The sequence below is a fragment of the Hyaloscypha bicolor genome (genome assembly GCF_002865645.1).
Source record: "Hyaloscypha bicolor E unplaced genomic scaffold K444scaffold_17, whole genome shotgun sequence".
NCBI lineage: Eukaryota > Fungi > Ascomycota > Leotiomycetes > Helotiales > Hyaloscyphaceae > Hyaloscypha > Hyaloscypha bicolor.
The window spans coordinates 597343-669431 of NW_020194519.1; the positions used below are offsets into that span (position 1 = coordinate 597343).

Genomic DNA, 72089 nt, shown 5'->3' on the forward strand with positions numbered 1-72089 from the left:
TAGTTTATTCTATATTAAAGAAAGAAACTATTTATTAATTTTATAAAAGTATTTAGTAGCTTATAGAAAAAAAACTAGCTTTTACTAATTAATAAATAGTTAGCTATTTAATTATCTATTTATTTAACTTCTATTATCTTTTAAAACTAACTTTTTTTAGCTCTAAAATTACTTTTTTGGAAATTATTTTTTCTATTTATATAATACCTATATTTATAGAATTCTTTCTCTAGAATATATATTCTATATATATTCTTAAAGCTCTTTAACTATAACTTTAATTTTACTATTAAATCGAATTCTTTAAATTTTAAACTCTTCTGAAATTATAATATTTCACTCCCTAAATTTCTTATTATAGACGAAATATTTAAGAATAAAATATTTACTTTAATACTTTTAATATCTCTAGATATCTGGATATCTAATACCTAAACCAGATATCTAGTATTTTAATTAAATATTTTAATTAGATATCTAGTATCTTAACTAGATATCTGAACCTAATATCTAAATCAGATATCTAAATATTTAGATATCTTTATTACTAAATCCTTTCTATAAACCTACTATAAACTATCTTACCTTTAAACCTCTTTTACTACAAGTTATATATATATACTAGAAAGAACCTAAACTCGGTTTAGTATAAATACTAATAAGGGAAAGAAGCTAATTAAGAAATAGAAAAACGGTATTAATTCGGTAATTATAATAAAGGCTAATCTTTAGAAATATCTAACTATTAAGATATATTAGTATATCTTATATAGAAAAGTAATAATAATCTATAAGATCTATTTTAGAATAATTTCAAAAACTTTAATACTATAATATATAGTCTAATTAATTATATACTTATATAAAATCTTTAAGTCTAATATTAATATAATAGTATTTATATTAAATAGAACTATAGAAACCTTATTATTATATAATTCTTTATTAATTTTATCTAAAAAGAAATAAAAAATATATAAAATAAAGCTAATATTATTAATAATAGTCTAATTAGAATAGATCTTCTTTAGAGACCTATTATATTAGTTTATCTTACTTTAGATAAAACTAGATATAAGAGAATTAGATACTTTTAATTAAGAAATCAAGCTATCTATTTACTTCTTTTAAATTAAAGCTATTTACTACTTCTATTTTTACTACTACTAGTATTACTATTAAACCCGACCTTCTATTAATTAATATCTATTATTACTACTAGAATACTTATTAAAGAAGTAATAAAGATATATTTCGAAATATAGAAATATAATAGAACTAATAGTAGTTTTAATTATAAACTTATTATTTTTCTTAATATCTACTAATATATAAAGCTTCTAGAAGAAATACTAGTAAGAGCTTTTCCTATTATATTAAAGGAACTAGTATAAAACTACTTTTATAATAACTAGCTCTCGAGCTATATATATAAAAAGGCTTATATAAATATCTATAGCTTCTTTAAAAGCCCCGATTTCTATTATTAAAATCTAGATAAATAAAATACTATTATTTTAGTAATTATAATAGTAAAAGACTCTAAAAAGATAATATTTGAGTTTATTTAAATACTAATTAATAATCTATATAAATTATAATATAGCCTTATTTCTGTTTTATAAAGTACTAAATTTCTATATAATAAGATTATTATCTTCTATTAAGGCTTACTAGTATACTAATATATAATTTCGGACTCTTTTAATAATCTTAGCTAGCTTATTAATAAGCTCTAATTATTTATTACTATTTATAAGAAAAAGTAATAAATTATTACTAAAACCTACTTTACTAATTAATAATATTATTCTTAAAACCCTTTAAGCTATTATCTATCCGAAAATTATTAATATAGATCTAGCTATAATTTCGGAACCTATAATAACTACTTTAAATTATATAATAATAATAATTATACTCTGAAATTATATTTTATATATAAGAGACCCGAATACTGCTTATAGAAGTATATATTAAAGAAATAAAAGGCTAAGAAAACTCGATTTAAAAATAGAAATATTTACTAATTTAGATTCCGAAATACCCGTAACTTTAATAAATACTTTAATAGTATTTATATATAGTATATTATTAAATTTAAAGAAGAAAAGAATAATAAAAAGAATAAAAATAAACCAATAAATAATACTTTTAAAGCTTAACTAGCAGAAATAAATAAAGGAAAGAAATATTACTCTAATTTCTATTTTATTTCTATTAAAAGCTTTCTAGCTACTTTTATAGCCTCTATTTCTACTATTTTTATAACTAATACTTTTATAAATAACCTTATTTCTCTTTCTCTTATATATTAGATAATAGATAAAAACTATACTTTAAAGTCTATTAAATAAATAGAAGATATCCAGATATTTATAATTAATAATATATTAAAATATAATACTTATTACTTTTATAAAGTTATAATTAATACTAGAGTCTCTAAATTCTTAATTACTAGTTCTAACTAATTTCAAGCTTTATAGTAAACTAATAATAGTATTAAACTTAATGAAATTATTAAAAATTAAATTAATATCTAGTTTAATATTAAATTTATATTTTCTATTAGATCTATAATAATAAGAATACTAATTAGATAAGTATAATTCTATATTATATTTATAAAGACTCTATTTCTATTTAGCTTAACTAATATAGATAAGCTAGAAATCTATTTTAATAATCTTACTAATTATTTCATTATTTCTATTAAATACTTTATATCTATAATATAATATTTATTATAGATACAGTATTTATGGCTTAGAAAGCAAGGTAGAAGGTCTCTTATAAAGATAATTCAAAGCTAAGGAAAGGAAAACTAGAATATAGAAGGCTATAAGAAAGTATATATACCTTATAGTATACTAGTTCCGAAGAGGCTTAGCCTTCTAAATATCTCTAGTATATTTCAAGCCTATTTCTCTAGTAAAGCAGCCATATTATATATATCTAGAAGGCAATAGAATATAGGCAACTATATTAGCTAATAAAGTCAAAAGCTAAATTATAATATTACTTCTTTCTTTAAAATAAGCTTATTTCCGAGCTTTATAAAAGCCGTTAATCTATTTAATTTTATATTATTTTTCTCTCTAAAGTAAACTAGTATCTTGGATATAGATATTATATATAAAAGGCTAATACCTTTACTATATAACTTAGAAGGATTTATTATTATTTCTATATAGTTCTAGATAAATATTATTTTTTATATAATCTAACTAATATTATAGGTTTTATAAAGGTTCTAGTATATTAATATTATTATTATAGAAACTCTATAAAATTAAGAGGCTATTATTTAGTACTAAAGCTAGATACTATACTAGATTCTTATCCTAACTAACCTAATAAATTCTATACTTTAGCCTATTTCTTACTAGCTTAATTATAATAACCCGCTTAATACTATACTTTTATTTACTATTCTCTAGTATTAATAAGGGTAGTTCCAGGTTTACTTAACCTAGTAGAGAATTCTAGAGGTCTTTTTATAGCTTCTCTATATAAAAAACTAGATATATCTTTATAGTTTCTAGTAGTTTTAGAAGAAATAAGTAGCTATATTATTCTAGAATCTCAAACGGACTTTCTATTTAGTTTCCTAGCTTCTGGCTCGAATAATTAGATTTCTAGTACTTTATAATAATTTATATCTTATCTCCGACTTTGAAATTAATCAAATAGCGGTATTTATTAGCTTATACTATATATTATTCTTATACTTGCTTTATATTACCTTAAATAAGTTACTATAATTTATATAATCGATTTACTAATACTTTAGCTTTATTTCTATTTAGCTTCTCTTTAGGTAAGTTAGCTTTAATAGGGAAGTTCTAGTCTAGAGAGATATAAGGCTTATAGTTCTTTTTAGTTATAAACAGGAATTAGCTAATAGTTTTATACTAAAAAGAGGCTTATTAATAATTAATTATAGTAACCTATTTATTTTAGTTATTCTAGTAATAGTTAATATACGGATATAATCTCTAATTAAAGTACTAATTAATAATCTCTATTTATCTATTTATTTAAAGGTAATTAGCTATAAAGAGCTTAAGCTTTATACTAATTCTTATATAGAATTCACTCTAAAAATCGGATATAAATTAGGGTTTCTGATCTAATATAATTATTTCTGAAATATTTACTTGGTATACTATATAAAATAAAAATAGAGATACTAGCTATTTAGCTATAATTATATCTTATACGGAAATTATAATTAGGTACTTAAATAAGTAATTTATAAATATAGTAACTATATTATAGCCCAATTTACTTTCTAAATAGCTTTTGAAATCTATAGTAATATATTACTAGAGGTAATTAGAAACTAGAAGGAAATAAAGTAAATTAGGCTTCTTATCTCTAGATATATATAATCTTCTATAAATATAGTAATTACTATAGTATTAATTAATATTCTTATTTATAGATAGCTAGTAATATTACTTCTTTAATAGCTATTAGAGCTTTATATATCTAAAATATCTAGAAAGGAATTTATTATATATTTTATAAATTAAGGCAATCTATAAAGGTAGTCCGGAAGTCATTTCATTCTCTATAATATAAAGTTTTCTATAGTATAAAAAAAGGCCGTCTTATAATATCTAGATATTACTTTTGGCTTAAGCTATTATATATAGCTTTTCTAGATCCGGTAATATATAATTATCCTATAGAATTTTATTTATAAATTATAAACTACTATATTTGGCGGAAGCCTTTAATAATACTTCTATAGGGGCTATTATAATAAAGTCTACTAGTAAAGCTTCTAAAAAAATACTTTTTTCTAAGGGAATTATATCTCTAATAGAGATATTCTCCTCTAGAAAATCTTTAGTATATATTTGGTTTTCAGGGCTGAATTCCGGATTAAGTAAGCCAACCTTATAAAGTATTGCTATAAGCTATAAATTATAGATAATCTCCGGATTAATCTTATTTTTAAGGAAAAGTACTTGAGTTTATAGCTTTTCCTTAATCTGGCCCTAAGTATCTACTTTATCTTATCTTTATAATAAAGTATCTATTTGCTTATTCGATTTTCCAGAATAATATATAAGCTTAAAATAATAGCGGAATAAGAGCTTAGCCTATCTAGCTTATTAAGAAGAGAGCTTTTTAGTAGTTATAAAGTATTTTAAGATATAGTAATTAAAATAGATTTTAAAGAAAGTATTCTAAAGGCCCTCTAGTTTAGCTCTTTATTTCTTTAGTACTTATACTATAGCAAGTATTTCCTTATTATATATATTATAATTAAGCTCTACCAGAAATATAATTTTGAAAAAATAAGCTATAGGATACTAAAAGCCTATTTCCGGATCTTATTAAAAAAGTAGGCTAGTAACTACTTTTTTAAATATATCTATTTCTATTATTATAGGCAAATCTGAATTATAATATTATAGAACTAGAATAGAAATTATAGTTTCCTTTAGATAAGTAAAAGCCTCTCAATATTACTCGGATTACTTAAAGGAAATCTCCTTTTTTATAAGTAAGGTAAAAGGTCTAGTAATCCGCCCGTATTCTCTAATAAAGTATCTATAAAAATTATAGAAACCGAGAAAGAACTATATACTCTTAACTATTTTTAGGGATTACTAGTTATATATTACCTCGATTTTATTAGAATCTACTTTAATACCAGATATAGAGATAATAAAACCCAAGTATTTTATATATATAACTTTAAATTCCGATTTCTTAATATTTACTTAGAGGCCAGTAAGATATAAATAGTCTAGTACTTTTTATATATACTATTTATACTTTACTAGATTCTCTAAGTAAATAAGAATATTATTAAGATATACTATATAAAAGTTATTTAGATATTTAAAAAATATATTATTTATATAGTATTAATATATAGCCGGGCTATTTATAAAGCCTTTCTAGAGAATATTATATTTATATACTCTATAGTAAATACGGAATATTATTAGCTTTTAAAAGTTTGGATCTATAGCTATATAATAGAAAGCTTAGTAAATATCTAATTTAGTATAGATCTTGGCTTTAGATAATTAATTTAAAGTTTTATTAATAAATAGAAAGAAATATTAATTCTTTTGGATAATATTATTTAGATAGTAGAAATTAATATAGAAATATAAACCTCCGTTTACTTTCTTTATAAAAAGAACTAGTAAAGTAAAGGAAATCTAACTAGCTTTAATAAAGCCCTTAGCCAAATTATCTTCTAAAAAATACTTGATTTCTAAAAGCTTTTAAGTAAACTATTACCGGAAGAATTAATATCTAATACTTTTGGTTTTCTTTAGGCCTTTAATCTAAATCTTATAATTATATAGTCTATAGAAAGAAAGAATATTAGATTTCTTCTTTGAAAAAATAGAGATATATTTCTTAAGTTCCGGAAGTAATATCCTCTATAGCTACTAAAGCTTTATTTCTTTCGGTTATTAATTCTCTAGGCCAGAAATAGCTTCTTTTTTCCGAACTTTAAGCTTTTTATTAATCTTATAAATAGAGATTCGACTAATAATATTATCTTCTTTTTTAGCTATATAATTAAATACTATAAAGATAAGAATAGTTAGATCTAATATTTACTTTTTATTAAGGACCTCTTTTTATTTTTTTGGCTTTTATTTAGATATTATATTTTAATTAGGCTATAGAAACTTCTTCTCTATAGTCTTATATAATTCCCTCTAATTAGTTCGAAAAAAGAAAAACCGCTTAAAAATAGAAGATTTCCAGAAATAGCTTATAATAGAATCTTATTAATTAGTATCTTTTTAATACTTCTTATTAGATTACTTCTCTAGCTATTACTAAGAAATACTAATAATATAACCGAATTATATAGATTTAGGCTTATTCTTTAGCTATATAAGCCTATATCTTCTATAATTAACTAGAATATTAATATATATTACCTATTTTCTACTAAGGATAATATTATAATCTTTAAGATTTAGAATAATTATAGGTATATTAATACTTTATCTATTAATTAGAAATAAGATTTCTATATATTTCTTAGTAGATTTAGCTAGCTTTCTATTAAAACTATATATAATATAGGATAAAGGAAAGGGTTATAGTTCTATTTCTAAAAATTACTCTATAAGCTAAATAAGCTTTATATTAATAAAAGTATAACTATTAGCTCTAGTATTAATAAGGGAAAAAGACTTAATTTCTAATTTATTTATACTAATAATATAAAGTATTATAAGAGCATTTCCTTTTATTAGATAAGTTAAGTTAATCTTTACCAAATTTATATTATAAGCCCCTAAAGTAAAGACTTTCTTTAGGGATATTTATTTCCCGGTTCTATACCAGAATTAGAGCTCGAATTCTCCAAATACTTTACTAGAATAGTATATTCCGGTAGAATAGAAACTAAGCCCGGCTTAATTCTAGAAAAAGCTACCTTAGTTTCCTTACTATATAGAACCGGATAGTATCTAATATAGTAGCCGAACTCGTTATAGTTATAGTACTTAATAGTTAAAAGATTCTCGATCTTTATAGAATATTACTTATACTTATAAGGGAATATATATTTAATAAGAATAGTTAATATAGGCTTCTTGGGCTTCTTTTTAGAAGTATATAAAAGTATAGTACTAGAAGTAAACTTGGCTAAAATAGCTTCTGCCTTCTTATATTTTTTAGTCTTCTTATATATAGCCTTAATTTACTAATTATTAATAGTATAGTACTAAGTAAAGCAAATAGTATTAATAGAAGAATTATTATAATATATATATACTAACTTCTAGAGCTTTAGTAAGAGCTTCTTATTTAGTTTATATTTAATATCTTAAAGACTAATATTGCCTTTTATAGATAATTATAAGAAAAGAGTATAGAACTCCTAAAATATTTAACTAAAGTATATTTAAAGCTTACTAAAGTTATAGCAAGTATTCTATATCTTATTAGGATTAGAATATAGCTTCTTTAGATAAAAATAAAGCTCTAAAAGCTAATAGTACTAATTCGAATTATTTTCGTTTATATAAGAATTAGTTAGGGCAAGAGTATTACTAGTAAATTTACTAGAAATATAAATAATCTTGAGATTCTCTAAGGGATATAAATTAGTATTTCCTTATAGCTTATTCTTAATCTAAATTAGCCAGTTATTAAAGACAGTATAATCTCTAGTAAAGAGAGTTAAATCTAGAAGCTTAATAACTCTAGTATTTCTAAAGAAAATATAAGATATAGAAGATTTTAGATAGAAATAAGCGGAAAATAGTTCGAAATTCTTTTAAGAGAGATTTAAAGTAGCTAAAGCAGGCAAAGCAGAAGTAGTTAGAGCTACTATAAGCCGATCTATTATAGCTATATAGTACTTAATATTATCCTCGAGCTTAATATTATAGAGTTTAATATTTTCGAGAATAGCTTTATTATAACTATAGGTATTTTTATATAAAATAGCTCTTTAGACATTTTTCTAATAGCTCTTTATAATAATATTAATATCTGAAAGTAAGATATTAGGTTCTTTAGTCTATTTATATAACTTTCCGGTAATAATATAGTCTTTAGTCTCTAGAAGCTTTATAATAAAAGTAGAGAGTTCTATTTTTATAGACTTATTTATAAATTCTCTAGAAATACTAACGGGATATTTAGTTCAGAAAGGGCCGCTAATAGAATAATCTGAACTAGTAAGAGCTTTACCGGAAGCCTTAACGAAAATTAATATAGTTCCTAGTTATATAGTATTCTAGGAAATTGACTTATTATACTTTTCCTTTACTATATTCTTTCTAGTAATCTTATTACTAGTATATATATAGGGCCTATAATATTATAGGATAGAACTTAAGGATAGTAGTCAGGTTACTAGCCTATAGGTGCTTATTATTCTAGAACTTGGTTAAAGAATAGCCTTTATTTGAGGTTCTTTGATTTTCGGGTTTTCAGGGGATTTCTAATATACTACTAGTATATATTTATAAAGATATAAATATCTAATTCCTTTAAGGATTCTAAAGCTTTTCGCTTTTATTATTCTAAAGTCTATTACTTATATTTCTAAGGTTCCGTTATCTTAGCGGTACCTATATTACTAATAGTTCTAAATTGGTTTATTTGAAATCCTCTATAGAATTAAAGGAAATAAGCTTTAAATATTATTACGAATATAGTATTTAAGGCTTAGAAAATAAGGTAGAAGATCTCTTATAAAGACAATTCAAAGCTAAGAAAGGGAAAACTAGAATATAGAAGGCTATAAGGAAGTATATATATTCTATAATATATTAGTTCTAAAAGAACTTAGCCTTCTAAATATCTCTAGTATATTTCAAGCCTATTTCCCTAGTAAGGCGGCCGTATTATATATATCTAGAAGGCAATAGAATATAGGCAATTATATTAGCTAATAAGATCAAAAGCTAAATTATAATAATATTTTAGATATTTTTTCTTACTTTAGAATATTATACTATAAAGCTTTATTTCCGAATTCTTTACTTATAATTTCTACTTTCTTATAAAAGTTAAATTATAATATCTATACTACTATTTTAGTTATTTATTTATTAGTAAGCTCTAAAATATACTAGAATAAATAGGCTATAATATTAATATAAAAGCCTTTAAATATCTTATAAAATACTATAAATAATACTAGAAATTCGAATAATTACCGGAATAATTTAAGTTTAACCTAAGAAATAATATTAGCTTTAACTACTTTATTATTATTAATATCTTCTATATTTCCGGTAAATTTATACTTTATATTATTAATAAAGGTACTTAATATTAAGCCGGCTAATAGCTTTAAAATATTAGTATATTATATATTTGAAATACCCTAAAATAGTATTAAATTAATATCTATTTAGGCTCTTCTAATTAGATTATAGTAAATATTAGAAAGTAGTTTACTAATAAGAAATTTATTTAATTTATAAATATTATAGAAACTAAGGTTAAAATCATTTCTATAAAAGCTTATAATTCTATTAGAATTATAGAATACTACTATAGCTTAATTTAATATATCTATCTTATTATTATAGCCGAAATTAATAAAATTAATAGAGATACTATATTCTAAATAGCTTTTAAAGCTATTAATAATTCTATAAAATTTAATAGTATTATTTTAACTCTTTTAGTTTATAGTACTTTATTCCGAATAACTAAATATAATATCCTATTACTAATTATATTATAGTAATTAGTAGTATTTAAGAAAGTAATAGTAGAAATTCAGAAGCTTTAAGCTAGATACTAGATTATAAATACTCTAAATATCCGAAATAGTTCTAGTATTACTAATATTTATAAACTTTCCTTAAATTCGGATATTCTTATATAATATAAAGGAAAAACTAATTAATCTAGTAGTTAGAATAAACTATATAAGCTAGTAGCTATTAATAGAGAGAACTATATATTAGCTCTACTATATAGTAATACTACCTTCCGTTTAACTTCTATAAAATTCTTTTATATAGGAGATATTAAGGTTATTACTAATAGCCTCAAACCTAAATCTATTTTTAAACTTTATAATAAGGCCAAAAATAATATAGATATAATTTCTCTTACTATTTCTATTATTCTATTAAAGTATAATAGAGAATACTTATATAAGACCCTAGATATTATAGTATTTCTATAAGATAATAACTTATATAAGAACTTCTATTAAATTAAAATTACTAGCCTTCTAGAAAAGAATATATTTGAGATTACTTTTAGATTTCAGATATTAAAAGAAATATATATTTTTAACTTCTGATTTATTAATAAGATTAAGAATAAAGATATAGAAAGAGAATTTAAGAAATCGAGACTAGTTATTTAAGCTTATAATAATAGTAAGAAATATATAATATTAATATAATTACTTATTATTTAATATATTAGTTAGAGAATTATCTTTAGTATTACTACTATAATAATAAATACTATAAAGTTATATTTATATAATATTTTATAAGTTTATATCTAATTAATAACTTTATTTAACAATAATTTTTATATTAACTTATTTTATAAACTTGCTAAAGAGCTAAATCTAAAGAATAATTCTATTCTAAAAGTTATAAAACTATTATATAATATATTAGAAGCTAGAAATTACTAGTTTAAAACTTACTATTTCTATTATATTAACGAGCTTTCTATAAAATAATTAACTTATAACCCTTATCTTTTCTATAATAAGTAGCTCTTTAAAATTATTAGCCTTTAAACTAATAATACTTTATTTATTAGAACTAATAATTTTATAAAGGCAAAGTAATTAAAGCTCTAAAAGGCTAAATTCTTAGCTAAGAAGTATAAATACCTTACTTTTAACTATAATTTCAAGTTTAATAGAAATATTATTTATATAAATACTACTAGAATTACTCTTATATAGAAATACTAGTATAAAAGCCTCTGAATTATTTCTATAAAAAATACTACTACTATAAATAATAGAGGTACTATTTATTAAGATCTTTTTATTAAGGACTAATATATTACCTAATATACTAGAGAAGTATATATTATATTAGTCTATTAACCAGAAGCTTTATATAATCTATTAATTACTATTTAAGCTATTAAATTCTCGGAAACTAATATAAAGGTATTTAATAAATACATTTAATAATAAATTGAGAATACTATTAGAGAACTGAGATTTATAAAGCTAGTAAAGAAGTTCTTATATTTAATTATTTTTATAGATATTTCGTTTGCAAATAATAGAAATCTTTTTTTCTAAATCAGATATATTCTAGTTCTAGTAAACGGAACTAGATATACTAATATTATTTACTAGAAGTATTCTAGCTTTAGAACTTTATAATATAACTTATAGCTTTAATATAGGCATTTTAGTTAAATCTATAATTAATAAAGTACTAGAAATAAAACTATTACTAGTAGTTTATATAAATTCGAAGTCGTTATATAAATGCCTTATTAAATTAGAAACTACTCGAGAAAAGCATCTAATAATTAATATAATATATCTTTAATAAATATATAAATAATAAGAGATTACAGAAATTAAATAAATTAAAGGAAAATCGAATTCTACTAATTCTATAATAAAATTAAAGCTAATAAATATCCTTAAGTACCTAATTAATATAAATACTATATAATTAGATATAGAGAAATAGATTAAGTATAAATAGAGCAGGAAATAGATATATAAGATAGGAGGATATTATAAGAGAGGAAGTTATATATAAAAGACTATAGTCTTTAGTATATAACTAAAACCTTAGAAGTAATATAGATATATAAAATATTTGGGAAACCTAATATTAGGCCAGATTAGAGAATTTATATATAATTAGAGAGAGGTACTATCTTTTGCGTTTTTTAAAAAGTTTCTAGTATTAGTATAGCTATTTTTTTAGGAGTTATATATATAGTTATAGGATACGGGATACGGGATATAAGTAATAAGATATGAGATATAGGATATAGTTATATAACCTTATATCTTATAGGTAACTCGACTAGTAAACTAGATTCTATTAGGCTTAGCAGATTTAGGAATTATATATTAATACTATAATACTATACTTCTTATTTCTAAATAATAATAACTTTACTAATCTTATATAAATAGCATTCCACGCTTATATAATAGTATTATATATTACTAATAAACCAATAATACTATATATTTCTAATAAACTAATACTATTTAATAAATAAGATTTCTTTAGTTATTTAATAGCTTTTAAGTAAATTATAATTTACTATAATTATATAATAAGTACTTACTTCTATTTATAAATATTTATAAGTATATATTTTACTTTACTCTAATTATTAGAGTATTACCCTACTTATATTCCATTTAATACTAATTATAAATATTTATAAGTGGTATAAATACTATAAGTATTTCTTTTTCATACTAGGGCATACTGGCCCTGGGTTATTTGGAAGCGGAATGGCTCTATGGTAAGCATTAAGTGGTGCTTACGCTGGACGAGTAGAAACTAGTTCTGGTGGTGGTGGTGGTGGTGGTGGTGGTGGCAGTGAAGGGATAAAGGTATTTTCAGATGAGCGAATCTCGCTTCTTTTTGCACCATGGGCGGTGCCACTGGGACGTGCTTCTCCCATGAGAGTACTCTTTGAACTGTCTCATTTTCTAACACTATTTCTCTATTCAATCGGGGTTCTCGGGACTGTTTTGCCCATCGATCAATTCCAGCACGTTTCAAGTCGTCTAACGCCTTAGCACAGGTCCATCCAAATTAACTCACTAACTGTCCCTCTTGACGACTCTGTTAAACTCGGCGATGGCCCTCCTGGCCCTTTCTTCATGCTCTTTCTTGCTTTGGAATTCTCCTCGTGCGATACGCCCCGAGATGTTTGTGGCGGCGTTGAGGTAGCGTCCGAGAGTGTCGGAGACTTGTGTTTGAGGGCCAATACTGAAGGGAAGTCAGACGCTCGTCACTGAAGGCAACTAAGGCAGCTAGCTTAGCTATGAGGCGTCGGGCATTGGAGCTTTGAGAACCACTTGATATCGGGCCACTCACCTAGAGCCACTACCCGAGGTCATGCTTCCCTCGAAAGAGGATGTGTTGGATCGGGCCGGCATAACGTGTGGAAGCGGGAGTGGATCTGCTGATACATGATTCAGAATGGGTATTCCGGTATTTTCGTTTAGGGTCACATACATCTAAGGATAAGTTGTAGGCGATGGTGTTAGAGAAAATAGTATGGACCGTTTGTGGGACAACGATCTCGACGGAAAAGATCTCGTATTTGTATGTCTGATCTCTTCCATTCTATCGCCCATTGCTTTTCGAGCGTATTTCCACTTCAATTGTCGCAGAACCACACTTACGCAATTGAATGCATTTGTCGTCGAACTGTCGCAACGTGTCACGTGCCAGGCAATGCTTCAGCGAGTCAACGCAAAGGATGACTTTTGCAGATTTCTGCATAACTATCCCTGTCAATTCGGCCGCCAAGGCCGCATCGTTGCAATTTCTTCTCACGACGCAGATTCGTTCAATTAATCCGCAATCTTTCCATCGTGTTTCCAGAGTTACCGGTCGACGCCTCGAGTTCAGGATTGAGGCAAGAGGAACCCCCTATCATAAGCACTCACATGTGCCAGTCGCCCTTATCTTTCCGTCATTTGGCACTCAGGACGTCTTCACATGAGAGGCTTTTCGCCCAAGCAATCGCCTTCCAACAATCGCCGCCTTTCCGCTCCATGCGGGCTCCACCGATTTTAGGGCAAACATATCGATGACAATTCAACACCGATATACAAGCATGAGTGCCCAAGGACTCAAGTGTCTTCCTTAGCGCCGCTAAGTTCATCAAACAAGAAACGCCATTTATCAACAGCCATCAATTGAGTATCTCGAATTCCTTCGGTTTCTATCATGTCCTGGATCGGTCAACTATTGAATGGCAGGGATGAATGCATACCCCCAGGACTCTCCCATTCTCCCCGCCAGGCCGCAATTCCTCTGACACCTTCGAGAGCGCCGGTACCTCACGCGCCAAAATACGAACACGGAGGCTTTAGATCTTTGCAGCCAATTCAACACAATGAGTCGCCCACCGAACATGCTTCCCAGAGGATACCAGCACCTCCATCACCGTATACCAACCCACAGAAATTACTGCCCCTCATTATGCCAAACCATCCAACATTGCCCAATATGTTAACGGGTACTGCCAGTTATGGACAGCCCCTGCCCCTGGCATTCAGGCCAGCAACCTCTGCCAGCACGAGGTCTACTATCTCTAGCCTGAGCACGTCTACTCGGCGCGACAGTCTCATCAGCAGCTCAGCTTCAACAACAGCGTCAACAGCAGCTTCAACAGTAGCTTCAACGGTGCTAGACTATGACTATAACTATGAATTGCCTTGCGAATTTGAGTATCTGGGTTGTGACATCTCTTTTCACCCCGACCAATTCGAGGAGTGGATTTTGCACAGCGTCTCCCACTTCGGTACATATGGGCCCCCGCCCAAGACGATATGTCTCTTCTGCGATAAAGCACCATTCGGGGATAAGAGAGATGCATTCTATAACTGGAGAGAGCGAATGCTGCACATCGGCGATCATTTCCGGCACCAAGTGCGGCAAGATTCTGCACGACCTGATTTCTTGGTAATCGAGTACATGAGGAAGAAACATCTAATTTCCCAAGAAGATTATGCCTGGGCCACGAGATATACAGAAAGGCACCATTGTGATGGCTTGGTTCCACTTGGGTATATGCCTCCAGAACTGAGGAGAAAAGAAGAGAAGAGTAAGGAGCTTCCCCATGACTTGGAGAAGGAGGACCGACACAGGAGACGGGAGAGCGCGGGACGGGGGAAAGAGAAGTCTAAAAGTATACATTATCCCGCGACGAAGGCGACACGGTCACTGAACTACCCCTCTCGTTCTCGATCCACTTGGAATGCAAGTCTTAAAGACACAAATCGGCCGCCATCTATTCCAGCACAAAGCAAACCCCAACCATCAAAAGTTAAGGCTGGAACGGCAGCTACGAAGCCACGAACTCTCCCTCTGGAGAAACGTCGACATTCAGCATCCCCAGCTAATGAAACAGTTGCAGAATTCCGATCCGAAGCCATCACCACCCATGTCAGCTTAATGGAGAAAAGCACAGATAGTGTTTCCACTACTTATAGCGAAAGCAGCGCGGGGCTGCTTTCAGAAGTCCAATTGGTATGCTTCCAGAGCAACCCAACAGAAGAATCCGCAATTGTGTCTCGATCCAACTCTTTGACTGACTCTACATGCTCGGAAGACGAGACAGACTGGGAGGTAGACAGTGATGAGGATATGGCGAATATGCACAATTCTTTCAATCCACAAGGCATCGCCTTTGAGGATTCCTTGATTCAAAGTCGATTGACGCCGGCAAAGGCACAACTGGTTGATCGTCTCATGGAAGAATTCTGGGTGATTTTCAGCCAAGTCTGGAAGGCAAATATACAACATCGTGGTTCGGAGTCTGCATCTGCTTCAGGCTCACCATCCAAGGAGGCTGTTTTTTCTCAACCTATATCATCAGATTCCAAGGGAACAAAACGATCACGCCGTAATGCAGACGACGGCTCTGATGATAACAATGGAAGGCGATCGAAACGAGGTGGGAGTAGATCTGAACCTCTAGACATGACGGGAAATTCTGTACGGTTTGCGTGTCCGTATCGCAAAAATAATCCCAGGAAGTACTGTATTCAAAGATACAAGCATTGTGCTCTCAATTCACATGCCACAGTAGCACGCGTAAAGTGGGTGTTATTTCCACCATAAATTGCCCCGAAGCTAACTCAATTCTGCAACCAAGAGCTCATTTATATACTTACCATTCTATCAATCAATGCGAGCGATGCAAAGATCTCTTCAGCACCGTTAAAGAACTCGAGGGCCATACCGTAGCTGAGTCTGGATGCCCGTCGAGAACAGCACATCCGGTAGATGGCATAACGAGGAAGATAAAAGAGCAGTTGCAGTGCAGGAAGAAGGCATATCCGGGCCAGACCGAGTCCGAACGGTGGGCTCAGATCTATGAAATACTCTTCGGCCCGAAGCCCGACGACGTGACGCCGAGCCCCTGTAAGTTACCCATAGCTCTTGTCCCCTCTTCGCTACCGACTTCTCGTCACCACATTTCCCTCCCTTAGACTATTTCCCATGCCTACCCACTAAACTGACATTTTTCCAGATTTTGAGCAAATCCGAGACCTCGAAGAGGGCACAAACAGGTCTCCCGACTCCCGAGGCCTAGCAAATTACGAGGACTACCTCCGCCGTGAGCTCCCCCGCTTCTTCAACAGCGTTCTCCAGAATGCTGTAGGCAGGGAGGTCCAACCCATCGAAGAAAGACTGCGCGGTCAAATGATGAGCTTTCTGGAAGAAGCCCAGAACCGTGCATTCTCAAGCTACAGAGCGATACTGAGTCCTACTCCAGATTCGGAACTCGCACCTCCGGGCGAAGAAAGGATGGCGTCAGATGCAATCACAGACAGAAGACCAACAGCGATTCTGGAGCGGTTCTACCAACCTCCAGCTCCGCAGATGGACAGCGAATCGCTCCTGGACATGTCGGATTTCGGAAAACTTAATCCGCGAGATAACGAAGGGGGCAGTTTCTCCGATTCTGGCTTCTTTTCGAATGCTTCTGGATCTGCCTCCTCCCAACATGCAACTAATGAAGCCGATGTCAATGATCTTGCAAGGTTTCCCTCTGATGACCGACTCCCAGGACTGGCATCACGCGAGGACACGGCACAGTCAACCACAGCTAACATCCTTCAATACGTACCACAAGACGGGACATCTGTCGTTGCCTCGCAACAACGCTGTCACCAACAGGGCCTTGCAGACATGACTGCCTCCGAGCCTCTTTATCCCGAACGCGGGGACGACTCGTCGATGTATGGTGGCGCCTTCATGCAAGCACCACCATTCCGCGACGAGACTTTGACAGACACTTTCAACGACACGAACGTCGACTTCATCAACTGGGACGTACTACCACACGTGGGCGCGGCCGAAGGCCCTTAAGATCCTGATATAGTCACTCTTGCACAGCTTGACAAGATTTCTACACTTGCTCTGGTTTTGCAGCCCATTGAAAAAAAAAGTTCAGTTATGCAAACATGGCTCCCGATGTCGCATGAATCAGAACAAGGAACCTTACAGGTATGTATGTGGGAAGGAGTTTGAGGAGATGGTGGAAATGGCATTTAGGGATTATGGGGAAGGGTGGCCTGAGGGGAGACAACGCTATGGCCCATTAATAAAAGAATGCATAAGAGTAAAGGAAATGAGAAACTGGTGGACCTGCTTATTAGCAGGCGTTTCATAATCTTACCACTCGTCGCGGTCATACAGAGGCCTCACAAGTCATCTAATCTGTGTCCGAGTGGACTCACCACAAACGTGCTTGGTCAGAAGACGCTGAGGAATTTCTTCCCTTGCGCAATTCCATTCACTCACATTCACGACTGACGAGGCTTGAATGCTAAACTGCAAGGTATTCACGGCGATCGGCGAAAAAAATGGAGGGACCGTTTTCAAATTCATCTGCAAAAATTGGTACCGTGTCTCCAATTTTCCCCCATGCTTTCATTTTGTGCTTCGTGTCGGTAGATGCGAATACCTTTGGCCTATAGAATAACCACTTGAGGAGTAGACACATGACCACAACCTCTACCAATACCGTATTATGCAGTCAAGAATCCAGTACTATCGTCAGGGTCAGTTACAGGACGCTCGCCAAATCATATTCCTTCAGTATCCGCGTCCTGCGATCTTACTTGTAGTCAAGGCACCGCTCTTAGGATATATTGCTACGGCTAGAGCCATGTGTATATGCTCAGTTACTCGAACCATCTTATTCTTCGAGTTGCGTGATAAAAGAGGAGGCTGCGATTAGACAGGCAGTCTCGCTTAGGGCCTCGCTTAGCGGGCCGTGAGAGAACTTTCCCTCCCCTTAACTTCCTCGCCTTATAGAAAAGTATGTACTTACTATAGCTAATACTTTATTATAATAAAGGCTCTTATTAAGTTATTCTATAAATATATCTATTTTATAAATATATGTTTAACGGGCTTACTCTAATTATTTAAAACTTAAAAGTTAAGAAATAAGCTCTGAATTTAATTTAAAGGCTTAAGTTTTAATAGATATATATAGATTTAAAAACAAGAAGATAGCGACTGTTCTTTTCTTATAATTTCAGACCATATATATGTAAGAAATACAGGGGCTATAGGAGGCCTTATAACTTTAGGTGTTAATATTCTAAAACGGCTTAGGTTATAGCTGAGATCTGTAACGGTCAGAGATTTATGCTCCTGGTGTTTCGAAAATGGCCGCTCCGCTCTCAATCCATGCCTATAGTCGTTTGCCGCCCGTGTTATTGCTGAATTTGAGGCTGCACAGGATGGGCCTATGCCGTTTGAAGCAGATTCGCGGCCAATTAACTCAAAATTATAGTGCCATGAGCGCTCGGGCATTGTTAGACTTCTCCTCATTACTTATAGTGTGTAGTTCTATAACTCAGAGCAGGCACTAATAACCGTGACCCACTACGATTCTTCTATTAATGGCAAGTCTTTACAAGTAATTAAGTTCTTTAGCCACTTAGATAGTTAGGCAAATATGCGAAAACTGCTCCCTCGTAATAAATTAAGAAATTCTATAATATAAGGTACTCTACTAAAATAGTATAACTCGGATCAATAATTCATAATGAGGGAGCGATTTCGCACATTCGCCCGATTATAGTAACTAAAGACTTGATTAGTCGTGTTGACTGTTCTATTTCAAAGGTTTTCCCGTTCAACTTAGGATTGTGATCCTTCGTCAGGTGAGTTCTCGATGATCTTTGTATTGCTGTCCGTGGTTCTATACTGGGAGGCGGGAATTAGGGAATTATGTCTTGTACTCGCCCTCTTTGCGCATATCACAACACCATGGATTATAGTTTAAAGTTCATAACATGTCTCCTAGATATATTATAGATGATGGTTCGCGTTAATATTTCTGATCCTTTTGATGCAAGAAACGTGTGTTATTTAGCTTTCTCCTACGGATGTTTAGTATTACTTCGCTTTCGTTGGTGGTGGTCGGCAGCCGTAAAGTTTCAAATATACTGCGAATCCTGCAGGATCATCGACCTCCACGAAGTTTATCTAAAATTATCTTCAAGTGAAGATGCAAAAATCTTTGATTTTATATGCAAGGAATTACCCGCTCGGCGAATTCTTACGGCCAGAACGTGGAGTATCCCTCATCACCGCCAACACATCAGTGGGAAGGAAAGCCCCATCCAACTGGGTTCCCTCTTCAACTTCAGGGCACTGCTCTATCCAAAGCTCAATTATTCACGTGCCAAATATTTCTTGGATTTGAGCCGTTGCGGAGCACCCGGACCCTCCCGGGCATCTGGTTTCAATTGAATCCCCGCATGCAAGAATCGTTGTCAAGCTGAATATCCCCTCTCGTCAAGCCACATCTGACATCTCACTCCCAAGATTCCCCAGAAAACTCAAAATAAGAGTATTGGCTACTAGGGTACGACCCCTCTTTCCAGGGTTGCGCTCGGGGCTCTAGACCTATTTCGAGGTGTTTCGTGCAGCCACGTTCGTATTCAGCGTAACACCAGACGCCTCCAATGGCTCCTTCGAAATTTAAGTTGTTCCCTCAGGTATTTGTCAGTTCCTGCAGTCACATTTCGGAGTCCCGTGATGAGGCGTTCCAATCACTAAATGACCTCATGTCACCGATGCTTTTGCGCTTACTTCTTCTTTGACGAGATTGGTAGTTGGGCTGGATGGCGTTGGGCGCAGCAGCTGCCGGTTGAAGTGGAGATGACTTCGCCTGAGTTCGAACAAAATGAGCTCCTCATCGACGCTGCAACAAGTGCTGCAAGCGATCGTTGAGACGGGCCACATCAAGGAATTTTCATCCTCTCACGCAGCCACGATATTACCATTTCCTTGCTTGAATCTCGTGCGTCCTCGGAATGAGAAGAAGTCTCCTATAAGCATGGACATGCCTCTCTCCGTTCCCAAGATCCAGCATTGTCATAAGTAATTTCCATTTCCGCCAAAACGCCATTTCTCAGTCCATAATTCTTCAATCACTTAAAACCGAGGCCAATCAAAATGCATTTCATTACCTTCGCAACACCGGTCCTCCTCCTTTCTAGTGTTCTTGCTGGCGCAGCTATCGAACGCAATAATAACCTCGACTACAACGACATGGACGACCAATTCAATATCTTTAAAGACGCCAATTCCCGCTTCGAAGGCGCAATTTGCAAGAGCGAAATCACTACCAAGTACTTCCCAACGCTTGTAATCCCGCATAACTTCCGAGGTGGCTGCGTTCGCTGTTCGTCTCCATTTTCTCTTCTTTTCCCTTCTACTCTGCTATTACTCTTTACCACTGTCTTCGAAGTATGGCTAATGCATTGTGACAGACTACCAAGGTATTGATATGACCGGTGTAGTCACCGAAGTCGACATCTTCTTCCCCAATGTCAAAACAGCCTGCGACTGCATCGCCGCCTGTCTCACCGCCTCCGCATCTTGCACCAATTGGGTCTGGAAACATACTGGTAATCCTCTCGATGGTGGTCGTCGCTCCTGCACCCTTTATTCCTCCCCCAACTTACCCTCGGGTGTCATTCTGGACTATAACTTGGCATTGAGTTCTGGATTTCAGTTGTTACAAGATGCCAACAATCCTCAAGTTGGTGGGGGAGCACCTATTACCGCTTTGGCGAATGGGCAACCAGATCCATTTGGGGTGAGCGGATTTTTGACGCAGGATGCTAATGGGCTGTTGTATTGCTGAGTGTATACTGGAGATCATGGGAGTTTCTGTATGTCTCCTTTTTTTTTGGGAAATGGAAACAGTTGTAGGCCTTTGGGTAATGAGGCGCAGTACCAACGCTTCTATGGCAGTTGCTCGTCATGACTAATCTTGAGTGCGCAAAACTGTCGGGTCAATTAATGATACTCAATACATATCGTCTTTCTTTCCAAGCACTCCTTCTCCATTCTGCACTGGAAAGATACTCATTCCCCAATTATCCCAAGCTCCATTCCCCCTCGGGTGCGGAATACTTGCCGTTCACTTCGCTCCTTCCTACAACATACTAGTTTCATACCTCCGTTATCTCCAAACGCTTTTATATTATAACTCACCACTATCGGCATGCTTGAAAGAGCAAACAACAAGTACCCTAACCGTCAGGCCGAGTCTGTAGTCCCTCATCTTCCTCCTGACACAACCTCGGTCCGACAAGCCATGGTTTATGAATACAAAACTTGAGGGAACAGTGAAGAGAGGTGGGAGGGGGTCGGATAAGACGACTCCTTGTCATTGTTCGGGCAATTGTCACTTTATTCTTCGTGCAGCTTCCAGACGGGGGATGTTTAGTTTGTCGCAGATCTTCCCTTTTCATTGAATTTTGAAATCTAGAGAGCGTTGAGGAGGGTAGAATTTTGTTGGGCGTTGAAACTCAGGGAGAAGGGTGCTGGCCCGTGTATTAGGAAAAGCTGTTGTATTCTTTCCACCGACGAAAATACTCAACCAACTTACATCCTAATAAGCAGGTACCGGGTAGAAGCATCCTCGAACTCATGTTTCCCACGGTTGTAACTTAAAATAATAATAAATTATATATAAAAGAAATATTTCTAAAAATTATTTAATAGAATATAAAAATATATAACTAAAAAGCCGAGTTTAGAATTAAAATAAAAAATATAATAAGTTTTTAAAACTAAAAAGCTCGAAGTAATATAAAGAAAAATAATATAAATTATATAATAAATAAAGAAAACTTCTAATAGATACTAAAAGAAAATTCTAAAGCCTAAAACTAGTTTTTAAAAATATATATAAATATAAATTCTTTTAAAAAAATGTATTATATTAATTTATATATATATATAAGTATTTATATAATAGCTTTTAATTATAGTTTAATAAGAATATATTTTAAAATAAAACTCTATAATAATAAAAAGATTTATAAAATCTTTAGGCTTATTAAATAAGCTAGAAAAATAATAATATATTAAAATATAGCCTTTTAAGCTAATATATAAATATTTTTAGCTATTTTATAATAATAAATAATATATTCGAATTCTTGAAATATTTATAAAAATAAATAAAAATAATATTAATATAATTAAACTTTTAGTAATATTAAAAGAAGTTTTTATATATAAAATATATTATTAATAAATAATATAAAATAAAATATATTATGAGAAAATAATACAAAATAAAATATAAGAGCTTAAGTTTTAATAATAGTTTTATTTTATAGTCTAATTTTTATTTCTTATAATATATAAAAAGTTTAATATTATATTAAATTTTTTTATAATATTATTTAAAAATTAAATAAATTTCGCTTATTATTAGTTCTAATATAAAACTAGAATTATAATTTTAGGAAATACTAATATTAGTAAACTTATTTATTATTTTATTTTCTTTAATTTTAATATTATAAGTTTATATTATTTCTTAATAATTATAGAAAGCCTATTATAAGTATTCGAAAATATTACTTTATAAGTATTAAATAATTAGAGTATTATTTATATAAAATATAATATAATACTAGCTAATTTTCGAGAAAAGATTCTTAATTATATAATAAAACTTTTTTTAAATATTAATAATTCTTATATTAAAAATATAAAGAAATATATTAATAAAACTATAATTTTTAGTAATTTAATAGCTATTTTAATAAATAATCTTATTATATTTAATAGACTTTTTTTTCTTTTTTTCTTCTTAGATTTATTTAAGAAAATTATAATATTTTTTAATAAAAGAATTATTTATTAGATTTTAAAATTAGCTTATGTTATTATATTATTAACTTTTTTTATAAAATTAATATAATAGCTAGTAAAAAAATATATATATTATTAGCCTAAAATATAAAATACTAGAAAATAGAATTTTTAATTATTAGATTTTTATTTTTAAATATTAATTAATACTAATATATTTGCCTTTAATTATTAATAATAAAATAATTTATTAAGCTAGGAAATATTTTTTATTAATTATTTAAAGCTATATTATAAAGTTTAATTTTAGTCTTTTAAATATTATAATAATTTAAAAAAAGTTCAGAATCCCGAAATAATATAATTCTTTAATAAATAAAAATAAGAGTTTTATTAATTATATTAATATATTATTTAATTTAGATATTAATTATTAGATTTCGGTTTTAATAATTTGTATATAATAGTTTAATATAATTTATATATTATATTTTAGTATTATAAAATATTAAAAATAAATTATAAATTATAATAGCTTTTCTAAAATATAATACTAGTAGTTTATTTTTAGCTCTAATAAAATCTCAAATATAACTCGAAACTTTATAAGCTTTTATAGCTTATTTAATAATATAATATTTAAATATAAGCTTATAATTAAATCAGATATTTAGCTAATAAAAAATAAACTAATTATTTATTATAGAAATAATAGTAATTAATTTAATTATAAGGTTTTTATTAATTATATATAATAATAAATTATTATTTTATTTATTAAAAAAGTAAATTATTTTAAGTTTTTTAAATATAAAAATATTATAAATATTAAAGGCTAGAAAAGTAATATTAGTATTTAAGAAATATAAAATATAATATAAATATATATTATTAATATATTTAAAGTATAATTCGGGGTTTTATATAATTAATTTAATAAAATAAAATATATAAATAATTAGTAATAATATTAATTTTTAGGAAATACTATATTTAATATTATAATAACTAATAGTTTTTTCTCGAATCTAATTTTAACTTTTTAATTTATAAAAAGCTATAAATAAATTAAAATAATAATAGTAATTAGTTTTATTTAATTATATAAATAAGAAATCTTTTAATAAAAAGAATATTAAAAGCATTTTAAATATTTATAATAATTATTATTATTTATTTATTAGTTATTATAATAGCTTTAATATTATAAATAAAAATAATAATAAAATCTATTATTAAATACTTTAGAAAATATTATAAATAAAGCAATTTAGGCTATATATTTAATAATAATTCTTTTAAAATCTTTTAAAATATATAAAAATAATATAATTATTTTAGTAAGTTTTTATAATTATAGAAAATAATTAAAAGCTAAATATTAGTTATAAAAGCTATAAATAATATATTTAATAATATTTTAATATAACCTAAATAATTTAATTATAATATAATTCATTTTAGGAAAAGTATTTAATATACTAATAATATATTATTTTATATTTTTAATAGAAATAATTTAATTTCGGGAAAGATTTCTAGTTCTATTTAAGATTATTAATTATATTAAAGTATTCGAGAATTTTTATATAAAGAGCTTTTATTTATTATATTATGTCTTTAATTTAAATACTATTAATTTCTAATAATAAAGCTTTAAGATTAAAAGCTAGTTTATATTAATTAATAATTTTATAAAAGTTTTTATTATTTTTAATTTTATTAATTTATTATTTCTAGTATTTTTATTTAGTTTTATAAACTATAATTAGAAACTTTCGGGTTTCTTAAAAAACTTTATTTATATAAATTCTATTATATACTAATAAGTATAATTAATAGGCTTTTTTATATTTTAATATTTATTAAATAGCTAGATTACCTTTATTATAATCTGATTTATTAATTATCTAAATTAATAAATTAAAATCCTTTATTAATACTTTTATATAGCTATTAAATTATTTAAGACTTATAATATTTTAAGAATCTAGAAGTTTAGCTAAGCTATTATTAACTAATTTAATAAACTTAAGAAAATTATATTCCGGAATTTAATAATAAAATTAATTTAAAGAAATTATAATTTAATTAGAAATAATAATAACTTGTATTTTATAATTTGAATTATAATATAAATTAATTCGAATTAATATTAGAAAAAAGTAATTATTTATAAATATTAAAAATAATATATTTATTAATATTAGTCTAGAATAAGTTTTAATTATTAATTAGGTAATATTATTATATCTTAAATTTAAATTCTTTATATATATAAATTATAATACGGGGTTTTTTAATTTTTTATTTAATAAAATTTTTACTATTTTAAGAATTAATTAAAATATAATAATTAAAGCCCGAATAGTTTTAGATTTTAGTTTTAAAATAAATATAAGGTTTTTAAATATAAACTATATTTATATTTTTAATAAAAGTAAACTATAAAATTATAATATAATAAAAGCCTTTTTTATTTATATTTATATAATAAATTTCTAAATTTCTATTTCTAAACTATTATATATAATATAAGCTATAAGGCTATTACTAGCTTTTTAATATTTATAATTCGAGTTATTAAAGTTTTTATTTATTATTATAGTTTATTAAAAATAGCTATTAGAAATTAGATTAGAAAAAGAAAATAATAAGGAAATGGAAATAATTTAAAAGAATTTTTTTTTATAATTAGTAATTATTATATTCTTTTATTTTTTTATTTTTATAATATTAATAATAACTAGACTTTAGACTTATAACTAAAATTATAAATTAGTAAATACTTGTTTTAAAATAAATATTAAAATAAATACTAGATTATTAAATATTTATTAATTATAAATAATTTAATAATAGAATTTATTTAGTTCTTTTTTAATTAGTTTAATAATTTTATTATTCTTTTAGTAAAATATTACTAAATAATATTTATATTTAGCCGGAAATAATTTATAATAATAAATATAATATATGTTTTTTATATAATTTATTTTAAAGAGGCTAATATATTAATTAATTCGAATATTATATATATTATAGTAAATATATTTAATAAATTTTACGGGATTATAAAAGCCTTAATAGCCCGAATTATAACGGGATATAGCTGTTTTTTTATTAATAGCTTTTAATAGTTTACTAGTATTAAATAAATAAATAAAGTAAATAGAAATTAAAAAGAATATAATCTAAATAGTTTTATTAATTTATAAATTTGAGCTATAATATAAAGATTAATAGCTAACTAGCTATTTAGTAATTTGAACTATAATTTCCCTTTTAATAATCTCGGTAATATTAATTATTATAGCTATATTAAGTCTCGAAATAAATTAAAAATTAAATAAAATACTAGAAATAATACAATTATATTAGATTTCGGGCTATTTAATAGATTTTATTCGGAAAATTCGAGTAATAATTTCGATATTCTTTTAAAAACTAAAAAGATTCCTAATAAAAAGATTAGATAATATAATGGCTTATTGAATTCGAGTTAATAAAATTAGTAAAACTAATACTAAAATAATATTCGTAATTTTAGTAATAAGCTCTTAATAAAATATAAAGAATTTCGGTTTATTTAATAGAGCTTAAAGCTTTATTAAAATTAGAAAATAGTAATTTTCTGTTTTTTTCGAATTTCTATTATTACTATTAGCTAAAATAAAGCAGAAAGAGAAGATAAAAAAGGCTTTTCCGGATATTAAAATAAATTAATTTCTAGAAAAGAAAATAAAGCTTAATTTATTAGATCGAGATTTAGTTCCTAACTTTTACGGGATTTTTATAATATTTATTTAAATAACGGATTTTGCTAAATTAGTTATAAATATACTAGAATTTAATAGGTTTTTAATATAAATTAAGATATAAATACTAGATTTAATAAAGAAAGAGTTTATAAAATAGTAAACGATTTTATTATATATATCTTATATAAACTTATACTTATTAGACTTATTATAGTAGTAAAATTATATATTATAATATATAAGATATAAGCTTTATATTCGAGTATTTTAAACTAGCCAGAAATAGCCTTAGAAGTAATATTATAGGTATATATATTATTACCTGAGTTGAGATAAAAAAGAAAATTAATATTTAGTTCCTTCTATTTCTTTAAAGTATAATTAAGGTTAGTAAAAGAGGGGAATTCTTGCGGGTATATAAAGTCTGCGGTTTGGGAGGCGAATTATAAGGAATTTGCCCGAATAGGGGTAGAAGATAATATTATACCTAAAATAATACTTAGAGTACTAGGAAAGATGAAATGAGGCCTTAGAAATCGATTAGAATGATTTTTATATGCCCTTAGGGCGTGGAACAAAATTTATCCAGCAAACAGTAAGTTTGGGGAAAATGTTATAGGTGCGCTTATCGGATCCGTAGGATCGTGGAAAGCCTACTATACCGCCCCCCCCCCCCCTTGAATGAGTATAGTGGGCCCAAGCATACTGCGTACTACCACCCAAGCACTGCTCATCTCAAGGGTCTCCAGCGAATAGTACTTCTCATAAGCACCTAATACTCTCTAACTCGGGGATACAAACGAGGTTTCAGGGTGGCGTGACCCAAGGGCCCACTGTAATCATTTACGGGGGGTTATAGAAGGGGTTGTCACGTGATTTCCAACTGACATAAATAGCCTACTGCCCCTCATCGTCAATTTCCCATTCGTCGCTCTACACACCATCACAGCGTTCCCGGTCTGTTCGACCCGGCATTTGAGGAGAGGATTGGCCATAAGCTGACCTTTGGATGATCTCGTTCCCAAAGGATCCAAGCGCCGCGTCATTCCCCAAAGTTCCATGCTCTCCTTGACCTGGGGGTAGATGAGGTTATTGGAAAAAGTACAAAGCCGTCCTCACTCACCTCAAGTCATTATGTCGGACTACGAGTTGGCAATCCACCGAGAGACCACCCACAGATTTCTCCGACTCTTTCGTCACCCCTCGGAAGCACCAGAATTTTTTAGAGCCGTTTCCGCCGGCACAAGAGATTACTACGCCGCCCGCGACGCTGTGGACCTGGAGCGTGCCCAGATTATTCGCCTGCTGTCATACTCGCGCAGACTAGCCCTTACAATGGCTGGAAGCACGCTCATCTTCAGCCTGCTCTTCTTAGCGGCCATGGTACGCGTCTTTTGATCTGATATCCCCATTTTGAACCCATATCCGCTGTCAAGCGGCAATAGACCTCAAAGTCTGCTATTCAACATGCAAAGTGCACCGCTCTTGCACTTTTGGCTCAACCCTTTCCTTTTCGAGTCAATCTTTCGTCGCTGGGACGTGGCTATTGAAGGAAAGACTGACATCGAGACTCGCAGATTACCCGCACCCGGGCCGACCCGTAGACGCCCGAAGACTTCAACTGGGCCGCACTCTCAGCACTTACGCCGTCACAGGAACAGTGGCAGGGCCTTAACGATAACCTTTACCGAGCACCTTGAGGAGACGCACGCGGCTCTGCGTGAGCTCGGGCCGCAGGACGTGATCGAGGGCCATGAACTCGTGTTCCTCGCTTTCCTCGCCGGCATACGGAAAGCCGTAAGGATCAAGTGATCAAGCGATTTTCGAATCCGGTTTTCAATATCTGATTTGTGGCACGTGTGCACCCTACCAAAAATCGCCCGTAACCAAAATACCGCATTTTGCATATATAACTACTATTATACTCGTATATATAACTTATATAGAGGTAGTCAAAATAAAGCTATTCGTAGTTACTAAATATACTAATATTTGTATTTATCTTTACTATAATATCTCTAGTACCTCCTTTACCCCTGCCCCTACTTCCGCCCCCCTTTCTTAACTATTATTAACCCCTCTTTAACTTATATAGTTTATATAGTAGATTCCATAAATTGCGAGGCATACCTTTCTTACTATTATTATCCTTACTATTATTTCCTATAATACTCGAAATATCTCTATCTCTATTATTCTCTTTATTCTTATTCTTACTCTCTTTATTCTTATTCTCACTTTCTTTCTCTCTCTCTTTCTCTCTCTTTATTAGTCTCTTTGCTTTATTACTTTATTTCGAGAATATTTATAGCTTTAAAGGTTAAGATTTTATAGAGGCTAACTTAGGAAAAACTAGATCTTTTAATACTATATTAAGGTAATATAAGATATATACTTTACTACTATTATTATATCTGTAATTATAATAGGCTTAGTCAAATTTGCCCTAAACTTATATATACTCCTGCTATAGGCCTTTGGGGTTCTTTTTCGTATAATTAATACAAGATATAAGTACTAAATAGCCTCGAATTTAATTATATACTGCCTCTAGATTTACTATAATTTTTAGATTATTTAAGTTAGCTAGCTTCTTTCTAGAATAAAACTTTATATCTCAAACCTCTAGTATTTTATAGATATTCTTTATAACTTATATTATCTTATTAGGAATATTAAAAAGCTCGAGATAGAACTATTTATTAGTAGTAATAGGAGGAGGTTATAAGGTATTTGAGAAAAAGGGAAAGTTTAGTAAATTTAATAAATTATTATTCTAATATTTAATTAGTACTATATTCTAGTCTTTTATATAGGGAAAGTATAACTTACTACTTCTCTATAATTCCTTAAGGCTTAAAGCCTTTATACTCGAGCTATATTATATTACTTATCTTTACTAGACGGGTATAGGTTATTAATATTATTAATATTATATATATTATATCTTTTCTTTTTTTTAAGGACTTCTTTAGTAATATAATAAAGAATTATATTTACCTTATAGTAGGAAAGAAGACTTAAATAATACTTAAAGGAAGAAGAAAAGAAATAAAGAAGAGGTTGAGTATAGTATTATAGTTAAGAGAAAAAGGCTTAATTAGAAGAAAAAGAAGGCCTTTTTATAATATCTTCTTTCCGAGAAGTAATTGCGAATTCGGAGTTATTTTTATATTATAAAGGCCTAAAAAACATAAAAGAATAGATTTATAAATAACCCAGAAGATCGGATTAACTTTTCTAAGCTCTTTATCTTATAAAGTAATAATAAATTTGCAAATAGAGGCAAAGATAAGATTAATAAGCTAACTAGAAAATAGAATTAACTTTATAAGTAATAGTATTTGCTATACTAGTACTACTTTTATAATAGGGAATTATAGGATATAATTCCAGAACTAAATAGCAGGTTAGGTAAGCTATATCTATAGCTTTACTACTGGCATAATACTAGGATATAGATAAAGAGTTCCTGGTTAGGCCTAAAAAGTATAGGATTAGGTTAGGAAGCCTAGATAACTTTGGAATTATATAAATAGTAAGTTACTCTTTCTAAATTTTATACTAGTTTCTCGGATCTAGGAAATTACATAATTATATAATACTAAAAATAAGCTTTCTTTATATATAAAAATAGAAATATTTGTATTATTTAATAATCTAGATAATATAATATAAAAATAAGACTATATTTAAAACCCTAAAATATAGAGCTATTTCTATATAAAATTATAATTATAATTACTCTAGTAGTTATAATACTATATTTTATATAAATATAAAAGTAAGGTTTTTATACTAGTATAAACTAATATTTAAAGAATTATATATCTCCTTCCCTTTTTTACTTTTTATTTCAAATTACTACTATTATAACTTGTAAATTATACTATATTATAGGAGCTAATAAAATTAATCCTTAATTATAGGAACGGTATTAAGCTTAAATTAAAGAGCTTTATTATATTTAAAAGAAAACTTTTTAGGATATTAAATATATTTTATAATTAGAAAGGTTTAATACTAGTAAGACTAGCTATATTACTTAACTATAATAATAGAATATTAAACTTCCTCCGGATTAATAGTAAATAAAGCTTAAGGGATATCTCCGTAATAAGAAGCTAGTTAAGATAGTATATTATTTCTAGTATTAGAACTATTTACCTAAATATATACTTCGGATCTTTAATTATAAACTTAATTATCCTAGGCTTAATATATATACCCTGAAAATAATTTGCTACTATTATAAGCTTTAGCTAAGACGAAATTAATTTAATGCCAAATATATTAATATTCTTAAGAAAGCTAAAGAATTTATTCTCAAGAAACTAAAAAGTAATTAATTAATCCGGTATAGCTATAAAAGAATATATTATTAGGTCTAAAAGAATACTAGTAAATTTATATCTTATAAGGAAATATAATAGATATTTAGGATATTAGACAAGATAAGAATAAAGATATAAGATAAGTATAAGGACTAGAAATATAAGAGATTTACTATAAAAGAGCCAGGTTAATATTAGTCTATAGATAGATATAATAAGTTATCTTATTACGGCTTTCAAATCTATAGTATTATTAATATATATTCTTAAATAATAATTAGTATTTTTATTAGTATATTAAATTATATATAGATTACTATCCTAAAGTTCTACTTTCTTTATATTAGGGAATAGGGCTACTTTCCAAAAAAGTTATAAGCTAATAAAGGCTAAGAGATACTACTTATAATAATTATATAAGTCGAGCTCTAGTAATTAGTAAAGGGTTATAATTTACTATAGAAAAAGGCCTTTACTTACGGGCCCTTAATAAAGAATTAGTATATTAAGATATAGTAAAATACCTTAGCTAGTAGGCTTATAGAGATCTAGAAACGGTTCTTTAAATCTTTTTATAATATAAGTATTTTTAATAAAGAGTCTTACTATAACCTAATTACTATTTAATTTATTTATATAGATATTCTCTACTAATAGATTAATAACTTCGTCTTTCTTTATAATATTAGTTTAATTCGCTCTTAGTAGGCAAGGGCTAATTACCTCTGGCCTAGAGTTCCAGAAAAGCTATATAATTATTACTAGGAAGTTCGTTATTATAGTACTTTCCTAATAAGAGTAGCTAAGTAATTATTTTCTGAGCTTAAAAAAGAAGTTACGGGATATAATTATATAGTATATTAAACTTCTGAAATTAAAAAGCTTTATATAACTTTTCTTAAAAATACTAGTATTATATATATTATAAATAAGCTTAAAGCGGGGCTAAATTAAGACTATATTCGGGCATATTAGTTCCTTTATTATACCCTTAAACTTTATAAGAAAAGAATTAGAAAGCTTTTATTTAATATTAAGCTTCCTTATAAGAAAAATAAGTAGTTAGAAATAGTTTAAAAAATAGAATAGAAACTAGAAAATGCAATTATAGTAAATCGAGAACTAGGAAATATTAAAGAAAATAATCTTAATAATAAGGTTTCTATAAATAATAAGGAGTAATATAAAAATAATTTAAAAAATTTAGAAAATAAGGGAATCTTGAATAACTTGTTTAATAACTAATATTTAGGCTATAAAAGTTTATTTATACTAAGTTTCTTAAAGGTAATATTATAGCTATATATAAAGATATAATTCCTTTAAATTAATATAAGGAATTATATAGTTATATAACTTTATAGAATTAGCTAGCTATAAAAATACCCTAAAGCCAGAAACTTATAAAAAGTCTTAAGGGCTTTAGGGCATCCGGACTATTACTAGTACCTAGTACTTTTTAGGAAAAAAGTATAATATATTTCATAATAGGTAACCTATTATAAACTACTTAATCTTTAAGTTAAGCGGGAAATCTAAGGGCCGGGCTCGTAATTCAAGTTTTATTAAGATTATTAAAGTCTTTATTAGCTAGTATTATAGATTTAATATAAATATTACGGGAATCCTATAGGTTCTATTCTAATTTATCTAGAAAACATATATAATACGTCTTCTTATTTATTCTAATATTTATATGCAATTCCTGAAAGCTAAACTATTACCTAAAAAAAAAAAAAAAAGGCTAGACTAATATCTTTAAAAACCAAGGCCTTAATAAGTCTATTTAGAAAAGCTTACTAATTCTTCTAAAAATAACTCAAGCTTTAATAGGCCAGAAAATTTTGAGTTTATTATATATTATAACTCATATAACTAGAAATAGGAACTTAAGTTTATTATATGAAATTACCCAGATATAGAGATTTCTATTATAAACTCCTCGTTTAAATTAATTAATTAAATCTATTTTTAATACTAAGTCTTTATTAGGGCAACTTCTCGCTTCTAGAGGCTTTAGATAAAGTAGCTAATAAGTTTCTTAGTTATTAGCTAAGATTTATTAACTAGAAAATCTATAAGTAGTAAATAAGATTATAAAGTAAAACTTCCCTAACTATAATACTAAGACGTTTTACTATAATATAAAGTAATTAGATATAAAAGCTCTATTAAATATAATATATCTCGAACTACAAGTTTATAAGATAGATATAGGAAATCTTAGTACTTAACTAGTACTATAGTCTAGCCTAAAGGCACCTGCTATTCTTTATATCTAATTTAATAGAAATAAGAAATACTTATACTTTAATTCGAGGAATAATTAGAACTTTTATATGAACTTAGGGCAGTGGTTTATTTTATAGAAAGAGAATAGACTAGAAATACTCACACTATATTAATCTTTAGAAAAAGTTATAGTAAATACTATAACTTCTAGAATATTCTCAAGAAAGCTTTCCCGAACTAAAGTAGGCTAGTTTATAATCCCGAAAAATCTATAGAAGTCTTATATACCCGAGAGTACAAGTGCTTAAGGTAAATACTATTTGAGTTCTAACCTATAATAAAAGAAAAATAAAGTATATAAAATAAAATATATAAAATAAAAATAAAATAAAATACCCGGGTATTTAATAAATAAAAAGCCTAACTATAGGAGCCTAATTATAAATTATAAGAACTAGTACTAACTAGGCATATATATAGTAATATTAAAGGAGAAGTAAGGCAAGGTAAGGCGAGGGGAACTAGAAAATAAGTTAGTATATATTCCGTAAAAGTAAATAGGGAGATATCTAAATAGCCTAAAGATAAAAAATATATATTAAAGAAGTTAAGATTAGAGGAAGAAAGGCTATTTCCTATAAGAATAAGTTAGTATATATTCTAAGATAAAGAATAGAGGTACTTAATAGTAGCCCGAAGGCTTTTATAAGTATTAAAGGAAAAAAGAAGATATTAGAGAAAAGAAGGAGAAATCTAAATAGAAGTTAGTCTCTTTTTAGAAGTTTAAAAAAAAGTATTCCTAAAGGGCCCAAAGATATAAGAGATATTAGAAAGGGAAAAAGAGATCTAAAATTTAGCTTTCTAAGGAGCAAATAGATTAAAGACTTATAATATAAGAGTTCTAGATAAAAGTAACCCGGAAGTAGTAGTTAGGTACTAGCTCTTAGTATTATTAGTAAAGGGGTTAAAGGAGAAGAAAGAGAAGAAAGAGGAAAAGGTTATAGGTAATTAGATACTAGCTCTTGGTATTAATAGAAATATTAATAGAGGTATTAGTAAAGAGTAGTTAGATACTAGCTCTTAGTATTAATAGTAAAGTCGAAAAAATATATATAAAAAATAGAGGTTTTGGAATAAAGATAAAATAGAATTATATTTTTATAAAAAAAAAAAAAAAGTACTAGTACGGGGTAATTACGTTATTAAATTCCATATTTACTTTTACTATTTATTAAGGATATATATCTTTTAGGGAAAAGTATTACTTAGTATTTCTAGAAAATAATAATTTAATAATAATATTATTAAAAAAACCAAATCTAATATATTTAAGTATATTAAAAATTAAATTATAATATTACTAGATATAAAGCTATTTTAGTTTATAGACTAGGCTATATATAAAGATTCGAGGATATTAAAGCTTACTTGAATTACTTATAGAATAGCTATATAAATAGCTAATAATATAATAAGGTAATATTATGCCTTACCTAATTAGGTTAATAATAAAGCCCTTTACTATAGTAGATATATAATATCTATTTTTTGAGGTATTATATAGCTAGAAAAGAAAGGCATATAATTATATAATCCCTAGGTTCTTGAAATTAACTAGAAATTAGTTAATTAGAAATAAGTAAATATTGCTTTTTATATTTCTAATTTAACTAGCTACTAGAATAATAAGATTCTTAATATAACTAATTTAATAATACTAGGAAATTCAGATAGTTTCTTACTATTTATATACTTTTCCCTTACTTTTAGTAAACTATAGAGAGCTTTTACTAATATTAGGCCTAGTTATTTTGAGAGATCCAGAGCCTTTACCCTAAGCTTCCTAGATTACTAGTACTACTAACCCCGAGCTTTTATTCTGGATCTCTTATATAGCTACCTAAAAGGCTTCCTATATAATAGATATTAAGCTTTTATTCTTATCCTACTAAATAACTAGCTCGCTAAGCCTTCCCTTAATTACCTTGCCTTAAGAATCTCCTAAAAAGAAAGAAAGTATTTTTATATTTAGCTTCTTAAGATTCTTTATATAGATTTTAGTAAGACTTTATTTTTTAATTTCAAATTTCTTTCTTGTAGCTTTTAAAAGCCGTATTCTTTTATTAAGCCTATTTATATAAGTATTACTTTCTTTAATTACTATATTCCTTTTCTTTTAAAAGCTCTATTTTCGTACCTCAAATTACTTCTTTTTCTTCTTAAGATCTACTAGCCCCTTTTTTAATATATACTAATATCTATTAATATAATCTTTTATTATAGACTTTCTTAGCTACTTATATTATTTATTAAATATCTCGTTAAAGGACTTCTCGGGATTACTAGCTAGAGTAGGCTTAGTAACTAAAGTGGGCTTACTAGCTAGAATAGGCTTACTAGCTAAAGTGGGTTTATTAGCTAAAGTTTTAGTAATTAGAGTATATAGAGACTTAGATCTCTTATAGTTCTCTTAATAGATAATATTAAGTTATTTACTAGTACTTTAATACTAATATTGCTTTTTTTTAGATATATAATTATTTCTAATTATATTACTATTAAAGTTATTAGTATTAAGGGTTTTTAATAAGTTATTAGTATTAGGGGTTATTATTAAATTAACTATTAGCCCTTTATATAATTAATAATCCTATAGAGGCCACTTTTTTTTAATGAGAATAAGGAAGTAGAGTTTGGGCTCTTAATAATTTATACTAGAATATATTTTCTTTATATATTTAAAAAACTATTTAAAAGTATAATTTTCTCTAAATAGAACCGGGAAGTCCGGAACTTTAGAGCAGGTAACCCTACTAGTAAGGTAGCCTATAATTAGGCTTTAATTCTTAAGGTCAAGTTTATAGTATTTAGCCCTTCTAATATCTTTCTAGATATTAGATTCTTAGAGGTAATTAAGTATCTAGTTACTAAGCCTTATAAATATCTTATAAGGGTTAAGAAAAAATAAGAGTTTTAAAAGGGCAATCTGTTTAAACGGCTTTCTAGGATAGCTAATATAGTAATAAATAGTTATTAATAAGCCTATTAGTAAAGGCTTATTAGTAGGATTATAGCTATATTTACTAGTTAGCCCTTTTTTTATTATATTTTTTCTTATTATCTTTCTTTGCTTTTAACTCTTACTAACTATAAGCCTTAGTTAAAGTTCTTCCCTAAAGCCTTAATTTCTTTTTCTTTTTCCTAGTAAAGGCAAGATTATTTTCCTATATATTATAAAAAATATCCCTAGTAATAGTTCTTTAGAGACTTTTTCTTTCTTTTCTTATTTACTTTTCCTTCCCCTTTTTCTTTCTCTCTTTCTTATTCTTTTGGAACTTGGCCTAATAGGTATACTAATTTCTAGTACCTATTTCTTTAGTACTATTATTATTATTATTTCTTTTATTATTCTTGGAAGAGCAAGAGGCAAGAGGCTTTAGCTTTAGCTTATAGGCCTTCTATAAATACTTTTTCTCTGAGGTAAATTCGGTCGGGCTTAAGGAAGGAAAAATAGTACTATAGTAGCTATAAAAAGGGCTAATATTCTTCTGCTTTTAGTACTTTTTATAATAGGCTATAGTATTATAATATATAAAGTCTTAGATAAAGGTAATTTTAAAGAAATTAGATTAAGAATAGAAGTAAAAGGAAATAAAGATAATAATTTAGGAAACAAGAATATAATAGGAAAACCCCTCTATATTAAAGAATTAGTAAGACTATTTATCTCTATTTTGGATATAGATCTATATTAAGTTATCTTATAATATATTTTTATTTATTATTACCGGTTTTAGATATACCTTTTACTAACTAGTAACTTTATATATATCCTTATTTATTATTACCGGTTTCGGATATATTTCCTACTAGCTAGCTATTTCAAGTATATCCTTATTTGGTATTACCGGTTTTAGATATGCCTCTTATAAATTAGTAACTTTATATATCTTGACTTATTTTTATTAGTTTTAAATATATTTCCTACTAACTAGCTATTCTAAATATATTCTTTATAATAAATTCTCTAATCTAATATAATTCCGTTCTTTTATATATATCTTATATATATAAAACTAGTTATATATTAGTAAGAGTAAAAAGAAGAGGTAAAGAGATATATAGGTAGTAGTATAGGGCTAGTATAATTTTATAAGAATAATTCAGAAGTATTATAGTTAATTATATTATAAATTATTTATACTTAGAAATATAATTTAATTATATATATGAGTCTTATAATAGATAGTAATAAAGGAACTTAAGTTAGGTATAGTTGCGCATGCAAAATACGGTATTTTGGTTGCGGGCGATTTTTGGTGGGGTGCGCACGTGCCACAAATCAGATATTGAAAACCGGATTCGAAAATCGCTTAATTACTTGATCCTTACGGCTTTCCGTACCGGCATCATCGCGGGTCTGGGCCTCGCCTACAAGGGAGCTACGGGCTCCTTTAAGAACGCTACGGCAACAATTATTTTTTTTGGAAAATTACAAAATCAAAATTGCGATATTTTAAAAATGTAATATTACTAATAATCTAAGTAAATCCTATGGTAGAATATAATCAAAATAATCGATCTATATGGTGTTTTATCGCATTCCATGGTAGGAATGCAATAAGGTGGGAAAATCAATAAAATGCACGTGACATGCCCCCTAGTAACTACTAGCCCACTCATACTCCTTTCATACTTCTATTCCTTTATTATTATCTTTAATTTCTTGATCTATTATTATTAATCTCTTTATAATAGCTCGTTTAAAGATTAATTACAATTGCTATTAAGCCCATATACTTTATTTAATTAGGTAATAACTATTACATAATGAGATTACAAAGAGATTAAAGCAGGACTTTAATATTAATATTTCCCCTAGAACTTTACGTAGTAGGCTTTCCGAATAGAAAGCGCCTTCCCAGCATTCGATATTTGATCCTTCTCCTCAGATAAAGGCTCTTATTGCCTGGTTCTTTTGTAATATCCATATGACTAATACTAATATACTTGCTAACCTCCGGAGCTTAGGATATAATATTCCTAATCTATAACTATTATAATAAGCTCGCCGAGCTATAGGCCTTTAACGTCGAATGCTTAATTCGCAAGTTAAGCTAGAAAAGAAGTAATTATGCTATATTCTCAAGTAATATATAGTTAATAAAGGCCTACAAGGCAATACTAGAAGTTATGGCTGCCGGCTTTTATATACTTATCTTAATTCCCTAGGTAATAATAAGAAGTTTTCTAGGAATAAAATAGCTTCTATAATACAGGAACTTGATCCTGAAAGTATATAATATTAATGGGAAGAAATAAAGGCAGCTAGAAGGGAATATAATATTTATGGGCCGAACTTTATTTAGTCTATTAATGGCTATTATAAGGTAAGTATAGTATGGACTTAACTTCAAAAATCATTATTTTAATAACTACTAATACGTTTACTTAGCTATAATTTTGTGGCATTGAGATATATGCCGGTATTAATACCTACTTATAGTTTATACCTTGGATTTATATTGGAATCTCAAATAGTTATGCTATAAGTAGTATTACTTCCTAATTCGGTATGAATATACCCCCTCGGAAATGGCTAATATTTACTTAGTTATAATTCCGGCTATGTAATTCTGTAGTATTATAGAGAACTAGTTATTTGAATTGCGCTTAATTTAGGTAATAAAATCCCTGAATCTCCATACTATATTCTTCTTTAGCCTAATTAATATTATACTAATATATACTTACTTATACTACCTTCTAGGTTACTATCCTAGTTTAATACCTTGACTTAGTAGATGAAATAGAGATTATTCTACTTTATATTCAATTGGATAAAGGATACAAAATACCTATAATTACTAATACCTATTATATTCTTTATAAAGCAATGTGCCAAATAAGGGGTATTAATCCATATTAGTTCTCAGATCTTTATTAGTTTGGGACTAGTATAGCTAATTAACGAATTGAGGCATAGTAGGGGCAAGTTATAAAGGTAATTTATTTAGTCTAATCCCATAAAGACTAATTTAATTAGCTAATATTATATAGGGCATACTAAATAAATAGAAGATATTTTTTAAGTAACTATACTCTTAAAGGCTTTACTCTCGCAAACTTTTCCCCGATTATATAGCTATACTTTTCGTCTATTTGCCTATTATACGAGAGCAAACTAAAGAGTTCGTCCGGGTTTGGAATATCTATTTAATTAGGAAATAGCCTAATTGTCTATATATCGTTCCTGGCTAACCCTTCTAGAACTATATATTTTTAGAGTAAAAGGGAGTTAGGAACTACGGTATTCCTATTAATATTAATAAACTAAACAAGCTATATAAAGGGTATACTAGCTATAATAAAGATATATATTTACCGGAAGTTACACTTGAGTAATATAAGTAAGAACTTAAGGATACCGGCTTTATACTCCCAATTACAGAGTCTATATTTGACTCGAATAGAGAGATAAATTACCTGAGTGCCTATATATATTTAAGGGAATCGATTACCGACTACCTAATTAATATGAAGAATACTTGTCCAAAGCTAGGGCTTTTATTAATACCCAAGGGTATATATAATTGGAATCCATTACTAGAGGTAGCTATGGGATTAGAGGAGGCAAGGCTAAAGTATTATAATAATTAAGATGGCATTTAGTTCGTTAATAAAGGGAGAGATACTAGCTATAGAGATAAAGATCTTATCTATATTAGCTCTAATAATGAAGCGGAGATTAAAGATAATACGGGAGGTACTAGATTTACTATAGATAGTATTACTTTTAATAGGGCAAATAATAATTAGGTCATAAATGGCCAAGAATATAGGCAGTTTATAGAGGATGGATATATGTCTGAGCCTGAAGTAGAGGAGGAGGATAATCTAGAAATTCCTTCTGTAAATATTAGACGGTTTGCCCGGTATTAGAGAAGTTAAATAAGGACATATTAATATATATTTCAAAGAAAGAATTAGCTAAAAACATTAATATTTACTAAAGTAATTAAATATAGAAGTTAATAGTAATCTGCTTAATAAGTCAAATTCATATAGTTACAGGTAATTTATTTCTAATTTAATATTAAAAGGTTATATGATTTGCCTCCTCAGAAAATCGACCCCTACTCCTTTAATTTCTATACCCCCTATAATTATTCTATTAACTTATTATTTTAGTAGTAAGGACTTTATAGTATAGATCAAATTCTCTATTAATACTAGCTTTATTAAATTAATAGTTCTTGTAAACTTTTAAAATAATTATAAGATATATTTAGTAAAAATAACAAGAGTTATATCTTAATATATAGAATTTAATTTTTCCCTCTTAATTCCTATAGCCCCTTACTTAATATTCTATTGCCCCTAATATAGGAAACCATATTTTAAGTAATAATAATACTAGGGATAAATAAAATAAATCTAATTTTAATTTATACTAAAGGGCATCTCTTATAGTTCTTGTATTTATTCCTTTTTATATATTAGTAATACGCTACTATTAATAATCTTTGAAATAGGTCCCTAGTATATAAATTCTTTAGGGAAAAAGTTATAGGGATATAGGCTAAAGGATTAAAATAATATTAATATATTATAGTTCTATCCTACTAATTATCTTTATACTACTATTTACTAAACTACTAGATTTATTAGCTATACTTTCCTTCTAATATTCGATTATAAATCAAATTCTTATTCTTTTATCCCCAAACGTTTATAATAGATAATATTAATCTATAGAACTCTTATTTTATACGAGAGGCACTATATCTCCCCTCTATAGTAAAGTGTCTACTATACGGTGCGATTAACCCTACTACTCTTCCTCCGGCTCCTATTACTCTTATACTAATTATTATATTAGATAGTATACTATTTTCTAGTTAAACCCAACTTTAAAATACTACTGCCTAATTATTAAGAGATTAAGGAATTAATATCTTAGCTAATTCCTATCCTTTTTACTACTTCCCGGATATAGATCTCTTAGAGGAGGTCCTTGAGGCAAAAGCACGTAAGAGGAGGTAGCAGGCTAAGCTCGAACGTTTAGAGCAATTACGTGATAATTTCTATTAGGAAGCTCAGGGCGAAAGTATATATCTATCTGTTTAATTTCTAATATTAATATATTATTTACTAATTTTATTAGGTTTGGCCCAGAAAAGGGATAAAGCCTTTGGATCTCTTACTCTTGGCCAGGGGGCACGTATAAAGGCCTTTAGTAAGGGTAAATTAATAATTCCTCCCACTCCTATTATCGAAAAATAATATAAGGTCCTTGTTTCTATTATACTATATATATATGAAATAGAAGAGATCGAGAGTAGCTTTACTAGGAGAAGTATACCTGCTTTAACTATAAAGAAGTTCCTTAGTTTGGAAGAGTACCGGGAGGCTCAAATTATTTAAATTGAGCTATAAAGTATAGAATAGTTTAATACATACGTAAAGCTTACTTATAGAAATACTACTTTACTAATATAGTTTTTTACTATAGTCAAAAACTAGTATATAAGGAATTCGCTATATATTTAGCTAAGGCTTTTTTATTATTAATTCCGTTACTTGAAGACTGGGAGCTTAATTAATGGATTACGATCTTAGAATGCGTAAATGGAGTCTCTTTTGCAAGTAAAGTAAGCTAGTATTTATTGGTATCCTAATAAAATTAGTACTAATATAATTAGGTTTAGCTAAAGGACAAAAACAAGAGAATCAATTATGTAACTAATCTTATATATAAAGCTGAAAAAGATATTAATGGCTTATTATCTCATTTTAGCTAATTAAATAAGAGTATGCCAAAGCATATTTATCTTGTATTTAATTAAGATATTAATAAAATTCAAGAAAGAGATAACGAGATTCAGGATAAGCGTGAAAGGAGGGATAGGGAGATGCCTTTACTAAATTATATTCCTTTTTTAGGGGGATCTCCTGATATTACCCCTAATGCAATATCTATATCTACGGCTATATCTACGGTATCTTCTTTACCTGCTTTGACTCCTAATTAACAAATCGAAGCTATATGGGAGAAGGTTTCTCCTGCAGAGAATGGGAATAGGTCAGGTGACGACCTTAATTCGGACGACCTTGATTCGGACGATATGCCTATGCTAGAAGCTAGAATTACGGTTTCTCCTGCTCCTGATCCTACTCCTGATCCTGCTTCTATACCTAGTAAGTTAATAGATTTAAATATACTAGTAGATCTGACGTTTTTACTAGCGTTCGCTCCCGCTCCCGCTCCACCCACCCAACGTCCTCTGAAGTCTATATTAAAGAGGAAGCGGGAGGTGATTATATCAAGCGATGACGATGATAATTCAGATCTTGACGATAGAGAGAAGGAATTACTAGGGGATGGTGATTATAGGCCGGGGAATAGGCCATCAAAACGTAGGGGAAATCGGGGGCAGTTCAAATCAGCGAGGACAGAGTAATATCATTAGGGCATTTGACTATAATACATGGGATTTGTTTATTTGGCCATAATTAGGTGTGTTTTCCATATAAATGCGGCCCAAAAAAAAATCGCGATTCATCAATTTTGATTTTCCAAAAAAAATAATTGTTGCCGTAGCGTCGTTAAATCAACCCGTAGGAGCCTCCGCTGCGGTGAAGGGCTGGCTCGGCATCGGTGCCAATGTTTGGGACAACTCCGGCCTCGAAAACATCGCCCTTGATGTCTTCAGCAAGCGCTCCCAGGAGCCGGAGCAGACGGTGCATGAGTTGGTCATGCGTGAAGGTATACGTTGACCAACCTTCACGATCAATCGATGGAACAAGCAAGATGCTGACTCTTGGCGTTACGACCAGCCTTGCGTCGAAGCTTGACTCTGAGCCTGAGCTCCTGGGCTACGTGCCCCGCGGCCATCACCTAGCCGGGCGCGACGACGAGCACTTGCACGCAGAGGCGCCCGTCTTCCGATTCCTTCACCTGCGGCACGGCCTTATGGACGTCGCGACCCGGTGCCACGTTAACGGAACACAGTTCACCCTCTCCTACGCCGGCAAGACCACCAGTGGCAATACAAAGCGCCAGAGCTTCCAGCACGAGCGCCTGTCGAACGAGGTGTTCATGGCGCGCTTCGACGAGTCGGCCGCGATGGCGGACCCATCAAATCCCACGTTCGACGCCTCGGGCGGGTATCAACAGTTGGAGGACACCATCAGCTGCTTCATCAGCCAGAACGGAAACACGTGGCCCGCCAGTAGCGTTGTCGATATGCAGATGTACGACACCTCGTCCCAGAGCACGTTCGGCTGGGCCACAATGGGTATTGTCGATCAGGACACGGGTAGCACCGAGGGTGGCGTCGAGGCTATCACGCCAGCCGGTATGCCACTACCTATACCGACGTGCTGAACGACTACCGGTACTAATGGCTTAAGAGATATGCTGGTTGCTAGGTTAGGTAGAGAATGGCCGTGGACAAATGAGGGTACGATAGTTCATAGATTTTCTGTCAAGACAAACGGTTGTTTCCGAGTTTGGTGTTGGGCTACACTCTTTTAATCACTTGTTCAATGGTCAAAAAAATTGGTTGGCAAGAACATACCTCGTAAAACAGTTATTTGAGATTCTTCATCATCAACTTTTATAAAGATCGTCATTGGATTAAAGAAGCCGTTATTCTCTATTCCTACATCCATAATGAAAAAGGTTTTAGAATAGTAGAGAGCGCCTTAACATCAAGTAAGTTAGTAGTAAGAGAGACCAAATATAAACATAGATACGTCCCTTTTCTATATCACATTTGATAGTGGGGACAGTGTAGGACCTCCTTGCTGAGTGGCGTCCATGCTCAATTGCTATTAAACGAAATGAATCTTTTATGCTGACCTCGAGGGTAGGGATCCGCAGAAAGGAGACACAGACAGGGCCGAGGAAGGGGGTGCTTCATGAGCTGAGCTGCGCGTCCAGATTAATCCATAGCCTTATATCGGGGGTGGGACCTTGGTATTGATATAGACTTGAGTAAGTGGCGAAGCGGGGGGGTGATTTTACTTTTTCCCGTCCTAATATGACCGAGATTCTCATAAACCACGTTACTTTTATTTATGCCATTCAGATAAGTCAATTATATTAGAATTTAAGAGACAAGCAAAGTTGTTTCCATTCGATATTATTGATTTCGTCAATCAAAGTGGGTGAAGTCTGAACTCTTATGGATACGATTCTATTGTAACTCAAGTAAATTTGAATTGACCTCGTTTATTAGAAGACGAAACTACAAAATCACACCCAAAATCCAGACGTTGAAGGAGCTTGCAACCGCAATTAGAGCGTGTCGTTACAATGCGCTTATTCCAATATCGCAGACCTCCTTCAAGACCAAGTAAGATAAGTCATGTAGGCCTCCGAGCTCACAAGTGAGTAGCGGAACTGGATATATAACAAGGCTCCCCAATGGCGGGTACTAGTCGTCTCCACATTCGGGCTTCGTCAAGCCTACCACGTCCCTGGAGCAACACCTCCAACTTGTCGACAATATAAGTCGTTTGCGGCCCAACTCCCATAGGGAAAAGGCGCTCGTTCCTGCCTTCATCAGCCAAGTGGCACTCTTCTCTAAGTCGCCCGTGTTTTCATAGATTGTAGCAATGTCTTCCATCGTCCTGGTGGCGTACTTGTCCTGGAGTGTACCATCCGTTGGTAGCCCAAGAGCATCAACCCGACCAACAATGTCGAAGCAAACGGCCAAAGCCTCAGCCCAAGACCCAACGTCCATGTATATGTGCTCAAGGTGTCGTGCTGCGCGGCGAGTTTGCAGTGACTTGGTGAATGTATCCAAGGCGCAGGATAGTGCAGTCTCAGATACCCAGTGTTCGATGTCTTGCCTTTTCAACTCCCCAGCCAAGACGGCGAGGGGATGGTGCCTCCCCAAACAGAGGCTGGCCAGCTCGGTAATGTGTACCAAGAGGCTGGCACGCACTTCGAGACACAAGGCAGTGTTGACAGGTGATAGCGTCGTTAGAAGTCCCAGTATGGATAGTGCATTGCCCGTCTTGATTTCACTTTCTATTGTTTCGCATGCCTTTTGGATGGCTGACCACGCTCGATCGTTCGAGCCTACCTTGAAGAAGCAGAGACCATGCCCAAGATTATCCCCAAAGGGACTATTAAGACTACTGAAAGTCATACAGCCATCGTCGAAGCGAGAAAATTCCGATATACTCTTATATATGAGCTCTGTACTCATTGACCCTGGATCAAGCTCGATGGCTGATGAGGAACTTAGCGATGGAGGCGAAATGCGTATTTGTGGACTCACATATGCAAATTCTTGCTGGCCGATATTCCGACTGACTTGCGACATTATGCTTCTGGTCCAGGATATTGCACAAGTATCACTTCATCTGGAAGGCTGGACATCCCTTCAGCTCACCTGTTTGGCACCTGCGTCAGCAACTCCGTGACGGAAAGCTCGGGTTTGCTGTGCAAAGAGCCTGGCAAGCCCTCCAATTTCGCATGTCCTCTCGACAAGAAGGCGAAACCATTGTTCTGGGCAGCATACTTGGTATGGACATATCCAAACTCCTGGAGATCAAAGCCCCAGCTGTCAAAGACGTTGTTACCGCCAAAATGGTGGGGACTATTAATGCTCTGGATGCAACCCCTGGCCTCGGAATTCCTTCTGGACTAGTCTTTCTACCACGACCCAAATTGAATGCCAACCGTTCACGTCAGACGGGCACATACGGTTGGGATCCCGAGTCATGGGTGACCATGCAGATTTCCACCTACCCCTTGTTCAGGCCTCTCAAAAAGACTGCATATATGATGCACAAGGGTTTGAATGTTGAGTTCTCTGGGATCATCCTGCACTGTCCCAAGACGCCCATGGCAGAGTCTACATTCTGGATCCCAGTCAGTCAGTGTCTCCACAAGTGGTACAAGGTTAAGGTTGACACGGGTGACTGGGACTGGTTAGAGCTCTCTAGACTCCTATCTGGAGTTCAGGAGCTATGTCTTGTCCTCAACTCCCACAATCCGCGCGAGAGGTGGGAGCTGGGTTTGCTCGTCAGGAAGAAGGTAATGCTGGCATATGGCGAAGTGAGATGGGTTCAAACTGTTTGTAGAGTTTGGGTGCGCCTAGAAACAAACACGAATAATCTGAAGGAGCTGGAAAGACAGTTCCGCGAGAAGAGCGACCAAATGATTTTCGGGGAGAGAGTTGACAATCAGAGGTGGTGCATCGAAGAGAGTTCTGATTCGGAGAGCGTATAAAAGGGGAAATGAACATGAAGGGGTTGTGGTTTCCTAGTCAACGCTATTGACGACGACATGAGTATGATCAGACCAAAAGTGTGGAGAGCGAGAGCGTCTCTTGGCGCCTGGGACAGGGCACTAATCAGTTAATCGTGGTTGGCTTTCTGCTTACGAACCTGCGACCATAGGTCTGTGCTCTACAGGGCATTTTGCACCCAAACAAAATTATCAAGTTCTCAAAAATAATAATATAAATTGAGGAAAGGGTAATTTATCTAATTTAATTACGATGTACTATAACTTGGGAATAATAAATGTCTTAGTGGCTCCAAACTTTTGAAGTGACGGTCACGACTCTTGGATTTTGAGCCCTGAAGCGGGTTTAGCGAGGCTCGGAAAATGCCCTGTAGAGCACAGACCTATGGTCGTAGGTTCGTTAGTATCATGAATCTTTGCCTTGGAAGTGTTGCGCCACGGCTCTTCTTGCTCCTGGAAGCACGTTTCGGACAATCAGGGACAAATAATGCCAGAGCCATCATCCACTCTATCAGCAATCTAAAACCCTCGTATATAAGAAGTCTATTTTCTAGGCCAATCTGGCAATTTCAGCAATATCCGACATATCCTCAACATTCCAACACTTCGTACTAGCTGACCTGGCTCCCCCACCCAAAACGGCCGCACACTGATCCTCGAACTTCTGCCTTAACATTTGATCATCCATCGGCGCCTCAATACTCCCCACCGCATACTTAACATGCTTCTCCAGCACGTTTCCATCCACCATCGTCAACACAATCTTCGTCTCGTCCGCAGCAATCGTCGTATCCGCCACACACTCAATCTTGTTCCTCACTTCAATAACCGCAAGATCTCTCACAGCCTCATCCTCATACTGACGAGGTGTCCCCTTACCAAATATCAACCCAATCGCGCCCCCATGAAAGACACTAAACTTCCCCTCCAATCCATCCTTCGGCTTTCGCTTGCCAGTCAATTCTAGGACAAGTGGATGCACTTTCGCTTTCACTTCCTTGATATCGGCCACCTCCAACCTGAGTTTCGCGATATCCCGGTGAAGTTGTGAGCACCCATCGATCACGGGATGAATTACGATCCCACATGGATACGGCTTGAAGCTGTTCCTCAAAATCTCCCACCGCCCGCCGTTGGTACTTGCAAGTCCTAGGTCTTGGTTATCCATTCCTAGCCACTTTTCTAGACTTTCAGGGATGGAGGATTTTGTTGCTCCAACAACATTCGCCCATCCGCGCTTGGCTTCAATGGCGGTCTCGCTGCTGGTATACCCGCCTTGTGCCAGGACGGCAGCAATTAATCCGCTCTGGGCAGCCCTTCCTGGATGGAAGGATTTCGTGTGTGAGCCGAACACTTCTCGGAGTCCGATTACTTGCGTTGCTGCAACACCTAAAGCGTGATTCATCTGTTCCACTGACAACCCAAGAAGCTTAGAGACAGCAGCGGCAGCTCCAATTGAGCCTGTTGTTGAGGTAATATGCCTTTAATCAGTTAACAAATGATCTCCGCTCGAGAACTCATGGATAGAAACTAACCACCCAACATCATAATGCTCAGGCCACACAGCCAAACCTAATTTGCACTCCACCTCAATCCCCACAATCAACGCAAGCAAGAACTCCTTCCCAGAGAATCCACCTTTCCATTCCGCGACTGCGAGGAGAGCGCTAGCTACGGGGCCAGTGGGGTGGATAATGGTGTCTAGATGCGTGTCATCGTAGTCGTGCACGTGGGATGCGATGCCGTTGATGAGTGCTGCATGCTGAGCGTCGATTTTGGCTCCCTTTCGGCCAAGGAGTGAGGACTGAGGGGGCCCAAAGAACGGGGAAAGGGAATTGTACTTTATTTTATCAGACGGGGTTGAAAGGATGGGAAAGAAAGGGACATACAGCAATGGTGGTAGCAGGGTGGTCGCTTCCACCGATAGCACAGCCGACCCAGTTGTAGAAGCTTCGGGAGGCCGACTGGATTACATCTTGCGGAAGATCCGAGTAGTTCAGCTCGTTGGCCCAGGTTGCTATGTGTTTTGTTGCCATTTTGCAATCTAAAGATGCACTGTGTGTTGAAATATTTGTGAGCGGAGAGGACTCGGTTTGTCTCGGCATGTTGCAAGAAAGACCGACTATCAGATTCTGAAGACCAGAGGCTAATTCTTTATCCGTACTCGCAAGGGGTACGTGTACCAATATGGCACCGGTAGCTTTTCAATGATACTGGGGCATATCCGTTAAGAATTCACGGAAGTAAACTTCCTAAAGGATGAGGTTGTCTCGCGGCCAGTGGCGGGCGTTGAAATATGCGGGGTTCAGCAGCGACGTCAGCTACCCCGCCGCTAGCCCACAAGGATCACATCCGGCTTTCCCCCCTTTAGAGGAGTGGTTAAGGTACCCCGGATATTTTCATCCAAGGAGGATGGAGAGATGAAGAGTTGGTGTAAGATTCAGTCTTACTTTTGCGGCTGCAACCCACTGTAATCCCCGCATCCGATGATTAGTAACTGTTGTGTAAGCTCAAGGAAGCAGTCTTCCAGAACGAGGAAAGATGAGCGCGAGTACTTAACAGGCCTTCCGAAGCCTTAGCCTCGCTTTTAATAGACCGTTACCTCCTCTCATCTGAGCTCGCTGAGCGCCTAAACTATTTCCATCATGGCTTCCCATGACATCGAGAAAGACATCGCGGAGCCGAACGATCGCTCATCATCAAAGGAAGGAGAAAAACCCGAGCTAGCAAACATCGAGGATGTCGAAAGACAGAAAGAACAAGTCGAAACTCACCTCTCTCGGTTTACCAAAGAAGAAGAGGAGGCCGTGATCAGGAAACTCGACTGGCATTTGATGCCACTAATCTTCGTCTTGTATTCGCTCAGTGTCCTTGATCGGTCGAACCTGGGCAATGCGAAGATCGCGGGGATGCAGAAAGATATCAATATTGGTGGGAATCGCTATGCTTGGCTTGGGACGATCTTCTATATCTCGTGTAAGAGCCTCCGTTTGCGAATTTGTTTCATTTGAAAGAAAGAAAAAATACTGATGTGTTGACAGATATTCTTTTCCAATGGACGCAAATGGGATGGAAGGTCTTCCCTCCTCATCGCTGGGTTGCATTCGCTGTTCTATTCTGGGGCACGGTGTCCAGTGTTCAAGCTGGTTGTACCAGCTGGGAAGGATTGATGGTCTGCCGCTTCCTACTCGCGATTCCTGAAGCCATGTATGGACCGGCTGTGCCCCTTTACCTGTCTTTCTTTTACCCGAGAGAGAGACTGGGATTGAGAGTTGGTCTCTTTCTATCTGGTTCTGCGCTGGCAAATGCATATGGTGGTGCTTTGGCTTATGGAATTTCACAAGCGCATGGTGCTATCCATGCCTGGAGGATTTTATTCCTCGTTGAAGGTCAGATACCTCCGATCTCAATCTTGGCACTCTCTAACATATCCCAGGTCTACCAACCGTCGCCCTCGCAGGAGTGGCCTGGTTCTGGCTCCCCGACAGCCCCAGCAAAGCCAAGTTCCTCTCCGACCGAGACCGCGAAATAGCAATCGAGCTCTCCCTCCGGCAACCCGGCGACCGCACAAGTGATGAATTTCAATGGAAGCAAGCCGTTGGCGCGCTCCTAGACTACCGCAGCTACCTTCCGCCCATGATCTACTTCGGTTGTAATGTTTGCTTTGCCTCCCTCCCCCTTTTCGTTCCAACCATCATCTCGGAAATGGGAGCCTTCACGCTCATCCAATCGAACGGCCTTTCTGCGCCTCCTTACGTTCTGTGCTTTATCAGCATTGTCACATGTGCTTTCATTTCAGATCGAGTAGGAGTCCGTGGCCCTTTCGTTGCTGGCGCTGGACTGGTCGCTGCAATCGGGTACATCCTCCTGGCCACCCAGACAATCGTTGCAGTCCGCTATTTCGGCATCTTTCTCGCGACTATCATCTTCACGTCTGTGGCGTTGACACTCTCCTGGGTCTCGAACACGCATGCCACAGACTCGAAGCGTGCTGCTGGGTTGGCGATCTTGGCGACCGGAGGGCAGTGTGGGCCAGTTCTGGGTACAAATATCTTCCCACCGCAAGAAGGGCCGTTTTATAGGAAGGGTATGTGGATTTCTTGCGGTGCTTGTTTGTTGGTTTTTGTGCTGGCTACGCTGCAGAGCTTCTTGCTGTGGAAGGAAAATCAGAGGAGGGATCGGAAGTATGGGAAGCAGAGGGATACGACGTATATTCCTGTGCAGGATGAGTTGGGGAATGATAAGTACTTCAGATTTGTTATTTAAGGTCACTTTGATTTTGGGTGGATAGCCTAGCTCGATTTAATGATGTTTGCCAAGGATTTTGAGGAGTTTTGAAGGTTGTTTTGATAGGAAGATACAAAATTCGAAGTTTTATGACAAAGTCTGGTCTCCTCCCAGCGATCGCGTTTGAGTAAAACTCCAGCACTTGAAATTCCAGCTCGCCTCTCTCCTTACTATATTTTCAACCTTTTGCAAGCGAACGAACGGAACTGCGATCCTCGCTTCTGGAGGGTGAAGTGAAGGATGCTGTTGACGCGAGCACTGGAAGCAGACTTGGAGGATGCAAACGACTAGTCTAATGGGACCGAGCCGTGATGGCAAGTGATTGAGCTGGAGGCTAAACAGATAAAAGATGAGACAGCAAGGCAAAGGAAACAAAAAGGATAAACTCTTATATATAGTTTGTCAAATAATCAAATTAAATTAGATTAATTATAAATATCAAGTTATCTTAATTAGTCACGAGACTAAATATAAACTTTACCCTTACTTAAATTATATTATAAAAGTCTAGGTACTTGAGATATAAAACATCCCAATCGCATTAAATCCATTCCGGATTAGTAATACTACTTATGGTATAATAAGCTTTTAAGGATTCATGTTAAGACTCGATGCAGGTAGAAGAGGTAGTGGGTTGGTATTCTTGTACTACTAGTAATTATTAAAAAATAACCTCAACGATCCTAGGAATAGATATTGCAAAACGCCATATCTTAATGCGAATCTCAGAAGGCAGTTTGGGGAATAATGCAAATGAGTAGCTATTGAGTTATTCGCTATAATAAGAGGCTATTAGTACATTGCCGGCTAGTGTTTTGGGATAACTTTTGGGCAAAAGAGGCTTTGATCTCTTTCTTGTCGAACGTTATTGCAGATATTTAGGCATACTAAAATGATGATAAAAAGTTTGAGCAAGAAACTCAAGGTTGCATGGATTTAGCGACGTGACAGCTCCCCCTGTTAGCAATGCGGGTCACGGGTCTGGTCACTAATTATTCTCGAAGATTGGAATTGAAAGAATTACTATTCTAAGACTGTAAGTACAGGTGCTTATATGCATCTAAATGCAATAAGCAGAAGTAAGTAGTAAAGGAAACAGATGAGTTAGTCATTATGTGATAGAGTCCCGCGACTCATAGCAAGAGAGTGCCTAGGAGGTCAAAGCAGCTCACCATATTCTAATAAGATGTGACGGCTCGGCTAGTCACGTGCACGGCTCAGGGGCTTTACCCCTGAGCTAGGGGGTCTTGGCTGACGGCGTAGCGCCGCAGGCTTATTACCTCTCCTTTAGCTAGCTTCTCCTTCCCCTTCTTTTTTATCTTCTTTGTTTCCTTCGTAGCTAGCTTATAAGAATGATCCTTTTAGCATACCGTACGCACTCCTATATGTCTCTACGCTAGCTTGTGATCGCTCGTGCCGTTACACTGTAGTTCATTGAGTCTTCTCTTACTATCGCCGATTTCTTAGATTCGTAATTATAATCATCATGCATTTCTGTCCTTACCCCGCAATCTCCTCGTACCTAGGGTGATGGATCCCCTGATGATCTGAGCATACTAAATCCACTATGGTCAGGCCACCCGAATTAGAAAGCATGAGGTTGGCATCGCCATTCGTTATCTACTTAAAGTATAGCGAATAAGTGTTAAGATATTCGGTGAATCGTACGTTAACCAGTAAATGGATAGAGCCGAAGGCTTGCAGTAGTCGCACGCAGCGCTATCTGCTGTGTAACCTTATAGGGCTGAAAAGTTGTTGTCGGATATTCAGCTACATTGCAGAGTTATAATAAATCCTAGCTTTATCACGATATTACCGTCTAGCAACGACGACTTCATGACTTGGATAATAATTATCACTGATGTCCTCTAGGTTTCTCAATAAATACTCTTCAGAGGGTTAACTCAGCTGCAAGATTAGCCTCGGATAGTTATGTTGTAAGTAGCCCGTCCAGCCAACGCAGAGGCGTAAGCCAGACCATCTCTATAAAGCTACGTGCATTGTGGCGTAAAGCAAGCTGGCGGGAGATTCCATTCTCTACGCAATGTTCAGCCGCAGAAATGCCTCATGTGTCAGCTTGTCTTCGTCGCCTGATCACTCGGTGTCTCGAATCAGATGTTTGAGACGAGACACGAACAAATGAATGATTGGATTTTGCGTGCCCCCTGATGCCTCGCCCGAATCTGCGCAGAAACAAGAGGTGGTGCAACCCCACGAATGGCTGACATGAAATCAGCCTCAAGCCAAAGAAAGCCTTCGAGGTCGGAATCGGATGTTTGAGACGTCATACGGACAAGTGAATGATCTTGCCCTCGCCCGAATCTGCGCAGAACGAGAGGTGGCGCAACCTACGAATGGCTGACATGAAGTCGGCCTCAAGCCAAGGGGGAAATCGGCCTCAAGCCCAACAAATTCTTCGGGGTCGATTGTGGGTATTTAAATGGAGGGCCTAATCCACTCCCTCAACTCTTGTTCTTAACACCGTTTCAGTAAAGCTCGAGTATTCTCCAAGACGATTCAAAATCAAATCAAACTCATCTGAAGGGTGAAATTCTTCGAATCCCTGATATCAATCAACCTAACAAAGACTAAAAAGACAAGACCAAACCATGGCAACCGATCAGCATCCACTCAACCCAGCGCTCGCGGATTGGCTGAATGGCCGCCAAGCCTCGCTCAAAATCGTGAAAACCACTATCACACCCAGTGGTCAGACAATTGACTGGGTACCCATCGAAACCCAGCATCCCTTGGGCAAGATCGCAACTGCCCCGCCTGCCGAGCTGGCGCGCGCGGGTCCTGCGGGCCGTGCCGTAAGTTTCAACTCCTCGGTGTCTTGTTTGCTCTTCCGTATTGTTTCCCCTTCAGCTTTGTAGCAACGTCCAACAACTCCTGGAACATTCTGTCTGCTCTGGGAAACAGCTGAAAGAAGTATGCTAACTCCGAGATTGCGGGAGCAGCTGGCTCCGGAACACATCGCCCCCAAGCCCGCATCCTTTGAACTGGATGATCCCCAGATCGAGCGCGGCCCCGCGGGCACCGTTCCCATCCCCCGCCCGGATGTCGCCTGGCAGTCGCAATTCGCTGCGGGCAAGGACATCAAAGATCTCCACGTCAAACGCGGCGGGTCGAAGGTGAACCAAGCTCGCCCCAATAGCGGGCCGACCGACCCGGACCCATCCGGATACTTCCACGACATCGACAACCAGACCGGCACGTTCTACGGCTGGGACGGCTTAGTGAGCGTGTGGGATCCGGCCATCAACATCCCGGCCGGCGGCAATGGCAGCGACCACTCGATCATGCAGGCTTGGCTGCAGAACTACAGCACTGGAGTGACCCAGTCGCTCGAAGGCGGCTGGACCGTCGACCAGAGCCTGAACGGCGACACCCAACCCCATGTCTTCACCTACTACACCACCAACGGCTACAAGCAGGATGGCGACAACGAAGGCGGCTACAACCGCCTGCACAAAGGCTGGGTCCAGGTCGACAAAAACCTCTTCCCCGGGGTCCGCATCAACAGCACCAGCACCGTCGGCGGCCCGCAATACGAAATTTCCATGAAGTTCCAGCTCTACCAGGAGCCGAACTCCAGTAACTTCAATTGGTGGGTCGCTGTCCAGGGCATCTGGATGGGCTATTATCCGGCCACGCTCTGGAAGGGCGGCCTGGAGTTCAGCGTGGGTTGGGTCGGATGCGGCGGCGAGGTCTACTCCAGCCTTGCCAATCCGGAACTGACCCAGGATCAGATGGGCAGCGGTTATCAGGCCGCCGGCGGATGGCAAAAGGCCGCGTACCTACGCAACCTGCGCCTCCAGACCGACATAAATGGCGGCATGACCGAAAACAATGGCTATGCCTCCGCCGATGCAGCAGTCTCCGGCGGCCCCGATCCGTACACCATCGCCCTTGATATGGAGAGCGGCTCCTCCTGGGACAGCTACCTCTTCGTTGGCGGCCCACGCCCAGCTTAGATCTCCCGACTGGCGGCGATAACCTGCGCCAAGACAGCTCAGCAACAGAAGAGCAGGGGAGCACGTGATGGCAAATTTACTCGTCCATAAGTATATGACGGGGCTATCGGCCTCCTTGGCTTAAAATAATCAATCAATCTTTTGTCACAATTCATTATGGTGCCTCCAAATTGAAACGAGCTGCATAATGTGTCTGGAAGATGAACCAATCACGATTACGAAGACAACGGCATAAAGTATCGGGAATATAGGGCATTTCGACCATTGGTACTCTACAAGGTACGAATTATAGGGCAAGAGTTTGCTATAAGCCCCTACAACTCTAGGCAGTACTCCCCAAATTAACGTATTGAGGCGCTATAAGACATTCGCAAGGGATAAGTAAATTTTCTAAGGTTATAGCGCTGTTGGTAGAGCAACTGTAGCGCTCGGACGCTAAACAAGCTACTAATAGGCCTCCTTTAGCGAAGACTCCCTTGTAAGTACAGGGGATAAGCACTGAAAAGGTGTGGTAGCCCTTGTCGAAGGCGTAAATCCTGATTTTAGGGGAAGGGCCTGGAAATATAGGACCTTAGAGCGAGTTTACTACCTTAATCTATATGCTGGAGAGCCTAAAAGTCTCCCAACGCCCTGTATTCCAGATACTTTATGCCGTTGTCTTCGTACTTGCAGCGCATTAGTCGGAGCTCTTCCGCCTGGGCCGTCTTCACCCCCAAAAGAGTTGCGCAAAGAGAGGAATGCCTGCCGCTGTTCTTCCTGGAGGGCAGCAACCTTCTTAGAGATGGAGTCACAAAGCTGCTCCTTGGAATTCCTGCCTCGAGGCACCCTGAATAATGGGGATTCGGAGAAAATGCGCGTGCCTTTGGTGATCGTCGTTGCTGGATGATGTATAAACGGTCACATATTGTGCTTTGCATCTTGGGAAAGGCTTGTCACTATTTCTGCACGTTCTGATGTATAAGCTTAACTAGCCATCGTGCTAATTCTGGGAGTTCTAAAGCTTATCCCCTACCAATACTGGGGACCTTAATAGGCTAGGGGAATGGCGTCACGCGTCTCCGGCGCGCAATAGTGTGCGAAGTATATGTGTATACTTTAAGCATATGCATTGAGAATATATTTTTGTAAGCAATTATAAGAGGGAAGAGAGGGACATGCTTCTTGCCTGCCTTTTATATGCGTGGCAGAGGCTAAAGAATAGCCAGGGAAAAAATACTTACTTTAGAATAAAATTGCAAAAATCAGCTTACTAAGTATAGGGAAAGAAGACTAAAAAGAAATCAAATTCTCAAATGCATAAGTACTTATTCTAGGGTTTATCTAAAGAAAGTACTTAGATATTCTAATTAAAGTTAGCCTTCTATTATTACTATTTTAAGTATATATATCTATATTTTAAAAATATTATATAAATATATTAGAGGTATTATAAGAATTTATAAAAGTATACTAATTTTCTTTTTAATTCTTTTAATCTTTTTAATCTTTTTAATCTTTTTAATCTTTTTAATCTTTTTAATCTTTTTAATTTTATTAATAACTTGAAATGCTTTTATTTGAGATAAAAAGTTTATTTTAATAAACTTCTTTTTTATAACTTTAAAAAAAGCTAAAATAATTTCTTTTTTTCAAATATTAATTAAAGATATTAATAAAAATAAGAATATTAATAACTTGTAATTAGTTATTTATATTTATTAAAAATCTTAAATTAAATTTTTAATATAAATATAAGCTAGTATATTATAATTCTTATATTATAATATTATAAAATAAAATACTTTATTATATTTTTTATTTAATATTTAAAACTAATATATAATATATTTAATTTATTTTAATTTATTTTAATTTTAATCTTATTAAATATTATAAAAAGGATTTAATAAATAAATTTAAAACTTAAAAATATAAATATAAAAAACTAAGCTTTATTATTTAAATATAATTTTAATTTCTATTTCTATTTTTTTTTAGCTTAATTTTAAATTAATTTAATATTTTATAAAATAAGAATAAGGCTATATTATAATTAATATAAATTATTAATTAATATTTAAATAAGCCTAAATATTGTTTTTTAAGGTATTTAATTATTATAATTATTAATAAGTCTATTAATATAAGTTTATTATTTTAGGGCATTTTACTAAAAAATAAATCTTATAACTATTTTAAATACTTTTAATTTATTATTAGTATAGCTATTTCTTTAGAAGTTACATATATAGTTACGGGATATAAGATACAGGATATAGTTATATAACCTTATATCCTATTAGTGACTTGACTAGTAGACTAGACCCCTTTAGGCTTAGCAGATTTAGGGATTGCATATTAATACTATAATACTATAATTCTTATTTCTGAATAATGACTTTACTAATTATATATAAATAGCATTTCATGACTTATATAATAGTACTATATATTACTAGTAAACCGATACTAATTAGTTAGTACTTATAGATTAGAGAAAGATCTAGCTAGTCGGAAAAGTATTTAGTAGCCTAAAATAAGTAGTTTACTTCTAGTTAAAGGAGGAAACTACTATTAACTTCGGAAAAGTATTCGGTAGCCTAAAGAGAAAATACTAGCTCTTACTAATTAAGAAGTAGTTAGCTATTTAACTATTTATCTATTTATTTAACTTTTACTATTCTTTAAAACCAATTTCTTTTAGCCCTAAGACTACCTTCTTAGAAACTATCTTTTTCACTTATATAATACCTGTATTTACGGAACTCTCTCTCTAGAATATATGCCCTATATATGCCCTTAAAGCTCTTTAACTACTATTTCGATTTTATTATTAAAAATCGAGTTCTTCGAGCTTTAGACCCTCCCGGAATTATAATATTTCACTTCTTAAATTTCTCGTTATAGACGAAATATTTAAGGGCAAAATATTTACTTTAATACTTTATTAGATATCTGAGTGTCTGGTATTTAAATTAGGTATCTGGATACTTTGGATATCTTTATTACTAAACCCTTTCTATAAACCTACTATAAACTATCTTATTTTTAAATACCTCTTACTATAAATCATATATATATATTAGAGAGAGACTAAACTTGGTTTAGTATAGATAATAAAAAGGAAAAGAAATTAATTAAGAAATAGAAAAATAGAATTAATACTAATAATACTATAAAGGTAAATCTTCGGAAATATCTAAATACTAAGCTATATTAGTATATCTTATATAGAACTTCTAATAAGAACCTATAGAATCTATTTAAGAATAATTTTAAGGACTTTAGTAATATAACCTTTAGTTAATATAGCTATACTAAACTATAAATTCTTCGAAAATACCTTTAATATAATAGTATCTATATTAAATAGAACTATATATATCTTACTATAGTATAGTTTCTACTTAATATTATTTAGGAGAAAATAATATATATTTAGTATAAAGCTAATATTATTAAAGATAGCCTAATTAGAATAGATCTTCTAAAGAGATCTATTATATTAATTTATCTTATTCTAGAAAGAACTAGATAAAAGGAAACCAAGTATTCTCGGTTAACTAGCTAGTTAAATTAAGATATTTATTTATTTTCTCTAAATTAAGATTATCTACTACTTCTATCTTTACTATTATTACTAGATCTACTATATCCGAAGAACCCTTAGTTAATTTCTATTATTATTACTAGAAAGCTTATTAGAGAAATAATAAAGATATATACCGAAATATAGAAATATAATAAAACTAATAATAGTTTTAATTAAAAACTCGCTATTTTCCTTAATATCTACTAATATATAGAGCTCTCAGAAGAGATATTAATAAGAGCTTTTCCTATTATATTAAAGAAACTAGTATAAGACTACTTCTATAATAACTAGCTCTCTTAATATATATATATAAAGAAGCTTATATAAATATTCGTAATTTCTTTATAGGCTCCGGTTACTATTATTAAAATTTAGATAAATAAAATACTATTACCTTAGTAATTATAATAGTAAAAGACCCTAAAAAGATAATATTTGAGCTTGTCTAATTACTAATTAATAACCTATATAAATTATAATATAGCCTTACTCCTGCCTTATAAACTACTAAATTTCTATATAATAAGATTATTACCTTTTATTAAGGCTTACTAATATACTAATATATAGTTTCGGACTTTCTTAATAATCTTAGCTAGCTTATTAATAAGCTCTAATTATCTATTATTACCTATAAGAAGAAATAATAGATTAATATCCAGATTCTTTTTACTAATTAAAAATACTATTCTTAAAATTCTCTAAACTATTATTTATTCGGAAATTATTAATATAGATCTAACTATAACTTCGGAACCTATAATAACTACTCTAAGCCCTATAATTATAATAATTATACTCCGAAGTTGTATTTTATATATAAGAGACCCGAATACTATTTATAGAAATATATACCAGAGAAATAAGAGGCTAAGAAGGCTTAATTTAAGAATAGAAATATTTACTAATTTAGATTCCGAAATACCCGCAATTTTAATAAATGCTTTAGTAATACTTATATATAATATATTACCGAATTTAAAAGAGAAGAGAATAACGAGAATAATAAGAACAAACTAGTAAATAATGCTTTTAAAGCCTTACTAGCGGAAATAGATAAAGAAAAGAAATATTACTCTAATTTCTACTTTATTTCTATTAAAAGTTTCCTAGCCACTTCTATAGCTCCTACTCCTGCTATTCCTATAACTAATATTCTTATAAATAACCTTATATTTCTTTCCCTTATATACTAGATAATAGGCGAAAATTATATCTTAAAGCCTATTAAATAAATAAAAGATATCTAGATATTTATAATTAATAATATATTAAGATATAATACTTACTACTTTTATAAAGTTATAATTAATACCAGAGCCTCTAGATTCTTAACTATTAGTTCTAACTAATTCCAAGCTTTATAGTAGACTAATAATAGTATTAAACTTAATAAAACTACTAAAGATTAAGTTAATATTTAGTTTAGTATTAGATCTATATCCTCTATTAGATCTATAATAGTAAGAATACTAATTAGGCAAGTATAATTTTATATTATACTTATAAAAACTCTATTCTTACTTAGCTTAGCTAATATAGATAAGCTAGAAATCTACTTTAATAATCTTACTAATTATCTTATTATTTCTAATAAATACTTTATACCTATAGTATAATATTTTAGATATTCTTTCTTACTTTAGAATACTATTCTATAAAGCTTTATTTCCGAATTCTTTACTTATAACTCTTACTTTCTTATAAAAATTAAATTATAATATCTATATTACTATTTTAGTTATTTATCTATTAGTAAGCTCTGAAATATACTAGAATAAGCAGGCCACGATATTAATATAGAAGCCCTTAAGTACTTTATAAAGTACTATAAGTAATACTAGAAATTCGGATAATTACCGGAATAATTCAAGTTTAACTTAAAAGATAATATTAGCTTTAATTACTTTATTATTATTAATATTTTCTATATTTCTAGTAAGCTTATACTCTATATTATTAATAAAGGCACTTAATATTAAGCCGGCTAATAGCTTCTAAATATTAGTATATTATATATTTAGGATACCCTAAAGCAGTATTAGATTAATATTTACTTAGATTCTCCTAATTAAATTATAGTAGATACCGGAAAGCAGTTTACTAGTAAGGAATTTATTTAGCTTATAAATATTATAGGAACTAAAATCAAAATTATTCCCGTAAAAGCTTATAATTTCATTAGAATTATAGAATACTATTATAGCCCGATTTAATATATTTACCTTATTATTATAGCTAAAATTAATAGAATTAATAAGAATACTATATTTTAAATAGCTTTTAAGGCTATTAATAATTCTGCTAGACCCAATAGTATTATTCTAATTCTCTTGATTTATAATACTTTATTTTAAATAACTAAATATAATACTCTATTACTAACTATATTATAGTAATTAGTAGTACTTAAGAAAGTAATAATAGAAATTCAGAAGCTTTGAGCTAGATACCAGATTACAAATACCCTAAATACCGGAAATAGTTCTAGTATTACTAATATTTATAAACTTTCTTTAAATTCGGATATTCTTATATAGTATAAAGGAAATACTAGTTAATCTAGTAATTAGAATAAACTATATAAGCTAGTAGCTATTAACGGAGAGAACTATATACTAGCTCTACTATATAGTAATACTACTTTCTACTTAATTTTTATAAAGCCCTTTTATATAGAAAATATTAAGGTTATTACTAATAGCCCCGAACTTAAATCTATTCCCGAATTTTATAATAATACTAAAGATAATACAGGTATAATTTCTCCTGCTATTTCTATTATTTCACTAAAGTATAATAGAGGATACTTTTATAAGAACCCGGATTTTATAGTATTTCTATAAAATAATAACCTATATAAGAACTTCTATTAAGTTAAAGTTACTAGCTTTCTAGAAAAAGATATATTTAAGATTATTTCCAGATTTCAGATATTAAAAAAGATATATATCTTTAATTCCCGGTTTATTAATAAGATTAAGAATAAAGATATAAAGAGAAAATTTAAGAAATTAAGACTAGTTATCTAAGCTTATAATAATAGTAAGAAATATATAATATTAATATAATTGCCTACTATTTAATATATTAGCTAGAGAATTATTCTTAGTATTATTACTATAATAATAGATACTACGGAACTATATTTATATAATATCTCGCAAGCTTATATCTAATTAATAACCTTACTTAACTATAATTTTTATATTAATTCATTTTATAAACTTACTAAAGAGCTAAATCTAAATAATAATTTGGTTCTAAAGGTTATAAAACTACTATATAATATACCGGAAGCTAGGAACTACTAGTTTAAAACTTACTATTTCTATTATATTAATAAGCTTTCTATAAAATAGTTAACTTATAATTCTTGCCTCTTTTATAATAAGTAATTCTTCGGAATTATTAGTCTTTAAACTAATAATACTATATTTATTAGAACTAATAATTTTATAAAAGCAAAGTAACTAAAGCTCTATAAGACTAAGTTCTTAGCTAAGAAGTATAAATATCTTACTATTAACTATAATCTCAAGTTTAATAAAAGTATTATCTATATAAATACTACTAGAATTACTCTTATATAAGAATACTAGTATAAAAACCTCCGAACTATTTCTATAAAGAATACTATTACTATAAATAATAGAGGTACTATTTATTAAGATCTCTTTATTAAGGACTAATATATTACCTAATATATTAAAGAAGTATATATTATATTAGTCTATTAACTAAAAGCTTTATATAACCTATTAATTACTACTTAAGCTATTAAACCCTCGGAAACTAATATAAAGGCACTTAATAAGTATATTTAATAGCAGATTAAAAATACTACTAGAGAACTAAGATTTATAAAGCTAGTAAAGAAGTCCTTATATTTAATTATTTTTACGAATACTTTATTTGTAAATAATAGAGATTTCTTTTCCTAAATTAGATATATTCTAGTTCTAGGAAATAGAACTAAATATACTAATATTATTTACTAGTTCTTTACTAAATATAAGAGAATTACCAGAAGTATTCTAGCTTCGGAACTTTATAATATGGCTTATAGTTTTAATATAAGTACTTTAGTTAAATCTATAATTAATAGAATACTAGAAATAGAACTACTATTAGTAATCTATATAAATTCGAAGTTATTATATAAATACCTCGTTAAATTAGGAACTACTCGAGAAAAGTATCTAATAATTAATATAATATATCTCTATTAGATATATAAATAATAAGAGATTATAGAAGTTAAATAGATTAAGGGAAAATCAAATCCTACTAATTCTATAATAAAATCAAAGCTAATAAATACCCTTAAATACCTAATTAATATAAATACTATATAATTAGATATAGAGAAATAAGTTAAATATAAATAAAATAGTAAATAAATATATAAAATAGAAAAATATTATAGAAATAGAGATTATATATAAAAGGCTATAGCCTTTAATATATAACTAAAACCCTTAAAAGTAATATAGATATATAAAGTATTTGGGAATCTGGTACTAGGCCGGATTAAGGAATTTATATATAATTAGAGAAAAATACTATTTTTTTGCGTTTTTAGAGAGTTTCTAGTATTAGTATAGCTATTTCTTTAGGAGTCATATATATAGTTACGGGATATAGAATACGGGATATAAGTAATAGAATATGGAATACGAGATATAGTTATATAACCTCGTATCTTATTAGTAACTTAATTAGTAAACTAGACCTCTTTAGGCTTAATAGATTTAGGAATTATATATTAATATTATAATACTATAATTCTTACTTCTAAATAATAACTTTACTAACTATATATAAATAGCATTTTATAACTTATATAATAGTACTATATATTACTAATAAACTAATATAGCTATTTCTTTAGGAATTATATATATAGTTATAGGATATAAGATACGGGATATAAGTAATAGAATATAAGATATAGGATATAGTTATATAACCTTATATCCTATTAGTAACTTGACTAGTAAACTAGACTTCTTTAGGCTTAGCAGATTTAGGAATTATATATTAATACTATAATATTATAATTCTTACTTCTAAATAATAACTTTACTAACTATATATAAATAATATTCTATAACTTATATAATAATACCATATATTACTAGTAAACTAATATTTATATTTAGAATTAAATTTAAAAGCCTTTTAAACTTATTATAACTTTTATTATTTTATATACTTGAATTATATAAAGTTTTAATTTATAATTATTAAGAAATTATAAAATAAAATATATAATTTCAATTTTTATAATATTTAAAAACATTACTAAAATTATAGACTTATATTAATAAACTTGTAAAATAATAGTATTTTATTTATTAAAATTTTAATATTAGAAATTAGAGCTTTTAAAAAAGCTATAAATATTTATATAAGCTTTTATATATATATATTAAAAGAGCTAGTTATTATAAAAATAGTTTTATACTAGTTTCTTTAATATAATAAAAAAAGCTTTTACTAATATCTTTTATAAAAGCTTTATATATTAGTAAATATTAAGAAAAATAATAAGTTTATAATTAAAACTATTTTTAGTTCTATTATATTTTTATATTTAAAAATATTTTTTCATTATTTTTCTAATAAGTTTTCTAATAATAATAATAAATATTAATTAAGGGTTTTTTAGGCTTAATAAATCTAGTAATAAAAATAAAAATAAAAGTATGAAATAGTTTTAATTTAGAAGAAATAAATAAATATCTTAATTTAATTAATTAATTAATTAAAAATATTTGGTTTTTTTATTTAATTCTTTTTAGAATAAAATAAATTAATATAATAAATTTCTTTAGAAAGTTTATTCTAATTAGACTATTTTTAATAATATTAGCTTTATATTAAATATATATTATATTATAATAAAATATTATATAGTTTTATTTAATATAAATATTATTATATTAAAAGTATTTTTAAAAGACTTATAATTTAATATAATTATATTAATTAAAAGTTATATTATTAAAGTTTTTAAAGTTATTTTTAAATAAATTTTATAAATTCTTATTAGAAGTTTTATATAAAATATATTAATATAATTTAGTATTTAAATATTATTAAAGATTTACTTTTATAATATTTCTAATATTAATTCTATTTTTTTATTTCTTAATTAGTTCTTTTTCTTTTTATTATTTATATTAAACTAAATTTAATTTTTTTCTAATATATATATATATATATAATTTATAATAAAAGATATTTAAAAAATAAAATAGTTTATAATAGATTTATAAAAAGAATTTAATAATAAAAGTATTAAAAATATTGAAATAAATATTTTATTCTTAAATATTTCATTTATAATAAGAAATTTAAAAAATAAAATATTATAATTTTAGAAAAATTTAAAATTCAAAGAACTTAATTTAATAATAAAATTAAAGTCATAATTAAAAAGTTTTAAAAATATATAAATATATATTTTCTAGAAAAAGAATTCTATAAATTCAAATATTATATAAATAGAAAAAATAGTTTTTAAAAAAGTAATTTTTAAATTATAAGAAATTAATTTTAAATAAATAAATAAATAAATAAATAAAATAATTAATATTTAGAAATAAGAATTATAATATTATAATATTAATATATAATTTCTAAATTTATTAAATCTAATAAGATCTAGTTTATTAATTAAGTTATTTATAAAATATAAAATAATATTTTATATTTTATATTTTATATTTTTATTAGTTTATTAAAAATATATAGCAAATAACTAGATAGTAAGCCCGTATACGGAAACCGTAACTATTATATTAGGCAAGATATATATACGGGCCGGCTACTACTTTTATAGAATATAAGAATATTATATTATTTATTACTTATTTCTTTTCTTTTTTCTTTCCTTTATAATAATTCTAATAGCCTTTTACTTATATAACCTTTATATATATTCGGCCCTTCTATCTAGAATCCGACCCCTTCCTACTAGGCTCCCCTAATTAGCCCTATTATAGCTAAAGGAAAGAAAGACTATACTAGTAAAATATAGGCTAGCTTTAACTAGAATCCGTAATTACTACCTATAGCTTTAATATTACTAAGTAAATATAATACTAATTCTATTATAGGATATATCTTATATTAGCCGAGTTATAAGCTTAGTAATATCTAGATCTACTTATAACCTCCCTTATTATTATATTATTACTACCCTTCTATAATATATTCCGGAAACCGAGAGGCTATAAATAAGGCCTGCCTTTATTATAGTACTATAGCTAGTAGCAGAAATGCCTTATAATAATATAGCCTGGCTTCTGCCTAGCTATATTTCAGGTACTATAAGTGAGTTTTCTTATAGCTCTAATATATATTATTTTTGTCTTAATTATATAGCCCTAAACTAATTCGAGATAATAGGATTATATAAGACTTTAATAGATATATTCCTTAGAGAATTAGTAAATAGAACTATACTAGCTATAGTTATAGGATTAGTAGCTAAGATACTAGATAATAGGAAAGAACTAAAATATACTAGTCTATTAGTTTACCTAAAACCTTTAGATAAATAAAGAAAGTAATATCTAAAGTTATATATTTCTTCCTTATATAATAATAATTATTTCTTCCTACTTAGCTCTTTATAGTCTTACTAATAATTAAAAAATAATACTAAGATTAGCTAATTATAATATATAATAATATAGAGATAGTAGCTATAGATAAATATATTCCGGTATAAAAGTATAGAATTAGTAGTAATAGGGCCTTATAGCCTATATAAGAGGAGCTATATTAATACTAAGGCATTTTTTTATAGAAAAGATATTAGAAGAAAAGAAATCTAGTATAATATAATATAGTATAATAGGCTAGAATATATATTCCGGTTTTATAAGAATAATATAAGAAGTCTATATAAATTCTTTAATTTCCCTATTTCTATTATCTCTTTTATAATCTAGTTATATAGCTAGTAACTAGTCAAGAACTTCTTAACTATTTCTAATTATTTCTATATACTCGAGATAGCTATTCTTGTTTTTAAATTATATATTTATATATTAATTTCTTTATATTTTAAGAATATAGTAACTTGCTATAAACTTGCCCCGGAATAAGTTAGTATCCTTAATAAGCTTTAGTAAATTAGGTTAAATAGTATATTATTTAGTATACTATAACTAGTAATAATAATAGTAATAATACTAGTAGCTAATAGTAATAGGAATTATAAGCCCGGAATTCGAGATATATTCTAAAATAGAAATATATTTAATTTATAATAATATTAATTAATATATAGGAATTTAACTAGAAACTAGTATTATTTATAGTAATAGTAATAAAGAAAATAATAACAAAATTAATAATAATAGCTATAATTTTCTTACTATTAAAAAACTATTACTTACTAAGCTATAAAAATAGGGCTTTATTATAAGTAATTCTAATTCAGGCTATAAAAAGCAAGAAGTTAAGAAAGTAGCTATAAATAAAAAAGATAGTACTATTAATTACTATAAATTAGTAATAGGTAATAACTTTAGTAATAGCCTAGATAAGTATATTTATTACTTTTTATTATAGAAATAGATAGCTAGTTTTACTAATATAATAAAGAAGATCTAATAATTCTATAGGAAAATAGTAACTTAAGTATTTCCGAAGCTAAAGTTAATAATAATACTTTTTATATTAAAAATATAGTAATACTAGATATAGGCCTTTTTAATAGCCCAGAGATAGCTACTAACTTAATAACTCCGGCCTTTTCTTATAGTTCTAATAAATAATATAATATTAATAACTTCTCTAAAATAGTATTATACTTATTATTTATAGAATAAGAAGCTTTAATATTAAAATCTATATATTCTTATATTCTATTTTTATATCTCTTAAGTAAGCTATTATATAATAGTATTAGTATAGAAAAATTATATTATACTAGATTTAAGGCTATAATTTCTTTTTCTAGCCTGCCTCTATACTATTATAGAATATTACTAGAGACCTAGCTTAGTTAAGAGAGTTATTTTTATACTAGTTAAGATATAGTAGATAAATATAAGCTAGTTAACTATATACTTAATACTTTCCTTATTAATAAATAGGTAAGGAAATAATAAGAAATAAATAGTATAATACTAGTAGTTATAGCTAAGAGAGCTAGTAGAAGTTTAAGACTGGCTAATAAATAGTAATTACTTCCTAATCTTAACCTATTTCCGGAGCCGAATTATTATAAGCCAGGAAGCCAAAATAGTTATAATAGTAATAATAAGCTTAATAGCTCTAACTTAGCCGGAAATAATAAGAAAGAACCCTATCTTACTAAGTAAAAGCAGTTATTCTTATCTTATAATAGCCTAGTATATAAGAAATATAGGTATTCTCTTTAGTAAAGCCCTCTCTACTAGTATTAACTTCTCTTTAAGCCCTATTACTAGTATCCCAAGTCATACTTCTTTCTTAACTAGAGATTAAGAATTACTATAAGCTCGAGAGCCAAGAGCTAATTACCTTTACTAGTATTTTCTATACTATAAAGTATAGATATAATAATATTACTTAATAACTCTAGTCTTAGCTAATTATTTAAAGCTATTTTACTAATACTAACCGAGATTATATTCTATTTATATTTCATATATTACTATTTCTTTATAATAATTATCTGGAATAGTTATAATAGATAAGAAGTCTCTTTTAGCTAGATTATTCGACTTATTATAAGTACTAGCTATATAGGAAAGATTAATAACTTTACTATTAAGCTAATAAAGTAATATTTATATCTCTTAATTAGCTTTAGCTATTATATATTATTATAGCCTATATTTAGTAATATGACTTTATTAACTATTATAAAAGTAAGTCGTAACTATATTAATACTATATATATCCAGCCTTAGGAAAGTAAAGCCATTAATACCGGGGCTTTTATATTATAAAGAAATAAGTAATTAAGTAATAATAATAATAATAGTTTAAATAATAGTAATTCCGAGTCTAGTAATAATAATAATAGGTATTTAAGTAAAGGCAAGTATAGCTATTTAAATATAAGTAAATATAGCTAATAATTAGGCCTAGATAAGTAATACTTACTAGTATATAAGAAAGAGAATAAGTCTTAGAAATAGATCTTTTATAAATTTCTAGGCAAGACTTAGCCTATAATATATATATACTAAAATATAATATAGCCCAGAAATAAATAGGCTTCTTTCTATAAGTAAATAAGTAATAGCTTAAGCTTTATATACTTACTTATTTATTAATATTTATTATAATAAATGTCTTAATAAGAATCTTATTCTTCTATTAGCTAGTTCTAATATAAAAGTAAATATAATTAAAAAAAGTAATATTTAAGGCAAGGAAAATAAATTAGATATAAATAAAAATATTATAAAAGAAATAAAGAAATTAATATTAGAAAAAGATATAAGATATAATACCTTTACTAAAAATAATTAATATACTATTTATATTTATTAGTATTCTAGTATTATTATTTTATTTAAAACTACTTAAAACCTATTTAATTAATTTATTCTTTTCTATAATAAAGCTATAATTAATTAATTTCTATAATTCTTTTCTTTCTTTTCTGCCTATTATATAATTACTAATTTTCTCTTTTATTTATAAATAATAGTTTCTTTTATAGAATTCGCTATTTAAATATTTAACTAGCTTAGTAATAGTTAGTTAAGCTATTTCTTTTAGATTTAATATATCCCAAATAATAAAGGCATTAGTACTTAAAAGCTCTAATTATACTCTAATAGCCTTAACTTTTACTAGCTATAATACTATCTTATTTCTTATTACTTATTATATTACTCTTATCTTAGAATAAATATTTATAATTATAAAATATTAGTTCTTTATAAAATCGGGAAGAGATTATAGCTTTCTTAAATATAGTATTATTATATTAAGGGCAAATATATTACTAGGCTATTTTTATTATTTAATTATAATATATTCCGGAAATATATAGAATAGTATTTTACTAGCTATTAGTCTTAAAAAAACTAATTAATATAAAAGACTAAAGTTATAGAAAATAATACTTTATTTTTCCGAAAATAAAATATTACCTAGCTTAATATTATTATACTTTAATTCTTAATTATATAGGTATTCTAATATATTTATAATACTAATTCGGATTTAAAAAATATTATTTTCTAAACTATAAAAGTAATAGTTAGTTAGATTCTATTATATATTTTTTATACTAAAATTATATCCCGGAATAAATTCTTAATATAATATTCAGAAATAGGTATTTCTATTATATAAACCTATAATTAATTCTTTTAAAAAAGTTAATTATACTAAAAAAGATTATAGTTTTATAATTAAGAATTTATATATATTTTAGTCTATTATAAATATTATATTTCTATAACTAAGCCTTTATATAATCTATAAAAGATCTTTTATTATTAGCTAAGGTTCTATTTTTCCTTATTTTTAAGACTTTTACTATAATTTCATTATTATTAATACTATTATATTAGGCTAGATAAATTTTAGACTAAGTTCTTATTAAGAGAATCTTATACTTATAAATCTAGTAACTTTCTATACTTAAGACTTTAGGTATATTTAGGATATTATATTAAGAGAGATCTATAAGGGAATTACTAGTTATTACTTATAAGAATAAAATCTTATTAGTACCTATAATAAGAAATAAGATAGAATTATTATCTATTTTATAACTAATTTTCTGGATTTATTAAATAGATATATTTAAAGACTTATTTAATTCTTTTTCTAATACTAGTAGTTCTTTTTTAAGTAATTTCTTATTATATATACTAGATATCTCTAGCCTTACTAGCTTTTAAATAATATCTAGTATATCTACTCTTACTAGAACCTTTAGATTCAGGATATAGCCTTTATAAATAATAATTTTATATATTCCGGAATATAAATACTTTATTTTTTATAAAAATAGTTACTCTAAATTATATTTTATATTAGTTTTAAAATCGGATATAAAATAGATTTTAATTAAAATAATAAATCTATTATAAATAATAAGATTATTACTTATATAGTTATAATATAAATTATATAATAGAGGCCGATTCCGGGCCTTCTTGTTTTTGAGATTAATATTTAATAAGAATTTAATATCTAGAAAAGCTTAAATAACTAAAGTAATATTTGTTTTCGAATTCGAATTAACTACCCGTTTTGCTTTAGATTTAAGGTTATTCTTAATATTAAGGTAATATATACTATTTATAGGAATTACTATTATAGTTCTAATTATTTTATAAAGTTTCAAAATAGCTTATATATTATTATTTTTATATTTTTTATCTAGAACCAGATTAGTAAGAGATATAGATTTAAGATTAGCTTTAAATATATAAGTTTTTTCTAATAAAATAATTATTTAGTTAAGTTATTAAGGGAAAATTATAAAAGGTTTTTTATTAGAGTATTAAAAATTAAATAGTTTTAGGAATTAGAATATAATAGTAGGAATATTATTATTTATTTTCCTAGAACTTATTTACTTCCTACTATTAACTAAATACTCTTATAGAAACTACTACTTTATTTTTAAATTATATAAGATATAATATTATATAAGAATAGAAGTATTACTAAACTTTAATTACTATAGTATAAATAGTAATATTATATTTCTATATATATCTATTAGCTTCCGAGAGTTATATATATATATTAGTTCTTACTAAAATAAAGCTAGTATAATTAAGTTAGCTTCTAAGAATTATCTCAAAATCCCTAACTATAATAATTTCTCTTTATTTCTTTTTTCTTAAGACACTATTATAATTCTCTAACTATAGCCTTTAATAATTACTATAGACCTAAATAAGAGCCCTAGAGATTTAATATAACTTTTAATAATTTCTGGCCTTTAATAAATGAATTTAATATTATCTCGAATATAATCTAAACTTATAGTAATTTTTATAATAATTTTAAAGAAATAGCTTATAATATAAAAAATATAGATAATTTCAGAAAGGCCTTTAACTATTATTAAAAAATCCAATTATATTACTAGAGAATAAGCCTTAAGAATATATCCCAGAAAATTGAAATAAACTATAGATATATTTCTATTAGACTTTAAAATAACTTACTTAACTTTATTTTATAAGGTCTATTAGTAAAATCTATAAATAGACTAGATTAATAATTACCTATATTACTTTAGGAACTAATTAAGATACTATAATACTTTTACTAATACCTTATACCTATTACTTTACTAGCTATTAAACCCCTAATACCTATATTATTA

The 72089-nt window shown here is 30.2% G+C and overlaps 10 protein-coding genes across 10 annotated transcripts; 7 read left to right on the forward strand and 3 right to left on the reverse strand.

Moving 5' to 3' along the window:
- Positions 1–12981: 12981 nt before the first annotated feature.
- On the reverse strand, positions 12982–13606 carry K444DRAFT_625384 (uncharacterized protein; the record flags this gene model as incomplete). The annotated part of the gene is made up of 3 exons (XM_024882520.1): positions 12982–13141; positions 13269–13436; positions 13545–13606. 3 exons carry the CDS (start codon positions 13604–13606, stop codon positions 12982–12984), a joined length of 390 nt encoding a protein of 129 aa, XP_024741638.1.
- Positions 13607–15077: 1471 nt separating this feature from the next.
- Positions 15078–15323, forward strand: K444DRAFT_490484 (uncharacterized protein; the record flags this gene model as incomplete). Its single annotated transcript, XM_024873200.1, has 1 exon — positions 15078–15323. A coding segment is annotated over one exon (246 nt), but the record flags the coding sequence as incomplete, so codon positions are not given.
- Positions 15324–20765: 5442 nt separating this feature from the next.
- Positions 20766–21363, forward strand: K444DRAFT_640544 (uncharacterized protein; the record flags this gene model as incomplete). The annotated part of the gene is made up of 2 exons (XM_024884508.1): positions 20766–20898; positions 20987–21363. 2 exons carry the CDS (start codon positions 20766–20768, stop codon positions 21361–21363), a joined length of 510 nt encoding a protein of 169 aa, XP_024741640.1.
- Positions 21364–28157: 6794 nt separating this feature from the next.
- K444DRAFT_608413 (uncharacterized protein) lies at positions 28158–28784 on the forward strand. Its single transcript, XM_024879381.1, has 2 exons — positions 28158–28477; positions 28672–28784. Exons 1-2 carry the CDS (start codon positions 28229–28231, stop codon positions 28696–28698), a joined length of 276 nt encoding a protein of 91 aa, XP_024741641.1. The 5' UTR covers positions 28158–28228; the 3' UTR covers positions 28699–28784.
- A 14556-nt stretch (positions 28785–43340) lies between these two features.
- On the forward strand, positions 43341–44313 carry K444DRAFT_608414 (uncharacterized protein). Its single transcript, XM_024879382.1, has one exon. The coding sequence runs from the start codon at positions 43475–43477 to the stop codon at positions 44048–44050; it is 576 nt and encodes a 191-aa protein (XP_024741642.1). The 5' UTR covers positions 43341–43474; the 3' UTR covers positions 44051–44313.
- Positions 44314–44890: 577 nt separating this feature from the next.
- On the reverse strand, positions 44891–46043 carry K444DRAFT_204784 (uncharacterized protein). Its single transcript, XM_024871030.1, has 2 exons — positions 45957–46043; positions 44891–45907 (listed from the first exon to the last, which is right to left on the reverse strand). Exon 2 carries the CDS (start codon positions 45882–45884, stop codon positions 45105–45107), a length of 780 nt encoding a protein of 259 aa, XP_024741643.1. The 5' UTR covers positions 45885–45907; positions 45957–46043; the 3' UTR covers positions 44891–45104.
- Positions 46044–46153: 110 nt separating this feature from the next.
- On the forward strand, positions 46154–47026 carry K444DRAFT_705252 (uncharacterized protein; the record flags this gene model as incomplete). The annotated part of the gene is made up of 1 exon (XM_024888105.1): positions 46154–47026. One exon carries the CDS (start codon positions 46154–46156, stop codon positions 46910–46912), a length of 759 nt encoding a protein of 252 aa, XP_024741644.1. The 3' UTR covers positions 46913–47026.
- Positions 47027–47480: 454 nt separating this feature from the next.
- On the reverse strand, positions 47481–48966 carry K444DRAFT_625390 (MmgE/PrpD family protein; the record flags this gene model as incomplete). The annotated part of the gene is made up of 3 exons (XM_024882521.1): positions 47481–48411; positions 48466–48770; positions 48820–48966. 3 exons carry the CDS (start codon positions 48964–48966, stop codon positions 47481–47483), a joined length of 1383 nt encoding a protein of 460 aa, XP_024741645.1.
- A 569-nt stretch (positions 48967–49535) lies between these two features.
- On the forward strand, positions 49536–51367 carry K444DRAFT_582181 (MFS general substrate transporter). Its single transcript, XM_024877779.1, has 3 exons — positions 49536–49906; positions 49972–50319; positions 50367–51367. Exons 1-3 carry the CDS (start codon positions 49576–49578, stop codon positions 51194–51196), a joined length of 1509 nt encoding a protein of 502 aa, XP_024741646.1. The 5' UTR covers positions 49536–49575; the 3' UTR covers positions 51197–51367.
- A 2337-nt stretch (positions 51368–53704) lies between these two features.
- K444DRAFT_608420 (uncharacterized protein) lies at positions 53705–55417 on the forward strand. Its single transcript, XM_024879383.1, has 2 exons — positions 53705–54030; positions 54178–55417. Exons 1-2 carry the CDS (start codon positions 53827–53829, stop codon positions 55192–55194), a joined length of 1221 nt encoding a protein of 406 aa, XP_024741647.1. The 5' UTR covers positions 53705–53826; the 3' UTR covers positions 55195–55417.
- Positions 55418–72089: the final 16672 nt, after the last annotated feature.

What these genes read in the sequence shown, in the direction of transcription:
- K444DRAFT_608420 (XM_024879383.1), top strand. Translation starts at nt 53,827, where the DNA reads ATGGCAACCGATCAGCATCCACTCAACCCAGCGCTCGCGGATTGGCTG. An exon ending in CGGGTCCTGCGGGCCGTGCC is followed by an intron (nt 54,031 to 54,177) that starts GTAAGTTTCAAC and finishes TTGCGGGAGCAG; the next exon opens with CTGGCTCCGGAACACATCGC.
- K444DRAFT_608413 (XM_024879381.1), top strand. Translation starts at nt 28,229, where the DNA reads ATGTCGGACTACGAGTTGGCAATCCACCGAGAGACCACCCACAGATTT. An exon ending in TGCTCTTCTTAGCGGCCATG is followed by an intron (nt 28,478 to 28,671) that starts GTACGCGTCTTT and finishes CGAGACTCGCAG; the next exon opens with ATTACCCGCACCCGGGCCGA.
- K444DRAFT_608414 (XM_024879382.1), top strand. Translation starts at nt 43,475, where the DNA reads ATGCTGACTCTTGGCGTTACGACCAGCCTTGCGTCGAAGCTTGACTCT.
- K444DRAFT_204784 (XM_024871030.1), bottom strand. Translation starts at nt 45,884, where the DNA reads ATGAGTACAGAGCTCATATATAAGAGTATATCGGAATTTTCTCGCTTC.
- K444DRAFT_582181 (XM_024877779.1), top strand. Translation starts at nt 49,576, where the DNA reads ATGGCTTCCCATGACATCGAGAAAGACATCGCGGAGCCGAACGATCGC. An exon ending in GACGATCTTCTATATCTCGT is followed by an intron (nt 49,907 to 49,971) that starts GTAAGAGCCTCC and finishes ATGTGTTGACAG; the next exon opens with ATATTCTTTTCCAATGGACG. An exon ending in GATTTTATTCCTCGTTGAAG is followed by an intron (nt 50,320 to 50,366) that starts GTCAGATACCTC and finishes AACATATCCCAG; the next exon opens with GTCTACCAACCGTCGCCCTC.